Source organism: Eleutherodactylus coqui, chromosome 7 (genome assembly GCF_035609145.1).
Source record: "Eleutherodactylus coqui strain aEleCoq1 chromosome 7, aEleCoq1.hap1, whole genome shotgun sequence".
Classification (NCBI taxonomy): domain Eukaryota; kingdom Metazoa; phylum Chordata; class Amphibia; order Anura; family Eleutherodactylidae; genus Eleutherodactylus; species Eleutherodactylus coqui.
The window spans coordinates 122178673-122250761 of record NC_089843.1 but is presented as its reverse complement, the minus strand read 5'-3'; positions in this window follow the sequence as shown (position 1 = coordinate 122250761).

Genomic DNA, 72089 nt, shown 5'->3' with positions numbered 1-72089 from the left:
GGAGTGCATTACAATACGCACTCCTATGCAGACGGCCGCGGTTTGGCCGCGCGAAATCTCACGCGGCAAACAAACCGCGGCATGTCCTATTTTTGTGCGGGGCTCGCACTCATCCGGCCGCCGGCTCCGGTCTGCGCATGCGCCGCAGCCGGCACATGAAAGAGCCGGGGCCGCCAGGCGCGGGTGAGTACGCGCTCGTCCCTGCAGGCTCTCGGGTCGGGTCCCGCGGCGAGAATTCTCGCTGCCGGATCCGACCCGCTCGTCTGCAGGCGGCCTAACAGTGTATTTTGTTAGAAAAATACTATTTGAAAAAAAAAGTCGATTTGTTTTAAGTAATTGAAATGTTAAAATATTACAATGAAAACCAACACAGAAGTACATGAGCCAATTGTCTAAATGTCATAAGCAGGAAAGACTGTTATATTATTAGATTAACCTACCTGTTCCTTCTATATATATAGTATAACATTGTCTTTATTCCTGGTAAATGTCACTTATTGTAGGCAATAGTAACATGGTAATAAAATTAGCAAAGAGTTCAATTAATGTACAAAATACACTTGGTCAACGGAATGAACAAGCGAAATGTAATTACAATTGGCAAGGTAAACCTGGTTATGTGAGAAAAAATGTAGACTATGGTTAGATGAAAAATACATGTTTTAAACTTTCAGCTATGAATTCTGCGTTAAAATTATAAACCAGGAAATGTTTTAAAACTCATGCTGGTTTGAAAAGACATAAGGATTGTAACTCTAAGCGTTGTGTTTTGGTAAGGGTAGTAATTCTAGCCAAGAAATGTCCCTTTTTAAATGTAAATCTAAAAAAATTTCCAAAATGCTAAATTTAATTTCATTTTTGTTGCTGATTTTCTTGTTTGCATTCATTCAATACATTTTCATCTTGACTAGTACAAATGGATGGCACATTTCAAAACTGTAAGTACTAGTAAAAAGTAGAAACATGAGCGAGAAGAAGCTGTATAAGAACAGTAGATATGGAACACCCTAAAGTTTTAGGGTTCTTTAGAAAAGTGGGAAGTGATAGATAGCATGAAGAGGGAGGGTGCAGCTGTGTTGGGGGAGAAAATGGCTAAAAGTTTGGAGGAGTGTTTAAACTAGGGACCACGGGTGGGGGCATCAAGAGCAACAGGAGGAAGATAGTGTAGACAGTGACCTAGGAACAAATAATGGGAATGTGGGTCGAGCGAGAGGTGGGGTTAGTAGAGTTAGAACAGCTAATCGTACCATAAGCTAAGCAGCATAATGAATTTAAAGAATAACAACAACCATGAATTGCATAGCACCGAATGCAAGAAGTCTGATCAGTAAAGTGGGTGAGCTCCAAGTGAGCATGTCTGATGAAAATTACCATATAGTAGGAATAACGAAAACATTGCTTGATGATAAGTGCGATTGGGCAGAGAATTTACAAGGTTGCAATCTCTTCAGAAGAGACTGTGGGAACCAGAAGGGGGTAGGGGTTTGCCTGTATGTTAATTCCTACTTAACACTGAGGCTAGGGAAGATATAGGTATAGGAGATGAACACGTGGAATCTCTGTGGGTAGAAATACAGGGAGGGGAAAAATAAAAAAAATTCTGATAGGAGTTTTCTACAGGCCACCAAAAATAACAGAGGAAACTGAAAACTTAATATTAAGATAAATAGAAAAGGTGTCAAACCGCAATGAAGTAATTATTATGGGAGACTTTAATTATTCGGATATAATATGGGAAGATGAAACCGGGAAATTTCATAGGGGCGATAAGTTTCTGAGAACAATTAAAGATAACTACCTTAATAGAGATGAGCGAACGTACTCGTCCGAGCTTGATACTCGTTCGAGTATTAGCGTGTTCGAGATGCTCGTTACTCGTGACGAGTACCACGCGATGTTCGAGTTACTTTCACTTTCATCTCTGAGACGTTAGCGCGCTTTTCTGGCCAATAGAAAGACAGGGAAGGCATTACAACTCCCCCCCTGTGACGTTCAAGCCCTATACCACCCCCTGCAGTGAGTGGCTGGCGAGATCAGGTGTCACCCGAGTGTAAAAATCGGCCCCTCCCGCGGCTCGCCACAGATTTGTTCTGACATAGAGGAGGGAAAGTGCTGTTGGTGCCGGAGCTGCTATAGGGAGAGTGTTAGGAGTATTTTTGGCTTCAAGAACCCCAACGGTCCTTCTTAGGGCCACATCTAACCGTGTGCAGTACTGTGGAGGCTGCTTTTTGCAGTGTTGCACATTTTTTTTTTGTATATCGGCCGTGCAGAGCATTGCGCCCTGCAGTAATTATACATACTCCAGGGCCAGTAGTGGTGGTGAGGCAGGGACAGAAGACATATATTGTGAGGCAGGGACAGAAGACATATATTGTGAGGCAGGGACAGAAGACATATATTTATTGAATATAGGCAGTGGGCCTTTCCAAAAACATTTGGGGAAAAAAATCTATTTGGGCTGCCTGTGACTGTCTTCAGTGTTCTGGGTCTGTGCTGGGTGTAGTTGTCCTCCTAATTCATACGCAGCCAGCTAAGTGTTACAGTAGGCTTGCGCAAAATTATTTCCTGGCTTTGTGTTGGCTGTTACATCACATTCCAGTCCACAGTGCAACAGTCTGCAGTTATTTTACATACTCCAGGGCCAGTAGTGGTGACGCAGGGACAGAAGACATATACAGTGTATATAGGCAGTGGGCCTTTCCAAAAACATTTGGGGAAAAAAATCTATTTGGGCTGCCTGTGACTGTCCTCAGTGTTCTGGGTCTGTGCTGGGTGTAGTTGTCCTCCTAATTCATACGCAGCCAGCTAAGTGTTACAGCAGGCTTGCGCAAAATTAATTCCTGGCGTTCTGTAAGCGAAGTCAGCCTCCAACCACAGGCCAATAAGCGGCACATTTAATTACAGCGTTCTGTTTCTGCACTACTGGTAATACACCATGCTGAGGGGTAGGGGTAGGCCTAGAGGACGTGGACGCGGGCGAGGACGCGGAGGCCCAAGTCAGGGTGTGGGCACAGGCCGAGCTCCTGATCCAGGTGTATCGCAGCCGACTGCTGCGGGATTAGGAGAGAGGCACGTTTCTGGCATCCCCACATTCATCTCACAATTAATGGGTCCACGCGGTAGACCTTTATTAGAAAATGAGCAGTGTGAGCAGGTCCTGTCGTGGATGGCAGAAAGTGCATCCAGCAATCTATCATCCACCCAGAGTTCTGCGCCGTCCACTGCTGCAACTCTGAATCCTCTGGCTGCTGCTCCTCCTTCCTCCCATCCTCTTCACCCCATTGCAGTGACACATTCTGAGGGGCGGGCAGACTCCCAGGAACTGTTCTCGGGCCCCTGCTCAGATTGGGCAGCAATGGTTCCTCTCCCACCAGAGGAGTTTATCGTGACTGATGCCCAACCTTTGGAAAGTTCCCGGGGTCCGGGGGATGAGGCTGGGGACTTCCGGCAACTGTCTCAAGACCTTTCAGTGGGTGAGGAGGACGATGACGATGAGACACAGTTGTCTATCAGCGAGGTAGTAGTAAGGGCAGTAAGTCCGAGGGAGGAGCGCACAGAGGATTCGGAGGAAGAGCAGCAGGACGATGAGGTGACTGACCTCACCTGGTTTGCTACACCTACTGAGGACAGGTCTTCAGAGGGGGAGGCAAGGGCAGCAGCAGGGCAGGTTGCAAGAGGCAGTGCGGTGGCCAGGGGTAGAGGCAGGGCCAGACCGAATAATCCACCAACTGTTTCCCAAAGCGCCCCCTCGCGCCATGCCACCCTGCAGAGGCCGAGGTGCTCAAAGGTCTGGCAGTTTTTCACTGAGAGTGCAGACGACTGACGAACAGTGATGTGCAACCTTTGTGGCGCCAAGATCAGCCGGGGAGCCACCACCACCAGCCTCACCACCACCAGCATGCGCAGACATATGATGGCCAAGCACCCCACAAGGTGGGACGAAGGCCGTTCACCGCCTCCGGTTTGCACCGCTGCCCCTCCCCCTGTGCCCCAACCTGCCACTGAGATCCAACTCCCCTATCAGGGCACAGGCACTACCGTCTCCTGGCCTGCACCCACACCCTCACCTCCGCTGTCCTCGGCCCCACCCACCAATGTCTGTCAGCGCACCGTCCAGCCGTCGCTAGCGCAAGTGTTGGAGCGCAAGCGCAAGTACGCCGCCACGCACCCGCACGCTCAAGCGTTAAACGTGCACATAGCCAAATTTATCAGCCTGGAGATGCTGCCATATAGGGTTGTGGAAACGGAGTCTTTCAAAAGTATGATGGCGGGGGGTGTGGCCGGCTAATGGAGGAGTGAGAAGCACATCAGCTCGGCTCCCACTTCCAGCACCAATTAACCCCTTATGTGGATGTCCCAGACCCGGCTACCAGCAAGCATGGCGAGGGGGAAGAGACGAGGGACACCTCAAGCCTCCTCAGACAACCCCAGGAGAAGCATTGAGACGTTTATGAAGAAAACAGCGGGACCGGAGGTCCGAGCCGCTGCGCCCAAGATGGCGCCCGCAACTTCTACAGAGCAGCATCCCAGCTCTGACTCCGACCAGCACCAGCTGATCGAGGGGAGAGCCCGCGGGAAAACCAGCGCCCGAGGCAGCAGCAACCCGTACATGACAGCCGGAGCCTCTGAAAGCCGACAGGAGGCAGACAGCGTGGAGGCACCAGCGGGAGGTGAGAGGACGGAGCTCACTGAAGCCGGCACAGCGGGGAGGAGCAGTGAAGCGGCGAGCAGGGACGGAGTCCCTGTATCCAAGGCGACAGGAGGGGTGAGCGATAACAGCGGGCTAACCTCAGGGGAGAGAGGAGACAGCAGCAGCTTGGAGCCCGAGCTCCCCGGAGCTCAGACAGCCCCCCCCCAGTGGTACTGCATAGAGCTCCAGGGGACAAAGCGACAGGGTGTTGGATGCCTGAGACAGAAAGCCCCTACCAGACCAGCTCGCCAGAGGGGTCCCCTGTGCCACAGAGGGACAAGAAAACACTCCCCACGAGCAACAAGCCGCAAGCGGGGGATGAAACTATACAGGGACACCCACAAGGAATGGAGAAAGGGAGAGAACTCCCACAGCAAGAACCCCTCCTGCCAAGAGGGTCCCCAGCACCCAGCTCCCCGCCACGGAGCAGCTCCCCACTTCTACATAGCTCCACAGCTCAATCCCCAGGGCAGAGTGACCCCAATAAGGGCCTTGCAAGCAGTCCTCACCCCAAAGGCGCAGGCGCTGTGACACCCCAACTAAACCAGGGCTCTCCAAAGCCACAAAGAAGCAACGCACCGAGACAGACCGACCGCCAGCCCGCTACCAAACCCAAGACCACCCGCTGGCCAAACGCTCAGGACGACACCGGCCGTAGAGAGAGGCATTCACCCGTCCACAGACAACTGGCCCAGAACTCAGCCCCTAACCCCCATCATTTGGCGGAGGAGGAGGACAACTGGGACTGGAAGAAGCACCTGAAGGCCCTACCGACCCAGCACCATATAGATGCTTTGTTCCAACAACTAGAAGCAGCCCGCAAGGAAGACGTGGCCTCCCTTCAGCATGAGATTCGGCAAATAGGCCAGAGGGTCGAGGCAGTGGAGGAGGCTCAAGAGAAAGTCACTGAAACCCTCGATTCCCACAACCAGGAACTGCATTTACATTCACAACAGATCCTGGAGTTGCAAACCCACATAGACGACCTGGAAAATCGTCACCGCAGGAATAATCTGCGAATCAGAGGCCTCACCGAGGAAATCGAACCATCTCAACTGGAAACCTGGGCCCAGTCCTTTTTTAATAATATACTAAAAAGACCAGAGTCCTCCTCCATGGAAATGGACAGAATCCATAGATCGCTCGGCCCTAAATCCTCTGACCCCGGCAGACCCAGGGATGTGATCTGCCGAATCCATTTTTACATGGATAAAGACTTGATACTACAAAAAATGCGCCACATCAAAGACTTGAACTACAAGGGCTCCCCGATTCAGATTCTCCCAGACCTCTCGCGTCGAACCCTACAGCTGCGCAGGGCGCTAAGGCCCCTGCTGACTCTTTTACAAGAAAAAGAGATCCCGTACCATTGGGGTTTCCCCTTCCAGCTCCACGCAACAAGGAACGGCAAGACAACAACCTTCAGAGGCCATGGGGATCTACCAAACTTCCTAGGCACCTTAGAACTCCCAGCGGTCCGACTTCCGGACTGGCCATCACCAAGTGCCCTCCCAACGTTGCCCCCCAGGAACACCTGGCAGACTGCGACAAAAAGCTCCAGACGAGGCAGAAACGACCCCCACAAGGAAGGGAGGAACAACACCAGAGGCGACACGGGAGACTGAATCAGCCGGACTGATAAATATAGCGCTATATGCTCTGCTTTACCCTGGCACTTCATCTCACCCATCCGCTTCTGCCATACTTGCCCCCCCCCTTTGATCTTGAGGCTTCCCGCCCGGCGAAACCTGAGGCGCCGGACCGGGAAAACAACGCAGAGAAAACCTGACCTGGCCGGGTCTAGTTCTGTCTACATATATCATTGATAGGTCCGGGTAAACACCTGGACAACACAACAAGAGAGGCTGGTCAGCGGGAGGAGCCCGCCCCTCTCTGGCCCCCACTCTCCCACTTAGGGTTTACAGCCTATTGAAGCTGTAATTAACTGCCTAGGTTAGGCAGACTGTTAGTTCTAAGGGGTACATAGCGACCCCCTTTTGTTAATGTTTAAATTTGTGTTCTATGTTGTCCCCTATGTTTCCCCCCATCTCTCTCTTTCCTCATGTGTCGCCCTTCTGTTCGACCCTACCCCCCCCCCACGCCCCCCCACACCCCCTCAGGGGGAGACAGAAAAAAGGTGATGGTAGCCATGCTACAAGAGACTCATTTCAAAGCGGGGTGTGTGCCAACCTGCTCCTCCTCTTACTACCCCTCCTGGCTACACGGTCCTGACCCCCTGAGAAAGGCGGGAGGAGTTTCCATCGCCTTACATAGGTCCCTTCAGAGCCAACAAATCGACTCATTGATCGACCCTGGAGGCAGGTATATTTTTCTTAAGTTAGAAATTTTAGGCATTGTAATAACTTTCGCCAATATCTACCTTCCAAACCAGAACCAAGTTCCAGCCGGAATTAGAATACTGAAGGCCCTAACCAACTTCGCGGACGGGTCAAGAGTGATCCTGGGCGGAGATCTCAACATGGTAATGGACCCCATCTCAGACTCCTCCTCGGGTGAGTCCTCTGTCTCCCTGATCGGCAACCAGGGTCCTCAAGAAACATTTAGACACACTGCAATTAGTAGATCTTTGGCGAATCTTGCATCCAGAGAAGCAGGACTTTACTTTCCATTCAGCAGCTCACAACTCCTACAGCAGGATAGACTACCTCCTGATATCACACAGTCTCCTAGACAGCATTCCGTCCTGCTCCCACGGAGATATTCTGTGGTCAGATCATGCACCTGTATATAGAAGCCTAGCGGGGTGGGGCCCCACTCCAAGATGCCAATCTTGGAGATTAAATGACAATCTTCTGAGAGACCCCATCTGCGTCGCGGCATTAAGAAAGGAGATAGAAGCTTTTAAAGAGACGCACCAGCTAGACCAAACCCCTGCGCCAATTAAATGGGAGGCACTTAAGTGTATATTAAGAGGAGTGCTAATCTCCCAAAGCGCCAGACTCAAAAAAGAGAGATCCACCACCCTCTCAGGCCTACTGGCATCCCTGAGGGCCAAAGAAGCTGATAACAAACGTCAACAAAGCGAAGTCTTGAGAACAGAGATCTCCTCTATCAGGCAGCAAATTCTTGAGATCCTGGACCAAAGATCCCTGGCCCTCAGAGACAAGCTCAGAAGAGGGTCCTTTGAATATGGGGATAAATGCGGGAACCATTTGGCCAGAATCCTCCACCCCAGAGCGCCACTCTCATATATACCCAAAATCCAATCCTCCAATGGCCACATAATACACAACACCAAAGGTATCTTAGAGGAATTTAAATCCTACTATGAGAAACTATACAATATAAATGCGGACACACAATCCTCAACATCACCTCCTATGAGAGAAATAGATTCCTACTTATCCAACCACGCCCCCAAGAGACTGACGCCAGCGGAGGCAGACGAACTAGAACTAGATTTTTCTTCCCAAGAGCTACTTGGCATAATCCAAAATCTAAAAGTAAACAAGAGCCCAGGGCCAGACAGGTACACGGCTAGATTTTACAAATTATTTGCTGAAGAGCTCTCTCCAATAGCCGTAGAAGCTTTCAATGCAGTAAATAGAGGGCACCCGTTCCCCCAACAGGCACTACAAGCCCACATCGCTATCATTCTTAAACAGGGCAAGGACTCCTCGGCCTGCGGAAGCTACAGACCAATATCCTTAATTAATGTTGATATAAAGATGTTCGCCAAGCTGATAGCAAATAGACTGCAAAATCATATCCCAAAGCTGATTCATTTGGAGCAAGTCGGTTTTGTCCCGGGCAGAGAGTCACGAGACAACACCATCAAGACGATGTCCCTGATAGCCAGAGCCAAAGAATCAAAAAACCCCTTATGCCTCTTGTCAATCGACGCCGAAAAGGCGTTCGACAGGGTGAGCTGGATCTTTCTCTCCGCCACCCTGGGGGCAATCGGACTAGGACCACGGATGCGCCAGTGGATCATGGCGCTCTACAAAGACCCCACAGCCAGGATCAGGGTAAATGGGACCCTGTCAGACCCACTCAAAGTTAGCAACGGGACAAGGCAGGGGTGCCCCCTCTCCCCCTTCCTATATATTTTGACCATGGAGACCCTAGCTAACGCCATCCAAAGTAACGATTCGATAAGAGGCATCAGGGTCGGCTCCGCCGAACACAAAATGGCACTATTTGCTGACGATTTGTTGCTGTACCTGTCCAACCCCCGAGTCAGTATGCCAGTACTGTTTAAGGAATTTGAAAAGTTTGGAAGGCTTAATAATTATAAGATCAACGCGCAGAAGTCAGAGGCCCTTAACGTCACACTTCCGCAGGCCGAGGTCTCCCACTTGAAATCGGTGCTCCCGTTCCGCTGGGTCAGCTCTCACCTAAAATACTTGGGGGCCAACATTCCAACCGACCTATCACTCTCCTTCAAACTAAATTTCATCCCTTTTGCCGAAAACCTGGAGAGGGATCTGGGCAAATGGAGTCCCCTATACCTCTCTTGGAACTGCCGGGTAAACGCAATCAAAATGGATGTTCTGCCCAAATTCCTTTATCTATGCCAAACTATCCCGATAGGGCTTCCAAGAACCTTCCTGAAAAAAATCAGATCCTTGATCACAGACTTTGTTTGGAGGGGACGTAAACCGCGCATGCGATACTCGCTGCTGACGAGGAGTAAGGAAAGGGGAGGCCTAGGCCTACCGGACTTCTCCCTCTACCACAAGGCTAGTATTGCAAACTGTGTGTACGATATCCTCAAAAATAGAAGATCTAGACTCTGGGTTGACATCGAACACGAGGGAGACATAGACGGTCTATACGGAGCTCCTTGGATCCCCCCCAAAGGGATAAAACACATCCCCACTATCTCTCCCTTCGGACTACTCCTATTCAAAACATGGGCGAGTTTCGCCCCGAGACATGGACTGGTCTCTGTCCCAGGCCCTCTAACCCCGCTTCTGGCAAACCCTTCATTTGACGCAACTTTAAGACAGAAGGGCCTGCTGGCCATCCCAGTAGACCCGCTCCCCAGAGTGAGGGACGTAGTGTCCCAAACGGGTCTGAAACCCATGACCGAGATCCTAAACCAGCACCCACCTCAGCCAGGATTCTGGCTTCAGTATTTGCAATTGAGAGGATTTGTGAGCTCGCTGACACCGAAAGAAAACCTGACGGCGCCCCTAAAGGCGTTTGAACAACTCTGTATGTCGGACCTAAGCCAGAGGCACATGATTTCCACACTCTACAAGTTGCTACTGGATCGGGAGGCAGAGGAGGAGACTCCGAACTACAGAGGGGCCTGGGAACGGGAACTAGGGGAGGACTTTACCGATGAGGATTGGAATAAAATCTGGGCCCTAACCCATAAGCTTTCCTCAGCAGGTAAGGTCCAAGATCTCAACTACAAAATAGTCTCTAGGTGGTACAGGACCCCCGACTACCTTCAAGGGATCCTCCCCCAGGTATCTCCCTTGTGCTGGAGATGCAGTGGGAGCAGAGGCACAATGACCCACATATGGTGGGAATGCCATCCAGTGGCCGACCTCTGGGAAAAGGTAACTAAACTTTATAACCATATCAACCACTCAGAGGTAACCATGTCTCCAAGAATGGCCCTGCTCTCACTGCTCCCAGGCAACATAAGAACTTCTAAATCAAGCATCCTAAAACACTTTATAATAGCAGTGAGAAGACTTATCCCAAGGTTCCGGCGATCCCCAACTACCCCAACCAGGGGCATGTGGGTCGAGGAACTCCATACCCTCATGAGATTTGACGAATTGGGGGCTGACGACCCGAAATCCAGGGAAACATACTATAGGACGTGGCAACCATCGGTCGCGTTTAGAGACTCAGACAACCTCAAAGTTTGGATAGATCACGGATTAGTCGGCCAACCCCCTACTCGGGCTAGCGACTAGAGGTAGCAGCCCGGGAACGCCTCCTGACCCTGATCCCACCCCCTTTACCCTTCCCACACATCCTTATCTTCTGCCCCCTAATGGTTGGTGTCTTCCCTCCCCCCCCAAACATCTACGTGAGTGTCCGGGTTTAGTTGAGTTAAGCCTACCTGATTGGAAAAGAGGATCCCCCTCTACAATCCCAAACGAGTTCGAGACCAACACCCAGTCTTGAATTCCACATAAAGCTAGAGGGGAGGAGAGGATGATGTTTGTTGAAGTAATTACCGCTTTACTTCCGTCAGCCGACGGATTTTCTCATGGTGGACTCGCTCTACTCCCAGAACATCCCTCTTTTTTTTCTCCCCTCGTGTCCTCACAGATTCCTCTAAAGTCTATCTCCATCCCGTGCAAGGCTTAAGTTATACAACTACATGCCAGTCTTATATACAATAAAAACTTACTTGAACCAAAATACGGGGGGGGCCCCCTCAGGAGGCGCTCGGGACCAGGGCACGGTGCTACCCGGAGCTGGGCCCTACCGCCCCAAACCATGCCCAAACTGGCGCCAAAGCCCTACCGCCCATAGCGCCCCTGTCTAACCCTCCTCCCTCTCCCCCCCCTTTTTTTTTCTTGAACGGGGCCCCCCTGTTCTTTTTTTTTGTTTGTTTTGTTTGTTTTTTTTAGTTAGGTTTATGTTGTAGTATAAGATTATTAACTTTGGACAGTATAATCTGCCCAAGTAGGAAAAGAGTTGCATAGTCGACGGTTTAGAAGTGTAAAGAATTTATTTACTTTTGTCAAGACAACTGAGTGCCATTTCAAACTGCTAGCAAACGACTGACAAATGTTTATACTGTTGAAACTATGTGAATAAAATACTTTTGAACGAAAAAAAGTATGATGGCGGCGGCGGCCCCGTGCTACTCAGTTCCCAGTCGCCACTACTTTTCCCGATGTGCTGTCCCAGCCCTGCACGACCACGTCTCCCGCAACATTGTACGCGCCCTCACCAACGCGGTTACTGGCAAGGTCCACTTAACAACGGACACATGGACAAGCACAGGCGGGCAGGGCCACTATATCTCCCTGACGGCACATTGGGTGAATTTAGTGGAGGCTGGGACAGAGTCAGAGCCTGGGACCGCTCACGTCCTACCCACCCCCAGAATTGCAGGCCCCAGCTCGGTGCTGGTATCTGCGGCGGTGTATGCTTCCTCCACTAAACCACCCTCCTCCTCCTACGCAACCTCTGTCTCGCAATCAAGATGTGTCAGCAGCAGCACGTCGCCAGCAGTCGGTGTCGTGCGGCATGGCAGCACAGCGGTGGGCAAGCGTCAGCAGGCCGTGCTGAAACTACTCAGCTTAGGAGATAAGAGGCACATGGCCCATGAACTACTGCAGGGTCTGACAGAGCAGACCGACCGCTGGCTTGCACCGCTGAGCCTCCAACTGGGCATGGTCGTGTGTCACAACGGCCGTAACCTGGTGGCGGCTCTGCAGCTCGGCAGCCTCACGCACGTGCCATGCCTGGCCCACGTCTTTAATTTGGTGGTTCAGCGCTTTCTGAAAAGCTACCCACGCTTGTCAGACCTGCTCGGAAAGGTGCGCCGGCTCAGCGCACATTTCCGCAAGTCCCACACGGACGCTGCCACCCTGCGCACCCTGCAACATCGGTTTCATCTGCCAGTGCACCGACTGCTGTGCGACGTGCCCACACGGTGGAACTCTACGCTCCACATGTTGGCCAGGCTCTATTAGCAGCGTAGAGCTATAGTGGAATACCAACTCCAACATGGGCGGCGCAGTGGGAGTCAGCCTCCTCAATTCTTTACAGAAGAGTGGGCCTGGTTGGCAGACATCTGCCAGGTCCTTGGAAACTTTGAGGAGTCTACCCAGATGGTGAGCGGTGATGCTGCAATCATTAGCGTCACCATTCCTCTGCTATGCCTCTTGAGAATTCCCTGCAAAGCATAAAGGCAGACGCTTTGCGCTCGGAAACAGAGGCGGGGGAAGACAGTATGTCGCTGGATAGTCAGAGCACCCTCCTGTCTATATCTCAGCGCATTGAGGAGGAGGAGGAGGAGCATGAGGAGGATGAGGAGGAGGGGGAAGAGACAGCTTGGCCCACTGCTGAGGGTACCCATGCTGCTTGCCTGTCTTCCTTTCAGCGTGCATGGCCTGAGGAGGAGGAGGAGGATCCTGAAAGTGATCTTCCTAGTGAGGACAGCCATGTGTTGTGTACAGGTACCCTGACACACATGGCTGACTTCATGTTAGGATGCCTTTCTCGTGACCCTCGCGTTACACGCATTCTGGCCACTACGGATTACTGGGTGTACACACTGCTCGACCCATGGTATAAGGAGAACCTTTCCACTCTCATACCCGAAGAGGAAAGGGGTTCGAGAGTGATGCTATACCACAGGACCCTGGCGGACAAACTGATGGTAAAATTCCCATCCGACAGCGCTAGTGGCCGAAGGTGCAGTTCCGAGGGCCAGGTAGCAGGGGAGGCGCAGAGATCAGGCAGCATGTACAGCACAGGCAGGGGAACACTCTCTAAGGCCTTTGACAGCTTTCTGGCTCCCCAGCAAGACTGTGTCACCGCTCCCCAGTCAAGGCTCAGACGGCGGGAGCACTGTAAAAGGATGGTGAGGGAGTACGTAGCTGATTGCACGACCGTCCTCCGTGACGCCTCTGCCCCCTACAACTACTGGGTGTCGAAGCTGGACACGTGGCCTGAACTCGCGCTGTATGCCCTGGAGGTGCTTGCTTGTCCTGCGGCTAGCGTCTTGTCAGAGAGGGTGTTTAGTGTGGCTGGGGGAATCATCACAGATAAGCGTACCCGCCTGTCAACCGACAGTGCTGACAGGCTTACACTCATCAAGATGAACAAAGCCTGGATTTCCCCAGACTTCTCTTCTCCACCAGCGGACAGCAGCGATACCTAAACAATACGTAGGCTGCACCCGCGGATGGAAGCATTGTTCTCTATCACCATCAAAAACGTGGACCTTTTAGCTTCATCAATCTGTGTATAATATTCATCCTCCTCCTCCTGCTCCTCCTCCTGAAACCTCACGTAATCACGCCGAACGGGCAATTTTTCTTAGGCCCACAAGGCTCAGTCATATAATTTTTGTAAACAATTTTTATACGTTTCAATGCTCATTAAAGCGTTGAAACTTTCACCTGAACCAATTTTTATTTTAACTGGGCTGCCTCCAGGCCTAGTTACAAATTAAGCTACATTAACCAAAGCGATTAATGGGTTTCACCTGCCCTCTTGGTTGGGCATGGGCAATTTTTCTGACGTACATTAGTACTGTTTGTACACCAATTTTTTGGGGCCCTCGCCTACAGTGTAATCCAATTAATTTTTTGCCCACCTGCATTAAAGCTGTTGTTACATCAGCTGTGTTGGGCACTGCAATGGGATATATTTATGTACCGCCGGTGGGTTCCAGGGAGCCACCCATGCTGTGGGTCCACAGGGAGTTGTAACTGCATGTGTCTACTTCTAAAGAACCCCAGTCTGACTGGGGCATGCAGTGTGGGCCGAAGCCCACCTGCATTTAATCGGACATTACCTCAGCTGTGATGGGCACTGCAATGGGATACATTTATGTACAGCCGGTGGGTTCCAGGGAGCCACCCATGCTGTGGGTGCACACGGAATTCCCATTGCGGAGTTGTACCTGCCTGTGACTATTTATAAAAAACCGCGGTCTGACTGGGGCATGCAGACACCTTGACAGAATGAATAGTGTGTGGCACATAGGTTCCCCATTGCTATGCTCACGTGTGCAGCTCCAGATGGAGGTGGCACAGGATTGGATTTCTCATTGCTTCTGTTCAGCATTGTGGGCTATCGCCCCGCCCCTTTTAAAGAGGGTCGCTGCCTAGCCGTGCCAACCCTCTGCAGTGTGTGCCTGCGGTTCCTCCTCATGGCAGACGCACTTATAAATAGACATGAGTGTGGCGTGGCATGAGGGCAGCTGAAGGCTGCGCAGGGACAGTTTGGTGTGCGCTGTGGACACTGGGTCGTGCGGGGGGGGGGTTGGGCAGCATGTAACCCAGGAGAAGTGGCAGCGGAGTGTCATGCAGGCAGTGATTGTGCTTTGTTGGAGGTAGTGTGGTGCTTAGCTAAGGTATGCATTGCTAATGAGGGCTTTTCAGAAGTAAAAGTTGTTGGGAGGGGGGGGGGCCCACTCTTGCCGGTATTGTGGCTTAATAGTGGGACCTGGGAACTTGAGATGCAGCCCAACATGTAGCCCCTCACCTGCCCTATCCGTTGCTGTGTCGTTCCCATCACTTTCTTGAATTTTCACAAATGAAAACCTTAGCGAGCATCGGCGAAATACAAAAATGCTCGGGTCGCCCATTGACTTCAATGGGGTTCGTTACTCGAAACGAACCCTCGAGCATCGCGATAATTTCGTCCCGAGTAACGAGCACCCGAGCATTTTGGTGCTCGCTCATCTCTATACCTTAACCAACTTGTGGCCGAGCCAACTAGAGGGAGGAACTTATTATTAACTAACAAACTAGAAAGAATCAGTGGGGTGCAGTTTGAGGGACACTTGGAAAATAGTGACCACAATATAATTAATTTCCATCTGTGATACAATAGGAAGCCCTATCAGGGAGTTACAAAAAAACTAAAAACTTTAGTAAAACAAAATTTGATCAGCTCTGAATTACTTTTGGCAACATTAATTACAAATTATGTAAGGAAAAGATCAAACTGCCAAAAAGGAGACAGAAAGACTGATTGCCAAAGAGCAAAAATAACCCTAAACTATTTTTCAATTATATAAATAGTAAAAGGATTTGTACTGAAAGCTCTGTCCCTTAAAGAAATAATGCAGGAGAAACCATAGAAGATGATGGGAGGTGACAAATGAGAGAAATTTAAAAATAAAATAACTACAAGTAGAAGGAAACCAATGTGGCTTGACAAGACTCTAAGTAGGGCAATAAGCAAAAACAAAAGAAAGCATTAACTATTAAAACAAGAAGGCAGTGAAAAAGCGCTAAAAATATACAGGAAAAAAACTAATTATGTAAGGAAAAGATCAAACTGCCAAAAAGGAGACAGAAAGACTGATTGCCAAAGAGCAAAAATAACCCTAAACTATTTTTCAATTATATAAATAGTAAAAGGATTTGTACTGAAAGCTCTGTCCCTTTAAGAAATAATGCAGGAGAAACCATAGAAGATGATGGGAGGTGACAAATGAGAGAAATTTAAAAATAAAATAACTACAAGTAGAAGGAAACCAATGTGGCTTGACAAGACTCTAAGTAGGGCAATAAGCAAAAACAAAAGAAAGCATTTAAACTATTAAAACAAGAAGGCAGTGAAAAAGCGCTAAAAATATACAGGAAAAAAACTAATTATGTAAGGAAAAGATCAAACTGCCAAAAAGGAGACAGAAAGACTGATTGCCAAAGAGCAAAAATAACCCTAAACTATTTTTCAATTATATAAATAGTAAAAGGATTTGTACTGAAAGCTCTGTCCCTTTAAGAAATAATTGAAGAGAAACCATAGAAGATGATGGAAGAAAGGCAAATCTATTAAATAGATTTCTCTCATGTGTATTCATGAATTAAAAAGACATGTCACACAAAATGCAGGGGTATAAAATGCACCTCCCGCTAAATATCACATGCTTAATACAGGAGGAAATGCAAAGGTGGTTAAAAAGGATTAAAGTCAACAAATCGCGGGGTCCAGATGAAATACACCCAAGGGTTCTAAGGGAACTAAGTGACGTGATAGATAGACTGCTATTTTTTATATTTAGGGACACTATTGAGATCGGGGTTGTACCACTGGATTGGCGTATTGCAAATATGGTTCCAGTATACAAAAAGGAATCAAGAATAGATCCTGATACTACTGGCTGGTAAGTCTCACATCGATATTTGGAAATATATTCAAGGGGTTTCTAAGAGATGCCATCCTGGAATACTTCAAGGAAAACCAACGGTATATCTCCTCATCAGCATGGGTTCATGAGGGGTCGATCATGTGAGACCAATTTTATCAGCTTCTACAATGAAGTAAGTTTTAGGCTGGGCCTGAGAGAGTCTATTGATCTAGTATATCTGGATATTTCTAAAACCTTTGACACTGTGCCGCATAATAGGTTGATATATAAAATGAGACAGCTCGGTCTTGGCGAGAACATATGTAGCTGGGTAAAGAACTGTCTCGGAGATAGAAAGCAAAGGGTGGTAATAAATGGTGTGTATTCTGATTGGGCCATCATCCCTAGTGGGGTGCCACAGGGTTCGGTATTAGGCCCCCTTCTGTTCAATATATTTATCAACGACCTGAGAGGGACTGCATAGTAAAATATCAATATTTGCAGACGATACAAAATTATACAAGATAATTAATACAAAGGAGGACAATATATGGCTGTAAATGGACTTAGATAAGCTAGGGGCTTGGGGAGAAGAATGGCAAATAACGTTCAATATTGATAAATGTAAGCTTATGCACATGGGCAGGAGAAACGGATGCCACCAATATACACTAAATGGGGTACTGCTTGGGAAAACTAATATGGAAAAAGACCTGAGGGTACTAGTTGACTGTAGACTTAACTGGAGCAATCAATGCCAGTCAGCTGCTGCAAAAGCAAATAAAATCTTGGGGGGCATGAAAAGAGGTATAGGGGCAAGGGACAAGAACATTATTCTGCCCCTACATAAGGCAATTGTCAGGCCCACATGGAATGCTGTGTACAGTCCTGGACACCAGTGCTCAGGAAACATGTTGCAGTGCTTGAGGGGGTTCAAAGAAGGGCAACTAAATTAAGAAACAGAATCAAAATTGGGATTATTCACCCAGGAAAAAAGACGGTTATTTGGGTAACCAAATGACTGTATAAATACATTAGGGGACAATACAAGGATCTTTCCCATGGGCCACGGGCCTAGTGAAGGATTCCATGCCTGCCATTGCAGTACCTCTATTAAGCCTTTCCAGAGCAGGACTTGCATATGCAAATAGGGAAATGGTACAATTCCTCTACAGCACCACCTATTAGAAGGCAACATTTCTGCAAGTTAATGACTGACCTTTAAGTAGGCCTTGTAACAATGACTGGGAATACAAGCCAAAGCCAGATTCTTCCCCAGAAGGAAAAGATGACCATGTACAGATAGCTGTTTGGGGGATTTAACTCCTTAGTGTGCAGTAGATTTCTGGCTTGGCTAGGTGAGAGGCCTATGAAATGGGTTGGAAAGGGTATAGTTTCTCCTAAGGGAGAGCACCTAGAAGGGGTGAGGAGACGTAGAAGGCTATGCATATTCAAATTTTACAGAGGAACATGCATGACCCTATTACAAAGGAGAAACTATACCCTTTACGACCCATGTCATAGGCCTTTCACCCGGCCAAGTCAGCAACCTACTATGCACTGATGAAGGGCAAACCCCCCCCAAACAGTTTTTGGTATATGGTTATGTTTTCCTTCTGGAGAATGCTTTGGCTTGTATTCTTAGTCACTGTTACATGGCTTGTTAAAATGTCAGACCTTGACTTGTAGCAGTGCTACCTACTTATAGGTAGATGCAGAATAGGAAAAGGGTGGAGCAAAGCCTGTGTTGTACGAGTTGCCCAAAGAAGAGGCAATTACCATATGAGTTAACATTGTACGAGATATTAAGGAGGTACTGCTGACCACATACTGCTCCACCTAAGTAGGTGTGGGTGACCAGTGAGATTAAGAAAAAACTGCTAGATTGGTGCAATGCACCAGGAGCAATCAAATCCTTAGAATAATTAGGTTCAAACTTCTCCTTTAGGGCGCCCACCCACTGGCGATTTTTTTCCCTGCGGAATTCGCAGCATTTTTTTCTCTCCAGGGGTCTATGGGACTTGTAATGTTAAAATCGCGATCGCGCAAAATCGCGATTTCGCGGTAAATTGCGATTTTGCGCGATCGCGATTTTAACTTTACAAGTCCCATAGACCCCTGCAGAGAAAAAAATGCTGCGAATTTCGCAGGGAAAAAAATCGCCAGTGGGTGGGCGCCCTTATATGGTAATATAAGCAACCAGCATTGTAAAATGTACTTGGGGCAAAACTCCTTCATCAGTTTAGCTGTATTATATACTAAAAATAGGCAATGACAGATTAAGAATGAGGGCTTCGTCACACGGGTGCATCGGCACCGTACACGGCGCCGATGTGCCCGTGTGACTAAGCCCTTACTGCAGGAAGAAGACGGCCGTACTTCAAGACAGACGACTCCCCGCAGCGTTGAAGAAGGAACACATGACCGTCAATGAAGCCGGTCACATGTTCTTTCTGACGGCGCTGCAGAGAGACGTCCATCCTGAAGTGCGGCCCTCTTCTACCTGCAGTAACACGAGCGCCGATGCGCCCGTGTGACTAAGCCCTCAGGTTCAAGTAAAAGAGATAAAGGATCAGAAAAGGTTATATATATATATATATATATATATATATATATATATATATATATATATATAAAAAATATATAAATATATTATATATAAACACATATGTGAGGTACCAAAACAGAACAATAATGGCAATAGTAAAAATAATATATTACAAAAAAATGGCATGTAGAACATAAAGTATTGCAGTACAAGCGGTAAACACGTCTCCAAAGCAATTATGAGAGTCAAATTGCAATATGACATCCGATAAAGCTGATTAGACTAGCAGTGATGTATAGATAAAAAAGAACCATTTATTGAAATAAAATGAGAGGGCTTAACTGGAACACCACAGAAATACAATTACATGTTAAAAAGGTCAATAAAACAAAAAAATTACCCCACATTTTCACTATAAAACTGATCTGATTAAATCGGCAGAGTGCACATCAGCGTAAGGGATGAATATAGGTGTCTAATATATTGGTGGTCATGAAATTGGACCATGTAATATTTCATGGGAAATCCCCAATCAGGAGGGGAAGAAGAGGGGGGTACACAATCGTAAATATTCATAGGTGGTATGAGTTGCAGGATGTTTGGCTTGTGTGATTTATACAAATATCCCTGGAGCAGATATATAATTTATTGAATATGCAAAAATCACACATATACATTCATACATCTAAATTCATATACAAATATGGTAGAAATGTCAGCGTGTGGGGGTCACCAACAACACAGCGGTACTCTCAGTCCATGTAAAAGTCAGAAGAACTTAATTTTTCTTGGATATTTAGAGATAATAGAAAACACAGTGGAAAATAATCGCCACTGGCAGCATATACAGTTTTTTGCAATAAACAAAACAAACACTTGACAGTTAAGGTGCTAACTAAACAACAGTACTCTCACTTACTACTCACATGCAGCAATGGGCAGCAAACAGCAGAAGCCCACCAGGTAGATGTGCTTGCTCCAGATTCTGACCCTGACTGTCTGAAATTGCAGCCTTTTATCTCCCAGTGATTACCTCAGTGGACCCAGCTAAGCTCACTGGGACCCAGAAGTAGGACCTGTACTGCAGTTTTATCTCACCTAGGCCAGGCATTTGGGTAAAATCTAATATATATTTATAATACAAACTATGTTACACACATATATTTAATTTAAATAATGGAAAAAATATATAAATAAACTTAGAAAAATGTTGATGGTCTAAGGGAAGACAGAAAGATCTAAAAAAAAGGATACTACATATAGAACTGGCAGTGTGACAAGGCAGGGATAACTACAAATAAAAAGTTAAAGGGGTTGTCCCGCGAAAGCAAGTGGGGGTATACACTTCTGTATGGCCATATTAATGCACTTTGTAATGTACATTGTGCATTAATTATGAGCCATACAGAAGTTATTCACTTAACTGTTCCGTTGCTAGCGTCCTCGTCTCCATCGTGCCGTCTAATTTTCAGCGTCTAATCGCCCGATTAGACGCGCTTGCGCAGTCCGGTCTTCTTCCTTTCTGAATGGGGCCGCTCGTGCCGGAGAGCGGCTCCTCGTAGCTCCGCCCCGTCACGTGTGCCGATTCCAGCCAATCAGGAGGCTGGAATCGGCAATGGACCGCACGGTGCACCGTGGGTGAAGATCCTGGCGGCCATCTTACTTAGGTAAGTAAGAAGTCGCCGGAGCGCGGGGATTCGGGTAAGTACTGGCCGTTTTTTTTTTTTTTCCCTGCATCGGGTTTGTCTCGCGCCGAACGGGGGGGCTATTGAAAAAAAAACAAAAACGTTTCGGCGCGGGACAACCCCTTTAAGTATGTTGTAGAAGCATATATAATGAAAGTGGCAAGGTGAGGAGAAAGCAGTGGATTGTATGATTATAAAGCCAAATGAAGGAGGAAGAGGAGAGTGAAATATTGAGTTCTCATGTTGCTAGTTCCTTCCTGTTCCGTTTTGGTCAAATTTTGATCAAATTCAAAAACACACATAATAACAACCTTAAAAGTTTAATATTTCTATGAAGATAGTATAGAAAATATAAATGAAATAATCCCCTAAACAGACTTTGAAATATAGGATTTGTTTTACAGATGTAGTACTGTGTATCAGAAGCCAGTTACACTGTTTGCTGCACATTTGTAGGATATCGCCAGTGCTACTTAGAAACTGCTCAAGGAACGTGAGACCCATTTAGGAAATGTTAAACATCTTTCTTTATCTTTGAGCATCTAGTTAGGAATAAATGCTTTATTGCAAGTCAAATAGAGGTATAATTGTAATATAATCATATTGGAAATGACTATAATACAATTATTTGTAATAACCATAATACTTCCTAATAAAATCTCTCTTTATTACATTCTAATCACCGGGAACTTCATTTCTTGCCTTGTTTTTTCTTTGTTCTAGTGGATGACCCCTTTCCTATATTTCACAGGGAGATGCACTACCGAACAAAGCATTTTTGTGCAGGACTTTGTTTGGATAAATACCTTCATTTTTTTTTATAAACTCGTCAGAAATACAGAAAAAAATTAAACAAATATTCTTTTAGTTCATATGTCACCACATAAGGATGGAGTTGGCCAGACAAATATTGTATAATATTTGTATTGTATAAAGTCTTTATTGACCAGACGTTTTTCAAATTTTCATTTTCGATTTTTGATCCTTGTGTTTGAAGAGCCTTAACCTTTTTATTTTTCTGTCAATGCAGCTACATAAGGGCATGCTTCTTGTGACATGAGTGGTCTTTTGTAATGGCTCTATTGAATTCATCAAACAACATACTGAAAAACTTTAATTTTTAAGTGGTGTGAAATTGAAATAAAATACAATTGCGACATTATTTGGATCACAGTGTTCATTATACAGTAAAAATGACATGAACTATATATTAACTTTATTCTGCGGATCAATAAAAATAGTACAATACCAAAGTTACACAGTTTTCTACATTTAAAAAAATATATATTTTAATTTGATTTCTGTTGCCCTTTTTTGAGACCCATTATATTCTTGTTTCATATGATGGTCTGTTTAAGGGCTTATTTACACAAGCGTATATCGGTCGGGTTTTCATGCCTGGCTGATATATAGGCTCCCATCTTAGCAGTTCCCAGTTTCCCTTCTACTCACCGGTCTCTGTCTCTCTCCTCACCCTTTGTCCATAGCTAGCAATGAGAGTGGGTGGAGGAGAGAGGCAGAGAGCTGGTGAGGGGGAGGGAAGGGGGGAACTGCTTAGAAGGGAGTATAGGCGTGAAAACCCGACCAATATACTCTCATGTAAATAGGCCCTAAGAGTTTGGTTTTTGTGGAGCAACCTGTAGTATTTGTTGGTGTCATTTTAGTGTGCGTGCAAATTTTTATTACTTTTTATTTCTTTTTTTAGGACATAGGACATGGGGTGCACAAAAAGAAAACAGAATTTCAGCATTGTTATTTTATTTTTTATAACATTCATCATGTGGGATAAAACTGCAATATTTGAATAGTTTGAACTTTTACTGACATGGCAATACCAATTATGTTAATTTTATTTTTTAATGTGAAAAATGGCTAAAGGGTTTTTTAACTTTTAATTTTTTTAAACACACTTTTAAAAATGTCTTAATCTTACTTTTACATTATTTTTTTTAGTTCCATTAGGGGACTTGAACTTGTGATCACTTGATTGCTTGTACAATATACTGCAATACTTTTACTACAGGCACAGTTTAATAAATTGTAAATTATAGCAGTCCTCGGAGCCCTCATTAGTCTCTAGATGCTATAGTAAATCATAAGCACCTTATAATTGCATCATGAGGGGTAGCGATGAGGTACCAGAGGGCCACCCTACAAGGAGCAGTTTAGTTGCTGCAGTCAGCATTGACTTGGCATTTGAGTAAATGGCTGTGATTGGAGCTAACTCTGACCTTGGCCAGCTGTATGAACAACTGATACCTGCCATGTAAGAAGCGTATTCAGTTCCTAAGCCCCCTCCATACCCCACCTTTATATAAGGCTGCTCTTAACAGGTTAATAACTAGAGATGAGCGAGCACCAAAATGCTCGGGTGCTCGTTACTCGGGACGAACTTTTCGCGATGCTCGAGGGTTCGTTTCGAGTAACGAACCCCATTGAAGTCAATGGGCGACCCGAGCATTTTTGTATATCGCCGATGCTCGCTAAGGTTTTCATTTGTGAAAATCTGGGCAATTCAAGAAAGTGATGGGAACGACACAGAAACGGATAGGGCAGGCGAGGGGCTACATGTTGGGCTGCATCTCAAGTTCCCAGGTCCCACTATTAAGCCACAATAGCGGCAAGAGTGGGCCCCCCCCCCTCCCAACAACTTTTACTTCTGAAAAGCCCTCATTAGCAATGCATACCTTAGCTAAGCACCACACTACCTCCAACAAAGCACAATCACTGCCTGCATGACACTCCGCTGCCACTTCTCCTTGGTTACATGCTGCCCAACCCCCCCCCCCACGACCCAGTGTCCACAGCGCACACCAAACTGTCCCTGCCCAGCCTTCAGCTGCCCTCATGCCACGCCACCCTCATGTCTATTTATAAGTGCGTCTGCCATGAGGAGGAACCGCAGGCACACACTGCAGAGGGTTGGCACAGCTAGGCAGTGACCCTCTTTAAAAGGGGCGGGGCAATAGCCCACAATGCTGTACAGAAGCAATGAGAAATCCAATCCTGTGCCACCTCCATCAGGAGCTGCACACGTGGGCATAGCAATGGGGAACCTATGTGCCACACACTATTCATTCTGTCAAGGTGTCTGCATGCCCCAGTCAGACTGCGTTTTTTTATAAATAGTCACAGGCAGGTACAACTCCGCAATGGGAATTCCCTGTGCACCCACAGCATGGGTGGCTCCCTGGAACCCACCGGCGGTACATTAATGTATCCCATTGCAGTGCCCATCACAGCTGAGGTAACGTCCGATTAAATGCAGGTGGGCTTCGGCCCACACTGCATGCCCCAGTCAGACTGGGGTTCTTTAGAAGTAGACACATGCAGTTCCAACTCCCTGTGGACCGACAGCATGGGTGGGTGCCAGGAAGCCACCGGCGGTACATAAATATATCCCATTGCAGTGCCCAACACAGCTGAGGTAATGTCGTGCTTAATGCAGGTGGGCTTCGGCCCACACTGCATGCCCCAGTCAGACTGGGGTTCTTTAGAAGTGGACACATGCAGTTACAACTCCCTGTGGACCGATAGCATGGGTGGGTGCCAGGAAGCCACTGGCGGTACATAAATATATCCCATTGCATTGCCCATCACAGCTGAGGTAATGTCGTGCTTAATGCAGGTGGGCTTCGGCCCACACTGCATGCCCCAGTCAGACTGGGGTTCTTTAGAAGTGGACACATGCAGTTACAACTCCCTGTGGACCCACAGCATGGGTGGGTGCCAGGAAGCCACCGGCAGTACATAAATATATCCCATTGCAGTGCCCAACACAGCTGAGGTAATGTCGTGCTTAATGCAGGTGGGCTTCGGCCCACACTGCATGCCCCAGTCAGACTGGGGTTCTTTAGAAGTGGACACATGCAGTTACAACTCCCTGTGGACTGACAGCATGGGTGGGTGCCAGGAAGCCACCGGCGGTACATAAATATATCCTATTGCATTGCCCATCACAGCTGAGGTAATGTCGTGCTTAATGCAGGTGGGCTTCGGCCCACACTGCATGCCCCAGTCAGACTGGGGTTCTTTAGAAGTGGACACATGCAGTTACAACTCCCTGTGGACCCACAGCATGGGTGGGTGCCAGGAAGCCACCGGCGGTACATAAATATATCCCATTGCAGTGCCCAACACAGCTGAAGTAACGTCAGCTGTAATGCAGGTGGGCTAAAAATTCATTTGATTACACTGTAGGCGAGGGCCCCCAAAAATTGGTGTACCAACAGTACTAATGTACCTGAGAAAAATTGCCCATGCCCAACCAAGAGGGCAGGTGAAATCCATTAATCGCTTTGGTTAATGTGGCTTAATTGGTAACTAGGCCTGGAGGCAGCCCAGTTAAAATAAAAATTGGTTGAGGTGAAAGTTTCTACGCTTTAATGAGCATTGAAACGTATAAAAATTGTTTAGAAAAATTATATGACTGAGCCTTGTGGGCCTAAGAAAAATTGCCCATTTGGCGTGATTATGTGAGGTTTCAGGAGGAGGAGCAGGAGGAGGAGGAGGAATATTATACACAGATTGATGAAGCAAAAAGGTCCCCGTTTTGATGGTGATAGAGAACGATGCTTCCATCCGCGGGTGCAGCCTACGTATTGCTTAGGCATCGCTGCTGTCCGCTGGTGCAGAAGAGAAGTCTGGGGAAATCCAGGCTTTGTTCATCCTGATGAGTGTAAGCCTGTCGGCACTGTCGGTTGACAGGTGGGTACGCTTATCCGTGATGATTCCCCCAGCCACACTAAACACACTCTCTGACAAGACGCTAGCCGCAGGACAAGCAAGCACCTCCAGGGCATACAGCGCGAGTTCAGGCCACGTGTCCAGATTCGACACCCAGTAGTTGTAGGGGGCAGAGGCGTCACCGAGGACGGTCGTGCGATCGGCTACGTACTCCCTCACCATCCTTTTACAGTGCTCCCGCCAACTCAGCCTTGACTGGGGACCGGTGACACAGTCTTGCTGGGGAGCCAGAAAGCTGGCAAAGGCCTTGGAGAATGGTCCCCTGCCTGCGCTGTACATGCTGCCTGATCTCTGCGCCTCCCCTGCTACCTGGCCCGCGGAAATACGCCTTCGGCCACTAGCGCTGTCGGATGGGAAGTTTACCATCAGTTTGTCCACCAGCGCCCTGTGGTATAGCATCATTCTCGAACCCCTTTCCTCTTCGAGAATGAGAGTGGAATGGTTCTCTTTATACCGTGGGTCGAGCAGTGTGTACACCCAGTAATCCGTAGTGGCCAGAATGCATGTAACGCGAGGGTCACGAGAAAGGCATCCTAACATGAAGTCATGCATGTGTGCCAGGGTACCTGTACGCAACACATGGCTGTCCTCACTCGGAAGATCACTTTCAGGATCCTCCTCCTCCTCCTCCTCTGGCCATACACGCTGAAAGGATGACAGGCAAGCAGCATGTGTACCCTCAGCCGTGGGCCAAGCTGTCTCTTCCCCATCCTCCTCATCCCCCTCCCCCTCCTCCTCAACGCGCTGAGATATAGACATGAGGGTGCTCTGACTATCCAGCGACATACTGTCTTCCTCCGCCTCCGTTTCCAAGCGCAAAGCGTCTGCCTTTATGCTTTGCAGGGAACTTCTCAAGACGCATAGCAGAGGAATGGTGACGCTAATGATTGCAGCATCCCCGCTCAGCATCTGGGTAGACTCCTCAAAGTTTCCAAGGACCTGGCAGATGGCTGCCAACCAGGCCCACTCTTCTGTAAATAATTGAGGAGGCTGACTCCCACTACGCCGCCCATGTTGGAGTTGGTATTCCGCAATAGCTCTACGCTGCTCATAGAGCCTGGCCAACATGTGGAGCGTAGAGTTCCACTGTGTGGGCACGTCGCACAGCAATCGGTGCACTGGCAGATGAAACCGATGTTGCAGTGTCCGCAGGGTGGCAGCGTCCGTCTTGGAGTTGTGGAAATGTGCGCTGACCCGGCGCACCTTTCCGAGCAGGTATGACAAGTGTGGGTAGCTTTTCAGAAAGCGTTGAACCACCAAATTAAAGACATGGGCCAGGCATGGCACGTGCGTGAGGCTGCCGAGCTGCAGAGCCGCCACCAGGTTACGGCCGTTGTCACACACGACCATGCCCGGTTGGAGGCTCAGCGGCGCAAGCCAGCGGTCGATCTGCTCTGTCAGACCCTGCAGCAGTTCGTGGGCCGTCTGACTCTTCTCTCCTAAGCTGAGTAGTTTCAGCACGGCCTGCTGACGCTTGCCCACCGCTGTGCTGCCATGCCGCGCGACACCGACTGCTGGCGACATGCTGCTGCTGACACATCTTGATTGCGAAACAGAGGTTGCGTAGGAGGAGGAGGAGGGTGGTTTAGTGGAGGAAGCATACACCTCCGCAGATACCACCACCGAGCTGTGGCCCGCAATTCTGGGGGTGGGTAGGACGTGAGCGGTCCCAGGCTCTGACTCTGTCCCAGCCTGCACTAAATTCACCCAATGTGCCGTCAGGGAGATATAGTGGCCCTGCCCGCCTGTGCTTGTCCACTTGTCTGTTGTTAAGTGGACCTTGGCAGTAACCGCGTTGGTGAGGGCACGTACAATGTTGCGGGAGACGTTGTCGTGCAGGGCTGGGACGGCACATCGGGAAAAGTAGTGGCGACTGGGAACCGAGTAGCGCGGGGCCGCCGCCGCCATCATGCTTTTGAAAGCCTCCGTTTCCACAAGCCTATACGGCAGCATCTCCAGGCTGATCAATTTGGCTATGTGCACGTTTAACGCTTGAGCGTGCGGGTGCGTGGCGGCGTACTTGCGCTCGCGCTCAAACAGTGGCGCTAGCGACGTCTGGACGCTGCGCTGAGAGACATTGCTGGATGGGGCCGAGGACAGCGGAGGTGAGGGTGTGGGTGCAGGCCAGGAGACGGTAGTGCCTGTGTCCTCAGAGGGGGGTTGGATCTCAGTGGCAGGTTGGGGCACAGGGGGAGAAGCAGTGGTGCAAACCGGAGGCGGTGAACGGCCTTCGTCCCACCTTGTGGGGTGCTTGGCCATCATATGCCTGCGCATGCTGGTGGTGGTGCCTCCCCAGCTGATCTTGGCGCGACAAAGGTTGCACACCACTGTTCGTCGGTCGTCAGGCGTCTCTGTGAAAAACTGCCACACCGTAGAGCACCTTGACCTCTGCAGGGTGGCATGGCGCGAGGGGGCGCTTTGGGAAACAGTTGGTGGATTATTTGGTCTGGCCCTGCCTCTACCCCGGGCCACCGCACTGGCTCGGCCTGTGCCCACACCCTGACTTGGGCCTCCGCGTCCTCGCCCGCGTCCACGTCCTCTAGGCCTACCCCTACCCCTCAGCATGGTGTATTACCACTAGTGCAGAAACAGAACGCTGTAATTAAATGTGCCGCTTATTGGCCTGTGGTTGGAGGCTGACTTCGCTTACGGAACGCCAGGAAATAATTTTGCGCAAGCCTGCTCTAACACTTAGCTGGCTGCGTATGAATTTGGAGAACTACTACACCCAGCAGAGACCCAGAACACTGAGGACAGTGACAGGCAGCCCAAATAGATTTTTTTCCCCAAATGTTTTTGCAAAGGCCCACTGCCTATATTCAATCAATATGTCTTCTGTCCCTGCCTAAGCGCTTCTGGCCCTGGAGTATGTCAAAGAACTGCAGAGTGTTGCACTGTGGACTGCAATACAGCGGTGATTTAACAGCCCAGACAGAGCCAGGAAATAATTTTGCGCAAGCCTGCTGTAACACTTAGCTGGCTGCGTATGAATTTGGAGAACTACTACACCCAGCAGAGACCCAGGACACTGAGGACAGTCACAGGCAGCCTAAATAGATTTTTTTCCCCAAATGTTTTTGGAAAGGCCCACTGCCTATGTACACTAAATATGTCTTCTGTCCCTGCCTCACCACTACTGGCCCTGGACAATGTAAAATTACTGCAGGACGCAATGCTCTGCACGGCCGATATACAAAAAAAAAAATGTGCAACACTGCAAAAAGCAGCCTCCACAGTACTGCACACGGTTAGATGTGGCCCTAAGAAGGACCGTTGGGGTTCTTGAAGCCTAAAATACTCCTAACAGTCTCCCTATAGCAGCTCCACCAAGATAGCACTTTCCCTCCTCTATGTCAGAACGCATCTGTTGCGAGCCGCGGGAGGGGCTGATTTTTATACTCGGGTAACACCTGATCTCGCCAGCCACTCACTGCAGGGGGGTGGTATAGGGCTTGAACGTCGCAGGGGGAAGTTGTAATGCCTTCCCTGTCTTTCTATTGGCCAGAAAAGCACGCTAACGTCTCAGAGATGAAAGTGAAAGTAACCCGAACATTGCGTGGTACTCGTTACGAGTAACGAGCATCTCGAACACGCTAATACTCGAACGAGTATCAAGCTCGGACGAGTACGTTCGCTCATCTCTATTAATAACCCAAATTGTAAAGCATCTGCATCTGTTCCTACAAACAGCCTGGGGTTGTGGTTGTCAGCTACTGTATACGTGGTCTATTATATTTAAAGTACTTATAAATCTTTGATGATAAAAGGTAAATAAACTTTGCTTAGCAAAACAAGGAACAATATGACATGTTCAGCCATATTTTCAAGCAAGTACTAATGCTTAAAGAGGCCAATAAATAGTTACAACAGGGTCAAAATGTTCTTCCCGGCATGTAATGTTTTGGAGTAATTCCCCGACCACTTGTAGGTCGTGAACCACTTTGAAGTATGACAGTCGGTGTTTAGCTACAGGCAGTTTTTTCAAGTAAAGTTAAAGCTCTTTTACATGGAATGAATATTATTAGAGATGAGCGAACGTGCTCGGCCCCGCCCCTTTTTCGCCCGAATACTGCGATTTTCGAGTACTTCACTACTCGGGTGAAAAGTACTCCTGTGAGCCGGGGGGCGGGAAGAGGCGTGGCGGCGTGGGGGGTAGCAGCGGGGAACAGGGGGGAGCCCTCACTCTCTCCCTCTCCCCCCCACTCCCCGCTGCAACCCCCCGCGCCGCCACGGCGACCCCCGAATTTTTTCGCCCGAGTACGGAAGTACTCGAAAATCGCGGTATTCGGGCGAAAAAGGGGCGTGGCCGAGCACGTTCGCTCAGTTCTAAATATTATTCAACAAATTGTTCAAATGAGCGAAAATGAACGATAATCGTTCTGTGTAAATGCAGCCAACCATGAACGATAAACCGTTCGCTTCTTGTTCATCGTTCATGTTATGGAGGCATAACAATCATCATTGACTCGCTCACTGATGATTTGGTTCAAATACCAATCCTTCAGTCGTTCTCTTTCACTTATACACTGAATATGACTGACTAAACGATGTCTCGCTTGAACAAGCCAACGATGTATCTGAGTATCTGTAATCATTGGCTCGTTCAAAAGATAAATTATTTGGTGTAAATGGAGCATTAAGTAAGGCTTTTTAAGTTTAGTAAAGTTATAATATGCTGATGTGGCGCTTACCTTTCTATTAACTACCAGGATTGTAGTTTTGACTTTGGTACCAATTTTTAGTAGTGTCATGACATCATGTGAGTAAGACCTAAGAAAGAAAGAAAATTCCAGAAGGTCATTGCCACGTCATGATAGTTTGTGCTCCTAGGTGTGGTAGTACTATGTACTTTCAGGAGCACATCGCTGCAGGTGTAGGCTGATTTGGCTGGCTGTTGTGTGGATTGCTCCAACTTGCCAATCACTAGGGGGTCTGTGCACATAAATACCAGCCCCTTTTGCTGGAGGGTGCTGTTCAATATACCTCATCACCTTCTTTCTGAACACTGGTGATGGTAGGCATGCATTTCTATCTGAATCCCTTTCCTTCCTTAGGTGTGAGAATACCTCCATCTGTAGGTGCACAGATGCCTGGTCAGAACCATCTGTAGGTGTGTGGATGTTCGTGTCTGAAGTATGTCCTGTTTGGTTTATGGCTGAATCCCTTTCTTTCCCTAGGTGTGAGAACGTATGAATTTCCCTCCTCAATTAAGTCCAGCTTGGTTCATGTCTGAATTCCCCTCCGTCTGTAGGTGTGTGGACGCCAATGTCTGAACTATGTCTTGCTTGATCTGTTCCATGTCCTGAAGGAAGGGGGGATTGCTTGTGTTTGTTGTTCATGTTGCATCCATGTGTCATCTGTTTTTCACATGTGCAATAAAATGCAAGAAGGCCCAAGTGATATTAGTATTGTCACAATCCCCATAAGCAGGTTGCACTTACCCCCCCCCTCCCCCCCCCCCCCCCCCGCAGTGAACACAGATGCTAATGCATATTCTCTATATTAACTTCAATAGGTAATTTTGGTCCATGAAGGAGGACTAAAATAGGACATACTGCAATTTTTTACATGTAACACTAGTCCATGTAAAACACATCTAAATACACCAATTTAATTCAAGAGATCTGTGTGCTGCTCATATTCAGTCAGTAAATAATACAGACTGAATATGGACAAAAAATACGCCCGTAATGTGATTAGTAATAAATGAATTAAAGTAGGTTCCTTTAAGGATGTGTATCAAAGACATCAGTGTAAAACATTTGGTGTTTTTTTTAATTGTAGGGGAGGAAATATACCTTCCTGATTGTTTCCAAATTTTAGATCATACAGAAGAGTTGGCACTTATTCTTCAAACAGCGAAGAATGGCATTGTAGCTCATAGCAATCTGTCTGATGCCTGCGATACTTCTGTTTTTTTAACATAGAAACACAATTACAGTTTTATTTGCTGCTATGGGCAATACCTCTGTTCCAGTATGAATTGATTTATGTATAATTCTTTCATCTCGTCTGGATTTCATATTCTGCTCTTGCCCGGAGTTATTATAGTCTTCAGTTTTGCCTAATGCTCTTAAAAAAAAAGGAAGCATTGAAAATTGGAGATATAAAGACAACAATTCTGAGTTTACTGTTTGCAGTAAAGCATTCTTTCAATTTACCAGTGATAAATAAAATGATACGTTGTTTTACACCCAATTATGGAGCGTGTAAAGTGTTCGAATAGAATGAAGAATATTGTTTTTTCAAATAATATGTATAATATGTATCTAATAATTAATGTTTAATCTACAATAGCTATGATGAGTGTAAATATCCTGCCCATTAAGGGTTTGAAGACCAGTAATTTCATATGACAGGTTCAAATACAGGATTACAGCCATCAACACTGCTGAGTTGGGGTCTCCAAAGGTTTAGTGTCTAAACATAGCCTTACACTTGAGTTAGCTGTCTGCAAACGCTTATTTGGCCATCAGCTATTTCTCCCAACTCCACATAAATATGCATGCTCGGTTTGGCCAAGTGTGCATGTTTATTTCACTGGGGAGAGGGGAATAAGTTGCTGCCAGAGACTTTTGGAAGTGTTTGATTTCCTGCAAAAACAAAATCTTGTGGTACGACCAACTTTTACCTCAAGCGTATGACCAGCTTCAGTAGTAACTGTCATTTCACATTTTTTTCATGAATTCTATATTACATGCAAAACCAAAAAACTTTCTAATATATTGTAGGAAAATGCTTCTTTCAGCATTTATCAAGCTCCTCTGCTGCTCTCTGTCATCTACTGCACTCACAGTGCGTTGTCAATTTACTGCTCATATCCCTCTTCAGTAAAGGCTACTTAGCAGCTTAGAGACAGATCAGGTCATGTAAAAGTCTATGGAGAAGGCAAAAGATGCTGGAGAGAGACTGAAGCACAGACACAAAGACACTGCTGCTGGCTAGTAAGTGATTTACTGACTCTCACAGCTACTGGATTAACATCTAAATTTTTCAGTATAATGTCCGCCATGCTGCTGAGAGTGTACTACAGAGAAATAGGGGAGCAGAATCTTCTCTTCTGTTCGTATACAGTGTATGTAGAATATTGATTATTACAGATGGTGCCTGCCAAGGGGAATAATGCTCAAAAATGCAGAATACAAGTCCTATAATGGTCAGATATGCTGTTATTCACACACTACAGCTTATTCTTAAAGTTGCCTGAAATAACAGACTTTAAGGCCTTAGTCACACGGGCGTTTTTTCGCGCGATTTGCGGATCGCATGACGGATGCGCATCCGCAAATCGCGTGACCGGGGCCAAAAAAATCGCCTGAAAAATCTGCTCCTAGCCACGTTTCATTAGAAACGGGCCGGAGCTGTCCAGCGCATTGAATTCAATGGAGCCGGCAATACAGCCGGCTCCATTGAAAGCAATGCGCTGCGGGCGAGCGCGGGATGAATTGTCAGGAAGGGCTTAAATATATAAGCCCTTCCCTACAATTCATCCAGAAAAGTGTAAAAATAAAAAATATATATATACTCACCTTGTCCCGGCAGACGGAGTTCAGCGTGGCCGGCCTGCAGTGGGTGTGAAGGGGGTGTGAGTCAGACATGCCCCTGATTGGCTCAGCGCTGAGCCAATCAGGGGCAGCTCTCACTCACACCCACTGCAGGCCTGCCGCGCTGAACTCCGTCTGCCGGGACAAGGTGAGTATATATATATTTTTTATTTTTACACTTTTCTGGATGAATTGTAGGGAAGGGCTTATATATGTTCATGTTGGATCTTCTATCCATTACAAATAAAATGCTGTTTGTGGGGGGACAACCCCTTTAATTACGGTCCTGAGCACTTTAGTGTATGTAAGGCACACTGAAGGTTTACTATAAAAAGAGCGCGCGCATTTAACAAGCACACGCTAATGAAAAAAAAATTATATATATATATATTAGAGACGAGCGAGCACCAAAATGCTCGGGTCCTCATTATTCGAGTCAAGTTTTTCGTAAAATTTGAGAGCTCTATTTGAGTAACGAACCCCATTGACTTCAATGGGACACTCGAGCATTTTTGTGTGGGATCAGCCGGTTGCCAAGCTTTTTTTCTTTTTTTTCCCTGTGTTTTCTCTCTCTCTCTCTCCTCCGCCAAGCCAGCCAGAAACTACCGTTGACGTGTGCAGCGTCGCAGCAGGGAGGGGTCAAATCTGACACGGCAGTGGCAGGGAGGGGCCAAAACTGGGGCGGAATCGAACACGGTGTGATGCTCGCTCGAGTAGCGAGCATTAAGCTCAGCAGAGTATGTTAGCTCAACTCTAATATATAATTATTAGTATTCATATTCACAAGTGCTAGACATGTTATATATGTGTGTAGGTAGGTAGATATATATATAAATATAAATGTACAAAGCAAAATGAAGAATTAAAATGACAAATGTAGATCTCATTAAGAAAATCTTCACTGATACATGACTTTTATCTTTCCTGCTCTGTAGAATTTCTGAAATGTGTCCAATAGATGATAACATATTAAATGTCTCATCATTTTTGACTCGTCAGATATTACTCAAAGGTTACAGAGAACGTGATGGTATTTTTATGCATTTATACACTTTAGCATTTATATAATTCACCCTCACAGAACATTTAATACATTCCTTGCATATTAATTGTAGAGAAAAGAATGTTCTTATGTGCCCTCATCTCAGGCCAGGATAATGCGTTCAGCGTGAAGTTGCATCACATAAAAGTGGATAAATTGTACATCATATCCATTTTCCAAATGTTTTTCGCAATTGTAGGCTCAGTCTATGTTATGGATTCCTCAAGGACTTTCTGAACATTGCTAAGATTGCAAAACAAGAATGTAAACCGGAATGTTTTCATTCCCCTACAGAATGCAGAGAATGTCACAGTTCTCCAGGTATTTATGCCAAGAAACTGTCATAAATACACAGAGAAATATGGGGCATTGTGTTTTAATTTTCTTCAGCGGCTAATCAGATTTAAGATTTTGTCTTTCCATCGAAGCTTAGAAACTGCAAAAACTGATGAAGTTCATTGCTATGAGCAAGAGCCCCACTTTATGTCTGAGGCCCAGTGTCCACTAAATCCTGCAGCGGAATCCATGCTTGCCCGCAGACATGGACAGGAAAATACGTTTTTGCCAATAGCAACCAATCACAGCGCAGCTTTCATTCTTTCAAGCTGCTGAGATAAAATGAAAGCTGCAATATGATTGGTTGCTTTGGCCAACAAGGACAGTCTTACTGGTAGACAGTTTTGCTAAATGAGGCCCAAAAAGTTTTAGTTTGTCATAGTCATCCCTAGGAGAATATGAGACGCAATGGCTGCTGAGAAAGACAGGAGTGTTTTGTGTCCTTGATTTTCATATCTGCAAGTCTGTTATTAGCGTGTAACGTCATTTTCAAACAAACTTTGGTGAAAATCCTCCCAGCGGGCTACAATTTGTAAAATGGACTGCTATTTTAAGGAAAAAGGTTGCATCTAAAAGTGAAAATCATCCAACCACCAATAAGTTTGGAAACAGTGGAGTGTATCCGTGCAAGTGTCACACGACGTTCTCAGATGTCCACCGTCAAGCCAGCAGAGAAGTGGACATCCTGCAGCCGACTGCGTGGAAGATTCTGTGTAAATGTTTGCAATAAATTGCAATTGTTCCACACCTGAAACTAGACAACAAAGCGAGACAACCTTCTTTCTGCCGGAGTATGCAAACTCTAATGGAAAGTGATGGTTTCTTGGAGTCTTTAGTGTTTGGCGATGAAGCCACCTTCCACCCTTTTGAACACGGTTACAAAACAATGTCAGAATCTGGGGGAAGGAAAACCCACCTGACCTTGTGGAGTATATGATTGAATGTGTTTTGTGCTATAACCTGTAGGAAAATGTATGTCCTTTCCTTTTTCCATGCGGAAACAATCACGGGTATTTCAGACCTGAATGTTACAGATGTGGCATCAGCAAGAACAGGAAATCCAAGGTTTCATCTTCCAACAAGCTGCCCCAACCCCTCCACATTTTCATAATTAAATCAGAAGTGAGCTCAATAGGTGATTACGAAACAGAAGGATTATCTGTACAGGTCAAAATGACAGTGAATTTATTCCTTGGCTTCCAGGTTTCCTGGACCTTACGCCTTGTAATTCTTTCTCTCTGGGGGAGTGTTAAAGATAGTCTACATGCTCCCCTTACCACCCACCATGCATGGCTTGCAAGTATGAATTAGTCAATTGTGATACACTATAGCAGGAACCTGACTACAGGCTCAATGAGTGATAAAGCGGACACCTCTGATGGGGAAAACATTTTTGATTATGTGCAACACAACTTTTTGAGTTTCTGTTTCCATTGATATCAAATTTATGTACCTGAGTGTCATAAAATGTTTGTTACGAGGTTTCAAATCGGGAAGATCATTTGTAATAGTCTTGTATGATAAAAATGTAGGATTAAAGGAGCTCCAAAGCCATACACAGTTTAATAATCACTGAGGGCAAGATTTAGTTTCTGTGGTTAAAAAGCTATTTTAGTTGGACAGACTGTTCTGTTCGTATCTGTCAATCTTTGTAGGGATTATCGAAGCAGCTGAAATGACATATGAGTTACATTCAGTATAAACACAGTAAAAACTGGAGTGACTTAACATTATTCCGAGTAAAACGACTATCCTGGGTTATTGGTGACAAACAGACATAATACAGAAATTGTTTGCCAAATTTAGACATAACTGTTGTGGCTTTTGCAACAAGTTTTTGGAAAATGTTTTTATGTCCCTAGAGTATTAGTGACATTAGGAAAGTGACTTCTGTTGTTTATCGGAAATAACAAAGCAAGCCTTTACAATATGTTAACTATGACCGGGTGTTTTTTGCTTTTATCAGACTACTCTCACTTAATGTACTATTTTTATTACCTTTTTTTACAAAAATATATATCTTTTTTTATGGTCAGCTGTGCTCATTTTTTATTCTGTCATGTCTATTCATATTAATATAACTTCTGATAAAATGCCGTTAGCATGGTGCTGTTTTTGCTGAACCTGATTTTGGCGTCTACAGTGAAAGTCAAAGTTATCACTGAACTATTATGGCCCATTTACACGGGCTGAGAGTCTTGTAAATCTCGTTCAGCCAACGGACGAAGCTGGTGACATCATCACTAGCTCGTTCGCGCTTCGGCAGATCGTTTAGACTGTATGATTATCGTTGACAATGAACAGTGTTTGAATGGCACAATAAGTCTACCAGCTGGCACTGATTTTTTAACCGTCTGAAACAGAATGACAAGCGAGAAGTTCATGATTCTCGCTCATTGTCCAGATGTTTTCCCACGTTTAAACTGAAAGATGATCATTCAATTTTGTTTGTTTGAACAATTTTCTGACTGGAAATCATCCCGTCTAAGCGGGGCATAAGGCAGAAATGATTAATAGGTTTATTGTACTGCCTTATATAACACAAATGGGTGTAGGCAGTGGACAGAGAACATAGTAAGGCTGCTCATACATTTTGGACAGCCGTCAAATAAATGTTGTTTTGGCTAACAACAATATTGCCTGACACCTACATGCAGATGCATGCTCAGCTCGACCAAGAGTGCACGTGTTCTGAGCTCTGCAGAGGGGAGAAAGACGCTGTCAGACTCTTGCCGGCAGCAGCTTATCTCTGAAAACAAAAGAATCAGGCAGTTGAAATGCACATGCCTGATCCTTATCTCCCTCAACATCTGCCATTGAGGGGAAGTCTGGAGGCCTTTATACACATTTGATCACTGCCCGTTCCTGCTAAAATCACCTAAAGCTTTGGTCATACATCTCAGATCAAATGGGTATGGCAGGAACTTGACTACAGGCTCAATGTGTGTTGAGTGATAAAGGGGGCTCCTGTTGATCGGCTCTGATGTGGAAAGCATTTTTAATGTTGCGCTACAAAGCTTTTCAAGTTTTTGTTTCCATTGATTTTGAATTTAAGTATCAGAATGTCATTAAACGTTCGTTATGAGGTTTCAAATCGGAAAGATCCTTTGTAATAGCCTTGTATGATAAAAGTGTGGGATTAAAGGAGCTCCAAAGTGATGCACAGTTTAATAATCACCTATCTAATGTTTATGGGAACTGCTTATGCAATGTTTATGGGGATTGGATCATCCTGTAAGGGGATAATTCAACAGCGTCCCCCCTTACAAAGAATGGCTTGCAGGTAGTTGGCAATGCCCCCTGCCAGTCCAACATGCGGCTGAGTGAAGGGGGTATGGGGAGCAGAGGACAGCGCTGTTCTAGTTAGAGCAGTGGCGCTGTGTGAGACTTGTGTCAGAGACATGGCCGAGGAGGGGAGATAAAGTTGGGTGCCATTTTGTCTTAGCCTCTCAGAGGCTATGTGCAAAGGGGTCCCACTACATGATGATGCAGGTGTTTACTTGGCTAGCACATTACCACCCCGAAAGAATGCTCCCTTCATAGGGGATAAAGCTAAACCCTCCAACAGTGCCAAGTCTAGTAAAATCACTAGCAGGTCTATGGGGATGAAATAAAAAGGACAGCACTGTATCACAGGAGTAAAAAGGGGCTGCAGACAGGACATGAGAGTGGTGTGTGCTACTACTCATCACCCAGCAGAGGCCTAGCAAGCATGAGATCCTATGGCAGCGGCCATTTACAAACTGTAAACGGAGCGCTGTCCCTATATTGCGGGGGAAGCTCAGTAAGAAGGCAGGTCTCACACAAATCGATTTGAATTGCAGATTCCCCAATCACTGTCTGCACATATGAGACGTGGGCATTGAAATGCATTGACTTTCGCCTGTTCAATTACACTTGCGGATAGGGATTGTGGATTAGCCAGTAGAAGAAAAATCGCAGCATACTCTATTTTACCATGGATTCCATGTGTATAAGCTCCATTGATCTCTACGGATGCGTGAGCCAGGGGATTTTAAATTTGCCGGTGCTCCCAGCCTTCTGCGCATGCACATGTCGTCAAGGAATTCTTCCATCAGGGCAGCTGAATCTTTAACTTTTTAAAATTTTTAATGCACTTTATTGTGATTGGCACTATCCATGGGCCCGGGCTCACAGCTGGGATCCGCTATGGGTCTCCGCAAGCCGATTCCACATACAGCCGTGTGAGCCTGACGTTATTCAGACCGCTACCTGTAATACGTCATTTACAAGAAGCCCCGGGAATGCTCGCCTTCTTGCAGTTCCAGGAGCAGCTTGTTGAGAGCCTTCTGTGTGAGACCGTCGGACCGCAGTAAGCTTATAAAGCCTCACAGAGCGCAACTTTACACCCTATCCATGCCGCTGAGGTCAAGAAATACCCCCCAAAAAGCATGAGAGGAGGGGGGTTCCCTGGTTTTATTGCCCCATGTACCCATCCCAACCAGCCCCCATAATTACCCCTGTCTATCAGCAATGGGGCCTGGAATTTATTCAGTTGTGCCCTGCAATCCAACAGGTGTTCCCTCCATTATAGGCCGTGTGATGTGTCCTGTAAGTAGATTAGAGCCGCAAGGGGTATGTTTATGAATACGGGACAAACAATGGTATCCAATTTGGGGTGAAAGTCTTTATTAATTTGTTGCTGCACAAAAAAACCTGTTTTTAAATTAACACAATTGCCAAAATAAGGAAAATCATATTTTTTTCTTACTGCTTTGCTTAGATGTGTTCAAAAATTGTAGCATAAAAATACTCAGTACACCCCTAGATGAATTCGTTAGGGGGTCTAGTTTTGAAAATGGGATCGTTTGTTGGGGTTCCCTGACGTTTTGGCTGCTCAAGGGCTCTACAAGTGGGCAATGGGGCCTAAATCACCTACATGCTAAATTTCTGTTCTGAAAGCCACCGACTGCTCCTTTCATTTTGGGCCCCGTTGTGCATCCAGACATAAGATTAGGGCCACGATGGGTATGTTTCTGAACACAGGACAAACAGGGGTATCCATTTTGGGGTGTCAATCCGTATTTTTATGTGCACTATAGAAAAAAATATGTCTTTAAAATGAAATATTTGTAAAAATATGAATTTTTTTGCTTCTGTAAATTACATTAATTCCTGAAAAAAACTGTGGGGTCAAAATACTCATGACAGCCCTCAGTGAATACATTAAGGGGTGTAATTTTTAAAATGGGGTCATTTGTAGGGGTGTGTATCATGCTAGCACCTATGAGTTTTTGCAATCTTGGCTTGGTGCAGGAAAACAAAGTGTTCTTCAAAATGTTGAAAAGTAATGTTAAATTTGTATGTCTCCTAAATGGTTAAAAAAAACCACAATTGTTTTTCAAAGGTGCATTCAGAATAAATTAAACAGATGGAAATATATACAATATCTTATCAAAAATGTGTAGAGTATGTTTGCACATATTTGAGATATTACAGTTGAAAATGTAAAAAAATGATAATTTTTTCAAAATTTTCCCAATATTGACACTTTTGATAAATATACACAAGTTCTATCGGTCTATTTTTTCAACTTAAATGAAGTACAATATGTTGCGAAAAAACAATGTCAGAATCACTTGGATATTCAAAGCCTTTACGGAGTTATGATATGTCAAGTGACACATGTCAGATTTCCAAAATTTGGCTCCGACACTAAGGTGCAAACAGGTTTCGTCACTAAGGGGTTAAGGATGTATACTGGTTATGCAGTGGTTAATGATGGACATGTACTGGGATGGCAAGGCACTTTGCAGAGGTGCTACATGTCTAAGAGAAGTTATAATCTGAAAGTGATGTATAGCTGTTTTGATGTACCTTTTGCACCTACCGTACGTGAAGTGCCCAAGTGGGTGGAACTTTGAATTTACATGTAAATAAGAGAGACGGTCTGTATGATGTTCAGATGGCACTTATGTTGCATTGAGGGCACAATGTTATTGTGTGCCACAGACCTCCGGAAATAAAGTATACTGCACTAAGGATGAGACCTTGCAGGCTCATAATAACCTATTAATGACACCATATTTCAATCCAGCAGGCTGCCCTGCAACTCATATATGAACCACACTGGAATCCTGCGCACCCCGGGGTCCCCCAGCGTTCAAAGCCAGACTGCATGTTACTGATACGTACTGATAAGTATGAGATATTGGTTTATATTTTGGTCAAAACAAGCTCACAAGCCTGACTCAAGGGTCCTCATTTTCTTGTGAGTCCCTACACTAATATCAATTTAAAAATCACTCAAATAAAGGAACATACAGAAAAAAATCACAGAAAAGGCCAGACACATGCACAGTCAGTGAACTCTGCCGAAGTCTGAAGACTCCAATCACATCATTGCAAAGCCCCTATCACCTGATTCCACCGTTGGATCATTCAATATGTGACCTCGTACTTCAACAGTTATTTAGCTGTTTGAAAGCAAGTGGTCCATATACTGTTCTTCCACAGGAGTCTACTGCAGTACAGGAGTAAAGATATAGGTTTCATATTTTTGTGTTTTATAGCTATTAGAGCCAATTTATCCTAAAGTGAACTTATTCTATAAGTACCCGGAGAGGACAGGAATATAAAACTACTGCTATTACTATTTGAATGCAAGACAGACAGAAATAAAATGGCTTTTTGTTCTGGTTGAAAGAGGAGTGTTCCAGGCTGGGGTGCCCCCACTATGACATACAAATGCCCTATTAAGGCCTCATGACCACTGCTTAAATAAAATTAAAAATCTGCAGCGTTTCTCCCACAGCGGATCCGCGCCCCATAGGGATGCATTGGACACCCGGAGTTAACTAACTATATTAACTAAATACCTGCAGATGTCATTTTCCCTTGAGGCGCGGATTGCATGTGTGGGAAAACACCCGCAATATGCTCTGTTTTTAGTGCGGGTCTCCCGCGGGGACGGCTCCTGCAGTCTTCTATTGAAGCCTATGGAAGCCGTCCGGATCCGCGGCACACCCGCACCTGAATTTCTGCTCTCCGGCGCGAAAGCGCGGGAGAGCAGGAGTTCCAAAAAAGATGGAGTGCCTGGCGCATGCACGCGGCACGCTGCCGGTGTGTCGAGCACATCCGCCGGGCCGAAGAAAGAAGATCTGGCTGCGACGGAGGGAAGATCCGCAGCATCCAGACAGGTAAGTTAATCTTCTTTTTAGGCCTCATGTCCGCGGGAAAGGAGGGACCCGCTGCGGGATTCTGCATGAAGAATCCGCGGCGGGCCTGATTTTCCAAGTGGACATGAGGCCTAAAGGAAGCTAATTTTCTAACAATCTTTGCTTTTCCTTGTTGTACCATCCTCAAGATTGTTAGTACTTAAGAGTGATACCTTTCTGCATATCTTTCTAGATTTCCCCATGTTTTCATCCTACTATGCACTTTGGTTCATTTTTTCTTTGTTTCCTTTGTTGTATAGATGACTACATAATTTCGAGCTGTTGGGAGCAGCTGGATTCTGACTTTGATTAATGTTCTCACCTCATGATTCTTAAACTACTGTACAGGGGTTTGCAGCTTATTTTAGATAGACTGCATGCAAACAAACACGTTACTATCATCATGAGGTAGAGTGTATTTTGCTCACAATAACCTAATCTAATTATTTTTATGCTTCACTTGTTTTTTATTTTCCAATCATTTCCAAACATTAATTACACAATATCTTCAATCATTCTAAGATTCTGCAAAGCAAGATGACACTACCATTATTTATGTGACTTACACCGACCAACTATAACATCAAACAAGTAAAGTAAAAAATGTTGCTTACAGAGGCAAGAGGTGGCACCAAGACACTATGTGGAGAAAACAAGCAGGCAGAAGCAGTGGGATGTTCTGGGCATCTGTCATAGCGCTGCTGGTGTCAATTTCTTCCGTGTCTCTTAATCGGGTCCAAGGTGATGTCAATACAGATCATGTGGTGTGCCTGCTGGCATACATATATTTCAATCAGTCCTGATCAGCAAGGGTTAAACATCTCCCTGCTGCTGTTTAGCTGACAGTCTGGCTGGTAATTGGCAGTCCAGCCAGCTAATCAGTAATCTTATTAGAGTTGTTTTTCTGATGGGCTGGCTGGGTTGATTGACAGCCCAGGCAGGCAGTCAGCAACTTTCTTATGATATATAAACCAGCTCCTCCTTGCTGAGGGTGCTGGTTATACTCCTTGTATTCTGGCCCAGTGAGTACTCTCTGCATACCTGTCTTTTGTCCATCTGTTCTCTGCATTCCTTTCTGTTCTGTACTTTCAGCATATCTGTTTGTTGTCAGTTGTCAGATTATTTATTGTCTGTTTGTCAGTGTCCTGTGCTCTACGTCTAGTCCTTCCATAGTCCCCGGTCTGGTTTCCTGGCTCCTCTCTGACTTTGGACCTTGCCGCATACAAGCAGTGGGATTGTCCTTTTCAGGACGGGTGCTCTGCTTTGAGGCGAGCCTTGTTGAGGAGGTTCAGGTTGTTCCATTTAGATCTATGTCCCTGTATTTGGTCCTACATCTAGCAACCATTATTATTTTGTATATATGCCTGCACAGACTGCTACAGTATCCTGCTCGCCCTATTTTCATCAGCAGTCACGGAGAGATGTGACAGCAACATTCCCTTGGGAAACTTTGAGTCTTGGCATGCACATAGATGTTCCCATGACACATACCACCTACCTAAACATTGTACAGACCAGTAGTATTCCCTAATGGCAAAGGCTTTTTTTCAGCAGGATAATTTGACATTCCAAAAACGGTTCAGGAATAGTCTAAGAGATACAACAGAGCTCAGGGTGCTTGATCAAACATCTGTGAGATTTGCTGGAAAAAAGTTTGAGTTATGGATTCCCCATATCACAGCTTACATGACTTGAAGAATCTGCTGATGTCTCGGTATCAGATACCACGGGACACCTTCAGACGTCTTATGAAGCCCATGTTTTGACTAGTCAGAGCTGTTTTGGCAGCACAAGAGTGACCTACATAATATTAGATAGGTAGTTCTAATGTAATAGCTGATCGGTATAATCCCTGTAAACATATTTACTGCAGTGTTGTTCATAATACAAATATCTCAGTCATTAATATGTTGTGAAAATGTTGCAGTTGTAAAATTTTCCCTTATTAAACAGGAAATGTCACAACAGCTCCGCTCCTGTTCTGACTCGAAAAGCAGCTCAATAAAAATGAAACTGCAGTAATATTGTGAAATCACAGTAATGCTGCCAATTCACCATGACTTTCAACCATTATGTAGTCTAAGCTGTTCAGAATCTGTGCCACAAGCTCTGACATTTTAACGCAAATCCTGGGTCCAGTCAAACCAGACTGATCATCAAGGTTTAAGCAGGTTAAGAAAGTGTTATATTCTGTAACACCACCACCTTTGAACACTGTGTAGAAAACGATACCAAGAATATTAATGGTTTAAGGGGTTTTCCAAGTTATTTCTTTATATAGTTTTCGGCTCCCCAAACCCATATAAAAGAAATATACTCACCACAGCACCGGAGAACCGTTTCAGTGGTCCAGCACTGTGGTATCTGACAGCTGCCGCCACGTGGCCAGCAAGCCTGGTGACGTCCCATAAATCTGTCAAGTGGAAGGAAGGTTATGGGACGTCAGGTTTGAAACTCTCTGTCAACTAACTGTGAGTACATTTGGGTTATGCTGCTAGATTATAATGATTGCATACTACTATGGTATGCTACGGCACTTACAGAGTATAACGTATTCTGGTTCCCTGGTGCTATATCGATACTGTCCTGCTATCCTTTTACCTACTGATTTTATTATCATTAAAAGTGTTTGTTATCATTGCTTTAAGTTTGAGAAATTGGGTTTAAATCTCATAAATAAATAGTGTTCTTATGGGGGTATAGTTGATGCAACGATTTGTAAAGCTCTGTAGGAAGTTGTAGGTAACAGTCTGCTACTATGTTTGCTGCAGAAGTGATGCATGTAAACACAGTGACAGATCGGCGGCTACACAGGACAAAGAAGAGGGTCCACAGCGGCAGTTAAAATGTACAGATTGCCGCTACTTCTTAGATTTCCTGCCGCTGTACCTCTTAGATTTCAGCATTTTCAGAATTTCCATTTTGTGCCTAGAAAACCCCTTTAAGAGCCCGACAATAATTCCATGTAAAAGGACTCTATGGTGAGAACTACATGTGTAGCATATAGAGATGAGCGAGCACGCTCGGTAAGGTCAGTTACACGAGCAAGCATCGCTCTTCTCAAGTAACTGCCTTCTCCTCCGAGCATGCTCGGGAGGAAGGTGCGGAGTAGCGAGAGAGATCTTTCTCACTCTCCCCTCCCCCCTGCTCCCCTCTGCTCTCCCCCGCTGCACTCCCGAGCACGCTTGGAGGAGAAGGCAGTTACTCGAGAAGAGCGATGCTTGCTCGAGTAACTGACCTTACCGAGCGTGCTCGCTCATCTCTAGTAGCATAGATAGATATGGAGGGGAATGAGGGTATGTATTAAAACAAGGATCCTGGGATTGGTGGAAGGGAAGGGTGATAGGGGGCAATTAAAATAATTACTGTCCATCTAAGGCTCGGTTTATATTTGAGTTGGAAGCTCCGTTCAAAGTCACCAGCACAGAGCCGGCATAAAATGCTGGATGAAAAAGCTGTACATGCAGTTCTCTTTCGTCCGGTAAAAATGCCAGACTGGTGCAGGAACCGAACGGACCCCTTTATAGTCAATGGTGTCTATTCAGCACAGTTTGGTTTCGTTATAAGACGGAACCATTCATTCAGGGAATTTAGTTTTCCTGCTCCCACAATGCAGTAGGAAAACAGAATCCCTAGCGCAGATATGAATTTAGTCTAACATACAGAACTGCATGTGTCAATGATATCATTCTGAAGAACCTTATTCTAGGCACCAAGAGAGCTTTTTCTGCACAGAGATATTACAGATTTCTACAGTTCCTATAACACATTTGTGGCATATTATTTTGCTTCCCACAAGGCTTTACCCTTTTCTAAATAGCCTTAAGCCTGTTTGCCTTCTGAGCTCTCAACATTCGTATGATTCTAAATCTTGAAAGTCTCAGAGTCAGGGTTGTCATTTCAAATGTCTTTTTATGGTTAAGTATTACCTTTGCTGTAATCTGTTTATTGCCTCTCAAATCCAGCTGTAATTAATTTCCTGGCTTACACATTCGTCATCACAGATATATTGCTTTGTACCTAGAAGATATTTTATCAGCCTGCAGATGAAAGAAAATAGTGAGCACTTTTCTAAACTTCACTGTAACTCCAGCAAATAAGCCTCAAAATGTGCATGAAATGTTCTGAATGTTCTTCTGACATTCTGTATTTGCAGGAGGTCTACATGACATGACATGATTCTGTATGATCCAGAGGTCACTAGATTAGAACATTTTGAAGCTATATCCCTCGGGTGCACTGTTGAGGTCCAACAGGCTGGTGGTGTTGGTGTAATATTCTGGGGAGTGTTTCCCTGGCATGGCCTGTCACTGTTGGTCATCATACCACAATCCATGAATGGTGAATGCTATAGGGACCTAGTAGCTGACCATCTGCACCCATATCTTCTGGACGTCTTTCCCGACCAGTGTCATCTCTCAACAAGAAAATGCTTCATCTCATCGAGCTTGGATCACTAGGGAGTGGTTGGAGGAACATGACACACTGCCTTGATTTAAAAACTCACCAAACTGTAACCCCACTGAATATGTTTGGGAAAAAGGCTGTGAGATCTGCTCACACTTATCTATAAAATGTGTACCAACTGATGGAGCTGCTGCAGTGGACATGGGTCAGTTTGTGTATGGATGGTATATGCCACCTAGTGGATTCTGTTCCCTCATGGTTCAAAGTTGTGATTGCCAAAAAAGTGAACCAGACCATTATTGACTAGGTGTTCCTAATGCTGTTTTCGGTCACAGTCTAGTCTATGTATGTAGTCTGTCTAATGCACCAATAATGCACAATGGAAGCAGCCACACCTACAGATGTTCAATGCAAAGGGAATCAGACAGCACAACCAAAGTGAAATAAATGTATGTAAGTGAGCTTTACTATTTTAATTGGTTGAATCAAACATGCAAAGATACAAATGATGTAACAGCACAATAAGACTGCGAAGAAATATACAAACACTGCACACAATTCGAACTGCATTTCTGCTGTATACTATGTATATATTTGAGTTTTTATCACATATTTTGATCAAATTGTGAGATCTCAACTTTCAGCAGCAAGGTAACATCATCAGATGGGGCCTTAACACTCAAACTCACCTCTCTTTGGGCCTATGACCTTCAAATACATTAGGGCATGTAGGATCAGGCTAATTAACCTGCTAAGGACCAAGCGCTGAAAATTTTTGGTGCTTGGTCCAGGGCTTTAATTTTGGTCGATAGTAAAAATATGGTACAGTATTAAATATGGTACAGTATTAAAGCTGCTGCTCCTGCAATGCAACAGGAACAGGTCGATTCTTCGCCTATTAATCACAGCTGAGGACCCGAAAGAGAAGGCAGAAACAGTTTTTAATTGCTTCTGCCTTCTTTATTGCAGGCTACATAGCGCTCAATGAGCTATATGTAGTGAAAAAAGAAAGCGGAAGGGCCCTGTAACTCTGGCACAGCGATGAAGGCAACATTCATTTACAAACCAAGTTTCAATATCCTGTCCTGAAGATGGTGGCTATAAGTGCTACTGTCTGTCTATTTGCTTTGTTCTGCTGATGTGGGATTTTCAACACAGCCTTGGAAGATTCAGCCTGCACTATGCACCTTTTCTCCTCCAGAAGTCAGATCCAGAAATGGCTGTTAGGAACTGCTTCATTAAACCAGCTAACGTAGATGGAACTATGCTACAATACTATACTCTTTTCATCTGATCTTTCTAGAACCTTACAACGATGTATATAGCTTCTGCTCCTCTCATCAGCTGAGTGCTGATTTTCTAAACTGGATTAGCACACTAGCTCCCACCCCCTCCCTTTGTCGGCAGCCGGGAAGGGCCAGAGAACGGGAGGGAGTTTAACAGAGCTAAACTCTCTCCCCCCGCTCTACGGTATTCGGGCCTGCGGCGTTTATGCGCCACAACGGCCCATCTGAACGGGCGTTTAAACAGGAGATGCATCTGCAAAAAATCGCTTCGCCCGTGTGAAGGAGCCATTCCTGTGTATTGTGGACCTTCCATCAATAATAACAGTTTAAAATAATCCACCTTTATAATATAGTGCTCTCCTATAATCTAGCTGTCTAAAGAGATAGTAGTTTAGACTTCATATTGAATCCCCTTTTAACAATACTTGTTTTCATGGTGGTCCACTCAATGGAAAAATAAGATTGACATTCGGTATAAATTTAAAGGATTTATAAACAACGATCAACTTGAAAAGAGAATCACTTACTGTATGCAACTGCAGTACTACATAAATTTTCATTATTGTATACAGTTACCTACAGACACATCGTTATCAATCAACGGCTTTATAGACATGACTAAACTATTAGTTTTTATTTAACTAAGTGAAATGATATTGAATCAAAGTAATATCAAGTTACTAGAAGGAAATGGAGCTGTGAAAGAAGAACTGCATTATCTGCTAATTATGTTTGTGCTTGTCTAATTTGTGCAAATAAATTAATAATCCACTCATCCTCATACTATCTACTAGGCTTGTTTAATTGAAGAATTTCAGAAATAATACACTTATTTTTAAATATGCCTATAATGCAGAAGAGGCAGTTTAAACACTAATGACATCCAGAAAGCATTGATCTAATGCCATTGATGGATACAATGAGTATGAATATTTTATCCTGGCATTTGACAAGCAATAATGGTCCTAATTCGTCTGATGCAAATTTTTTTTTTGCTAAAGTCCTCTTGAGAGTTCTTGAACATTACGCTACTCATCATCAAGTCATCATTTTATCTATCTTATTAAGGAACAAGTCAGCTCATGTATTTAATTATAATTAATTAGATGGAAGTCTGTAGAAGAGAAATAATGTGTACTTTTAAATGTTCCAGTTATTTTTCTTATTTGTAAATCTTCTGTGTTGGTGGCCATATTGAAAACACAAACTTCTTTCCTGCTTTTTCTGTATACTAATGTCAGATTATTGCCCTCTCCCAAAACTGATGGAGTATAGCATCCTCACTTAGAAATTAGACAATGACAAGGAGTAGCATCTAAAGTATCCTTTGTGTAGCTAGGCTTCTTACAGCACAAAAGATCTGTCACTAACTTGCTCCCCCTTTAGTGAAATTGTGATGACTTTGCTCATTCAATCCCAGTTTATACTGCAAAGCTGACAAGTGAGTTAACAAGAAAACAGAAAGCATCAGACTACTAAGGCTGCTCTAGTGGCCAGTGTGAAAGCTGGAACATTTGGATTTGGGGATTTTTTTTTAGTATGGCTAGACATATAACAAAATAAAAAAATGTCATGGCATTCCTTGGCTGCCCACCCCACTCACCTGCTTCTGGGGCTGTGGTTGGGCACTGCTGTCAGCCATGCACTACTCCATGCACTCACTCCTTTGCTTGTCTTTCTGCAGTCTGCAGGGTTTTCATGTGCACCCACCTTTTTTCTTCAAGGGCCAGTGTACGCATCCTGTTGCAGCATTATCGAGAAGTGGAGCTCGCGGTGACATCGGAACATCAGCCTTGTCATTCAGCACTAGACAACAAGGAGTGCCTTCTTCCTGTCACTGCAGAAGGCCCCTGAGGTTTTGTCTGTGAAATCACTCAATGGACTTAGAGTATAGTATGCCTTTCTTTACAACCCTGCTACTACATCTCCTGTGGTGTATGGATTGATTGCCCGACAGGGTGATGTTTCTCCTACCTGGCCAATCAGCCATAACGGAAAAGTAATTATTCTGGGCCTGCCTCTACATGGGCACTGGTTATTGTCCTGCCTGCTGTGTTTGATGAAGCAGTGGATTCCTGTCAGCTAAATACCTGTAGCTATTTATACTATGTTATACACATCACTCTTTCCTTCTGCATTAAACCTCTCCCCTTTTCCATCATGTAGGTACAGTCAAGGCCCCTTAGGTTCCTGACCTGGGGACATCCTTATAACAGCTCCTAGGCAGGGTCTGCCACATCAAAGTCGGATATTGATAGCGTTCCCATCCCCATATTTATGTTACCATTATTTGCCTTAATTTTTTTTTTGCCACATTCTAGTGATAACAAAGTAACATAGTAACATAGTTTGTTAGGCTGAATGAAGACAATGTCCATCTAGTCCAGCCTGTCTATCCTCCTATGTTAATAGAATACATGTCTGTATTTGCCCTTTATTGACATTTATTACATCTTGGTCTCATTTGTTGGTGACCTCTGTGAGAGATGCCGTACTTGCACCCTGCACAAATGTAACACTTCCTAAACATGTCCTCCACCAATCACTACACACATCTGGTTATATGAACCATGCTTTCCCCATGGAGGATGCCTAAGTCATTGGTTTCATCTATTGTGACAAAGCCCCAGTTTGTTGTATTCCAGTTCTGACCTCTGCCTGTTCCTTGACCTGTCTGGCTTCTATGCCCCTGATCTTGGCTATGTTTTTAGACTTTTATATCTTTCTGCCACCTATCATAACGTCTGTCTAGATACCGTAATTGAACTTACGTTGCCAGCCCTGACCACTGTTAGCCTTATGGAGAATACACTGTTCATGCCATTAGGTATTAGGACTTTGCCCTGTGCAGTACCAGTAGCCACACAACCTAGACAATCTCTGTGAATTATGGCTTGGGAACCTCGCAGTGAGGATCAAGTCCTGCATGGAGGAATAAAGTGTTAAAACCGGGGTTGCCCAAAGTCAGATCCTCATCCACCTGCCTGATAGTTAGCTTAGGCCATGTATCTCACTGCTGCTGTATATGCCACGCCAGAGCGTGCAATAATACCATGGCTAACAATCTTCAGTCATTGGATTTTATTACTGATCTTCCAAGTTCTTCTGGTAATACTTGTTTAGTAATCTAGGTAGTGGTGAATACATTCTCCAAGCTGTTTACTTCATTGCCTTTCCTGGTCTGCCTTCTGCTTCCCATCTGGCACATCTCTTTATGGATGAAATTTTAAGACAGCATGTACTTCCTCTACAGAACGTCTTTAACCGTGAGGTACAATTCACATCTAGATTTTTTAGAGCATTATGTGGCCTAATGAATGTTAAGCTTGACTTTTCCTCTGCATATCACCAACAATCCGATGATCAAGTAGAATGTACCAGTCTTTAGAGTTGTTTCTCCATTATTTTGTGTTCTCCCAGCAAGACAATTGTCACCTCTTCTCCCTTGGACTAAATTCTTACACAATAACCATGTAAATCAGTCTATATGAATCAGTATCTCCAAGTTCCACTGCCAGTATCTTCCATCTTCAATGTGCCAGCAGCAAATCTATGCCACTGTGAATTTCTAAAAATCTGAAACATGACTAAATACTCACTCACAACTGCTGCTAACTCATGAAGACAACCACTAACAAAAAGAGAACTCCTCCCAAGTACTATCTGGGAATAGAGTCTGGGTATCTTCAAAGAATATCTGGCTCAGAATAGCTTCATTTAAATTTGCGGCCTGATTCCTAGGTTCCTTCCAAATTCTGAAACAAATTAATCCTATCACATACAAATTCTATTTTCCACCCTCCTGGAGAATTCCAAACTTTTTTCATGTTTCTCTCCTCAAGCTGTTGATCCTTCTGTGCCCTTCACAATTTCTGCAGTTTTTGAAGAAAAGATCGAAGTCAAGGAGATTCTTAATCCCTTAACACTCCAGGGTGTACATTTATGTCATGGAGGTTCTGGCTTTGTATGGAGTGGGATCAGGGGTCGGTCTTGCTTCATACAATGTGGGTGCAGGCTGTTTCTACACCCACTGTTAACCCTTTAAATGCCCCAGTCAGTTCTGATAGCGGCATTTAAATGCCATGATCGATAAGATCTCAGGGTGCCATTTGGTTGCCATGGCAGCCAAGGACCTTCTGAAAACCCCCTAGGGCTGCCATTGCAAATTGCCTGTCTGATAAATTGCCTGTCACATTATTGTATAATCAAAACCCCTATGGGGACTAAACAAAATGTAAGACTCAGTTTTAAAAAGTTTAATTAATTATTTAAAAGAAAGCTAATAAGAGTTAAAAAAAAAAACTTTTGCCGTATTTAAATAAAAAACAAAACATTTAGTATCGCTGCTTTCATAAAAGTCTGATCTATCAATGTAAGACAATATTTGTCCACCACAGTGAATGTCATCAGAAAAAAAACACACAAGAATTGCGCTTTTTTTGGTCACCCAGTTTCCAAGAAAACATATAATAGAAAGCAATTAGAGATGAGCGAGCATACTCGCTAAGGGCAATTGCTTGAGCGAGCATTGCCCTTAGCGAGTACCTGCCCGCTCGAGAGACAAGGTTCGGGTGCTGGTGCGGGAGAGCGGTGAGTAGCGGCAGTCAGCAGGGGAGAGCGGGGGGTAGAGAGGGAGAGAGAGATCTCCCCTCCATTCCTCCCCACTCTCCCCCGCAGCTCCCTGTGCGCCGCCGACACCCGAACCTTTTCTCTCCAGCGGGCAGGTACTCGCTAAGGGCAATGCTCGAGCGAGCAATTGCCCTTAGCGAGTATGCACGCTCATCAATAAAAGCGATCAAAAAGTCATATGTACTCCAAAATGGTACCAATAAAAACTACAGGGCGTCATGCAAGAAATGAGCCCTTGCACAACTATATGGATTGGAAAATAGAAAAGTAGTAGAAAGAATAAAGGAAAATGAAAAAGAAGCACCCTTAAGGTGTTGGTTAATGTTAAGAAAATAAGAGGCAAGCTCTTGGATTGGAAAGCTTAGGGTCCTGAAGATAGGTCTGAGAACTTCAAGAAAATATTAATGCCACTGATGTGATCAAGAATTTTTTTCTGCAAAAAGGAGGGGGCCTGTGGGGAGTACTATCAAGGTGTGCTGTAAGCTGGGCCAAAAAACTAAACATCGTCTAATTTTTTTCCTTTTAACAAACCTTTATTTGAGGCAGCGTTTCAGGTTCCTATGTCTACGACAAGGTTGTGCTCACAAACCAGGAATTTTCAGACTTTTTACTAATGATGAAGAAGAAAAACAACTGTTGCTTCAAGTCGTGGAAGCAAAGCGAAGGAAGCAAAGGAAGCAAATCCACACAGATTACAGTGGAATTATTCTCTATACATTGTGTATGTGCAGTGTTTTTATACAATGCTGCTAAGAGTCAATAGAAGGAAAGTAAAAAAAAAACAAAAAAAAACAGGAAGCCATCGAATGACCATGTCCGAGAGATATGCTGCCACAAGCAGGCAAAAAACGCAACAATATGCAGCGATACGCTGTTCCATATCCTGGTAAAATGCTGCGAATACAATACGTTCGTGTGAGCGTGGCCTAAGAAGTAGATAAGTTCAAGGATAAGGTTCATTAATAAAGCATATTGACCTCCCTGGCTGTACAGCTTTGACTATGATCTTGGGCAGGTGGCAGTAGATGGCTATAAGAGTCTTTATATCCTAATAGCTCAGCTGCAATTAAAAATGTGTATAATAAAATCTGATTAAAATCTTTTTTACCTAATGATTAGAGATGAGCGAGCACCAAAATGCTCGGGTGCTCGTTACTCGAGATGAACTTTTCGCGATGCTCGAGGGTTCGTTTCGAGTAACGAACCCCATTGAAGTCAATGGGCGACCCGAGCATTTTTGTATATCGCCGATGCTCGCTAAGGTTTTCATTGGTGAAAATCGGGGCAATTCAAGAAAGTGATGGGAACGACACAGCAATGGATAGGGCAGGCGAGGGGCTACATGTTGGGCTGCATCTCAAGTTCTCAGGTCCCACTATTAAGCCACAATAGCGGCAAGAGTGGGCCCCCCCCCCCCAACAACCTTTACTTCTGAAAAGCCCTCATTAGCAATGGATACCTTAGCTAAGCACCACACTACCTCCAACAAAGCACAATCACTGCCTGCATGACACTACGCTGCCACTTCTCCTGGGTTACATGCTGACTAACCCCCCTGCACGACCCAGTGTCCACAGCGCACACCAAATTGTCCCTGCGCAGCCTTCAGCTGCCCTCATGCCACGCCACCCTCATGTCTATTTATAAGTGCGTCTGCCAGAGGAACCGCAGGCACACACTGCAGAGGGTTGGCACGGCTAGGCAGCGACCCTCTTTAAAAGGGGCAGGGCGATAGTCCACAATGCTGTACAGAAGCAATGAGAAATCCAATCCTGTGCCACCTCCATCTGGAGCTGCACACGTGGGCATAGCAATGGGGAACCTATGTGCCACACACTATTCATTCTGTCAAGGTGTCTGCATGCCCCAGTCAGACTACGTTTTTTTATAAATAGTCACAGGCAGGTACAACTCCGCAATGGGAATTCCGTGTGCACCCACAGCATGGGTAGCTCCCTGGAACCCACCCGCTGTACATAAATGTATCCCATTGCAGTGCCCTGGACAGCAGAGCTAACGTCAGATGAAATGCAGGTGGGCTTCGGCGGTACATAACAATATCCCATTGCATTGCCCAACACAGCTGATGTAACGTCAGCTGTAATGCAGGTGGGCTAAAAATTAATTTGATTACACTGTATGCGAGGGCCCACAAAAATTGCTGTATCAACAGTACTAATGTACATCAGAAAAATTGGCCATGGCCAACCAAGAGGGCAGGTGAAACCCATTAATCGCTTTGGTTAATGTGGCTTAATTGGTAACTAGGCCAGGAGGCAGCCCAGTTAAAATAAAAATTGGTTGAGGTGAAAGTTTCAAAGCTTTAATGAGCATTGAAACGTCTAAAAATTGTTTAGAAAAATTATATGACTGAGCCTTGTGGGCCTAAGAAAAATTGCCCGTTCGGCATCATTATGTGAGGTTTCCGGAGGAGGAGCAGGAGGAGGAGGAGGAATATTATACACAGATTAATGAAGCGAAAAGGTCCCCGTTTTTGATGGGGATACAGAACGATGCTTCCATCCGCGGGTGCAGCCTATGTATTGCTTAGGTATCGCTGCTGTCCGCTGGTGGAGAAGAGAAGTCTGGGGAAATCCAGGCTTTGTTCATCTTGATGAGTGTTAGCCTGTCGGCACTGTCGGTTGACAGGCGGGTACGCTTATCTGTGATGATTCCCCCAGCCGCACTAAACACCCTCTCTGACAAGACGCTAGCCGCAGGATAAGCAAGCACCTCCAGGGCATACAGCGCGAGTTCAGGCCACGTGTCCAGCTTCGACACCCAGTAGTTGTAGGGGGCAGAGGCGTCACGGAGGATGGTCGTGCGCTCGGCTACGTACTCCCTCACCATCCTTTTACAGTGCTCCCGCCGACTCAGCCGCGACTGGGGACCGGTGACACAGTCTTGCTGGGGAGCCATAAAGCTGTCAAGGGCCTTAAAGAGTGTTGCCCTGCCTGTGCTGTACATGCTGCCTGATCTCCACGCCTCCCCTGCTACCTGGCCCTCGGAACTGCGCCTTCGGCCACTAGCGCTGTCGTATGGGAATTTTACCATCAGTTTGTCCGCCAGGGTCCTGTGGTATAGCAACACTCTCGAACCCCTTTCCTCTTCGGGTATGAGAGTGGAAAGGTTCTCCTTATACCGTGGGTCGAGCAGTGTGTACACCCAGTAATCCGTAGTGGCCAGAATGCGTGTAACACGAGGGTCACGAGAAAGGCATCCTAACATGAAGTCAGCCATGTGTGCCAGGATACCTGTACGCAACACATGGCTGTCCTCACTAGGAAGATCACTTTCAGGATCCTCCTCCTCCTCCTCCTCAGGCCATACACGCTGAAAGGATGACAGGCCAGCAGCATGTGTACCCTCAGCAGTGGGCCAAGCTGTGTCTTCCCCCTCCTCCTCATCGTCCTCCTCCTCCTCCTCACCGCGCTGAGATATAAACAGGAGGGTGCTCTGACTATCCAGCGACATACTGTCTTCCCCCGGCTCTGTTTCCGAGTGCAAAGCGTCTGCCTTTATGCTTTGCAGGGAACTTCTCAAGAGGCATAGCAGAGGAATGGTGACGCTAATGATTGCAGCATCGCCGCTCACCACCTGGGTAGACTCCTCAAAGTTTCCAAGGACCTGGCAGATGTCTGCCAACCAGGCCTACTCTTCTGAAAATAATTGAGGAGGCTGACTCCCACTGCGCCGCCCATGTTGGAGTTGGTATTCCACTATAGCTCTATGCTGCTCATAGAGCCTGGCCAACATGTGGAGCGTAGAGTTCCACCGTGTGGGCACGTCGCACAGCAGTCGGTGCACTGGCAGATTAAACCGATGTTGCAGGGTGCGCAGGGTGGCAGCGTCCGTGTGGGATTTGCGGAAATGTGCGCAGAGCCGGCGCACCTTTCCGAGCAGGTCTGACAAGCGTGGGTAGCTTTTCAGAAAGCGCTGAACCACCAAATTAAAGACGTGGGCCAGGCATGGCACGTGCGTGAGGCTGCCGAGCTGCAGAGACGCCACCAGGTTACGGCCGTTGTCACACACGACCATGCCCGGTTGGAGGCTCAGCGGCGCAAGCCAGCGGTCGGTCTGCTCTGTCAGACCCTGCAGCAGTTCGTGGGCCGTGTGCCTCTTATCTCCTAAGCTGAGTAGTTTCAGCACGGCCTGCTGATGCTTGCCCACCGCTGTGCTGCCACGCCGCGCGACACCGACTGCTGGCGACGTGCTGCTGCTGCTGACACATCTTGATTGCGAGACAGAGGTTGCGTTGGAGGAGGAGGAGGAGGGTGGTTTAGTGGAGGAAGCATACACCGCCGCAGATACCACCACCGAGCTGTGGCCCGCAATTCTGGGGGTGGGTAGGACGTGAGCGGTCCCAGGCTCTGACTCTGTCCCAGCCTCCACTAAATTCACCCAATGTGCCGTCAGGGAGATATAGTGGCCCTGCCCGCCTGTGCTTGTCCACGTGTCCGTTGTTAAGTGGACCTTGGCAGTAGCCGCGTTGGTGAGGGCGCGTACAATGTTGCGGGAGACGTGGTTGTGCAGGGCTGGGACGGCACATCGGGAAAAGTAGTGGCGACTGGGAACTGAGTAGCGCGGGGCCGCCGCCGCCATCATACTTTTGAAGGACTCCATTTCCACAAGCCTATACGGCAGCATCTCCAGGCTGATAAATTTGGCTACGTGCACGTTTAACGCTTGAGCGTGCGGGTGCGTGGCGGCGTACCGACGCTTGCGCTCAAACACTTGCGCTAGCGACGGCTGGACGCTGCGCTGACAGACATTGCTGGATGGGGCCGAGGACAGCGGAGGTAAGGGTGTGGGTGCAGGCCAGGAGACGGTAGTGCCTGTGTCCTCAGAGCGGGGTTGGATCTCAGTGACAGGTTGGGGCACAGGGGGAGAGGCAGCGGTGCAAACCGGAGGCGGTGAACGGCCTTCGTCCCACCTTGTGGGGTGCTTGGCTATCATATGTCTGCGCATGCTGGTGGTGGTGAGGCTGGTGGTGGTGGCTCCCCGGCTGATCTTGGCGCGACAAAGGTTGCACACCAGTGTTCGTCGGTCGTCTGCACTCTCAGTGAAAAACTGCCAGACCTTTGAGCACCTCGGCCTCTGCAGGGTGGCATGGCGCGAGGGTGCGCTTTGGGAAACAGTTGGTGGATTATTCGGTCTGGCCCTGCCTCTACCCCTGGCTACCGCACTGCCTCTTGCAACCTGCCCTGCTGCTGCCCTTGCCTCCCCCTCTGAAGACCTGTCCTCAGTAAGCGTAGCAAACCAGGTGGGGTCAGTCACCTCATTGTCCTGCTGCTCTTCCTCAGAATCCTCGGTGCGCTCCTCCCTCGGACTTAATGCCCTTACTACTACCTCACTGATAGACAACTGTGTCTCATCGTCATCGGCCTCCTCACCCACTGAAAGGTCTTGAGACAGTTGCCGGAAGTCCCCAGCCTCATCCCCCGGACCCCGGGAACTTTCCAAAGGTTGGGCATCAGTCACGATAAACTCATCTGGTGGGAGAGGAACCATTGCTGCCCAAGCTGAGCAGGGGCCCGAGAACAGTTCCTGGGAGTCTGCCCGCTCCTCAGAATGTCTCATTTTCATGGAGGGAGGAGGCTGGGAGAAAGGAGGAGCAGCAGCCAGAGGATTCTGAGTTGCAGCAGTGGACGGCGCAGAACTCTGGGTGGACGATAGGTTGCTGGAAGCACTTTCTGCCATCCACGACAGGACCTGCTCACACTGCTCATTTTCTAATAAAGGTCTACCGCGTGGACCCATTAAATGTGCTATGAATGTGGGGACGCCAGAAACATGCCTCTCTCCTAATCCCGCAGCAGTCGGCTGCGATACACCTGGATCAGGAGCTCGGCCTGTGCCCACACCCGGACTAGGGCCTCCGCGTCCTCGGCCGCGCCCACGTCCTCTAGGCCTACCCCTACCCCTCAGCATGCTGTATTACCAGGAATGCAGAAACACAACGCTGTAATTAAATGTGCCGCTTATTGGCCTGTGATTGAAGGCTGAGTTCGCTTACGGAACGCCAGAAAATAATTTGGCGCAAGCCTGCTGTAACACTTAGCTGGCTGCGTATTTATTTGGAGAACTACTACCCCCAGCAGACACGGACCCAGAACACTGAGCACAGTGACAGGCAGGCCAAATAGATTTTTTTTCAATATTTTTTTCAAAAGGACCACTGCGTATATTCAATCAATAATATATGTCTTCTGTCCCTGCCTACACAATTCTGTCCCTGGACTGTGTCACGGAACTGCAGTGTTGCACTGTTATTATCTGCAACAGACCGGTGATTTCAGAGCCAGGAAATAATTTGGCGCAAGCCTGCTGTAACACTTAGCTGGCTGCGTATTTATTTGGAGAACTACTACCCCCAGCAGACACGGACCCAGAACACTGAGCACAGTGACAGGCAGGCCAAATAGATTTTTTTTCAATATTTTTTTCAAAAGGACCACTGCGTATATTCAATCTATAATATATGTCTTCTGGCCCTGCCTACACAATTCTGTCCCTGGAGTATTACTGCAGGGCGCAATGCTCTGCACGGCCGATATACCAAAAAAAAAAAAAAAAGTGCAACACTGCTAAAAGCAGCCTCCACAGTACTGCACACGGTTAGATGTGGCCCTAAGAAGGACCGTTGGGGTTCTTGAAGCCTACACTAACTCCTAACACTCTCCCTACAGCAGCTCCAACACGATACCACTGTCCCTCAGCTATCTCACAACGCATCTGAGGCGAGCCGCGGGAGGGGCAGATTGTAATACTTGGGTGACTCCTGATCTCGCCAGCCACTCACTGCAGGGGGGTGGTATAGGGCTTGAACGTCGCAGGGGGAAGTTGTAATGCCTTCCCTGTCTTTCAATTGGCCAGAAAAGCGCGCTAACGTCTCAGAGATGAAAGTGAAAGTAACCCGAACATCGCGTGGTACTCGTCACGAGTAACGAGCATCCCGAACACGCTAATACTTGAACGAGTATCAAGCTCGGACGAGTACGTTCGCTCATCTCTACTAATGATACATTCTCTTTAATCTGTACAGTATGTATCAGGGTTCTATAAAACGAAAGATCTAGAAACATCTCTTATGAATAATGAGGCATTTTGATGTATGATATTTATTACCAATGAGAAGTAGATTTATCGGATAATTCTTTCTATAAATTACAGCATGTCGATAATTACATTCTTCTCCATCAACATCTAGTAGACTAATGAGCTTCCAATAAAATCAATCTTTATGTGCCTGCTTGAAGGAAATTAAATTATAAGGAACAATTCTTGATATTTTCAACAATAATGACAGTAATTGAGCTGTTAAAGAGAATCTGCAGTAATGAATTCACACCTCAGTAGGTACAGCATGACTAACAGATTAGGATTCTTCTGTTTAGGGACAAGCTGATTTGAGGCCTTAATGATCAAAGCAATTCATTGTCGCTTTTCAAAGTCATTTCTCTTTTTCATCTATATAGTCATATAATAATTTGTTTGTTAGATAGGTTGATTTTTTTAAAGGCCCAATTGGGTATACATATAATGTATTGTATAACTTCTATAATTTTTTTTGGGGGGTAGGGGGATAGAGGAGTAGAGGATGGCAAGATGACAAGTCCACTATTTTTCTGGGGGGTTTGTTTGTACGCTGTTTATCATGTGGTATAAATGACAGTGATACCAAATTTATGTTTTTTTTTTAACTTTTTAGTACTTTTAAACAAGACAAATATTTCTTTTTTTTTTTAACTAAAAATTTGTTTTTGCATTGCTGCATTCCAAGACCCATCACATTTTTATATTTCCACCGACGGAGCTGTGAGGACATGTTTTATGCAGGACCAGTTCTAGTTTTTATTGGTACATTTTGAAGTTTATATGGCTTTTTCCATTTGTTGTAAGGCTCTTAGCTCCGCCCCTGACGGTGATGGCGAGGTCCTTTTTCCTCATTGTGCACTGAATGAGGGATTATGGGCAAACTACATCCCCTATAAACCCCTGAGGCCTCAGTTGCTATGGATACAGCAGTACTCAGTTTGGATGTTTGTAGCTGGTTGTGAGACAGCTGGACACCTGTGTGGAGACTCCAATAAATGACACCTTACAAATTTTCCCATACATAGCTCATGTGATGACAGGATCTGTGATGATGTCACCGTCATGTGATCAGTCACATGGCCTGATCTGAATGAGGGATTATGGATGGACTACCTCCCGCACAAACCCTGGTGGCCTCTGTTGCTATGGATACAGCAGTACTTAGTCTGGCAGATTGTAGTTGGGTGTGAGACAGCTGCACACCTGTGTGGCGACTCCAATAAATGACACCTCACAGATATCCACATACATAGCTGGCGGTGCAAATTGATCAACAACATTGAAGCATAGTCCTTCCCCACTATTGTGATATCATGTCATCTCAATTTTGCTAATGCCGCCAACACCAGGCCAGCCCTCAACTAATTGTGAACCATTGTCCAGTATTATAACAAACCATCGCTGTAGTGCAAACATGTCACCACAGAGGGTTCCATGCTGCCGTGAAGCTAATGCAGCTTACATGACACAGCAACAAACCACGATTTTACCCCAGCCACCAACTCAAGTTCGTAAAAAACATGCAGCTCATGCAAAAGCTACGTAGCAAAGCTGTGTGTGTGTGATGTGCATGTAGCAGAGCTGTGTGGCTCATTGTGCAACCTGAAACACTGGTACTATAATTTCCTAATAATTACTAGTCCTATTTCCCTATTGAATACTGATATAAAAATTTATGCTAAGATCCTCAGCATTTGACTCTTTTCTATTCTTCCAACGTTGCAGATGAAGTAGGTTTGTCCCACAGAGACAGGCTCCCTGGTTATATTTCTTGCCCTAGATGCAGAAAAGGATTCACTGGGCTTACGTAGAGCATACCTTAGGTAAATGTGGTTTCTCTGGTCCCATTAAATCTGTGATCTTGTTTTTATATTCAGCACCATGTAGGTTATATTTGTATTTTTCATCTAGGTGCATTTTCCTTTTATTTACAATTTTTAATGGTACTTGGCAGGGCTGCCCTCTCTTGCCCATTATTATTGCCCTTCTTATGGAACCTCTAAATGAACAGATTAGAACAAATAACATCAAAGGAATTAAATTAAGACATCAGTAACACAAAATAGGACTTTGTGCAGTGATGCCATTTTATCTTAAATAGACCTCATCTCCTCTTTAAAACAGGCACAATGTAAAGTTTCTGATTTAGGAAAAATTGCATATTATAGGGTAAACAATGATGATGACTATCCGTTCAGCCGAGAGCGACTTTCGGTCACTTTATGGATCATCGTTCTCCTTGCTTTCCTATCCTTGTCTGGCTGTGATCCATGAAGTATTTTGGCAGAAATAGTGGTATAGTTTGCCATTGCTTTTTCCACCCCTCCCCATTTATCCGGGCTTGGGACCGGTGTGTAGCTAGCTACATGGCTGTGTTATGGTTAACAATACAAAGTCTCAATTGTCTGAGTATTGGGATTGATGATAAAACTAGGCTTTGGTTCCAGAAAAACAGTGGAGTCTCTAAATATAGAAGGTGTAGCTTACCCCAAGTAACGTTATACCTACCTGGGTAAATGTTTTGACCATATAGACAAGAAAATTAAATAAAAAAACTATCTTGGGCATGTGGCGCGACCTCCAGGTATAATATAATTACAAAAGTATATTACGCCTGGACATCACGCCACATACCAAAGATAGTTTTTTATTTTATTTTCCTCATGTATAGATTGACCATTCCATACCTTATCCAGGTATGCATTTAAAAAGACCTGGCTCATATACATTCAGCAAAACTTATTTGCCCATGCTTAACTACATTCCACAACTCATAAATAACTTCCGTGAATCCTTAATTTTCTGGGCGAGAAGGATAGCAACAGTTAAAATGATGGTTTTGCCATGCATTCTTTTCGTTGTTAGCACTGTAGCGATTTCTAGCCCAATATCCATCTTCACTAAACTACATACTATTCTTAACAATTTCATTTGAGGCGGCACTCATGCTAAAACAAAATTTTCCACTTTAGCTAAGCTTTATGAAATAGGTGGTGTGAAAGCCTCTGATAAACATTATTTTCAAGCAGTGATTTTGGACCAAATCGAACATTGGTAGACATTTTCTTCGAATAAAAGGTGGGTATTGATTTAGTCCATTCTCTTAGGTGCCCCTCTGATTTCTCTTTTAGGGCTCAGTCAGACGAGCATGGTTTAACATGCTGCTAGATGTTAATATAGAAGTGTGTAAACCATGCTCTTATAGCAATCAATAGGTTGCTATGGAAGCGCTCACACAGACCCTTTTTAGAAGCGCAGAATCGGTGCTTCTAAAGAAGAATGGACATCGAGTGCCGACTCGCCTGTTAGCTCCATGGTGCATGCTGTCCAGGGTGCTTACCATAGGCTCCTGAAGCATGCAGCCTGCACCACGGATGTGTGACTGGGCTGCTCACGCGATCTTTTCCTGCATTTCAAGAGCGTGGTTTACATGTTGCTTAGCAGTGTGTAAACCACGCTCATCTTGCTGAGCCCTTAGGGGGTTAAATCTCTCCCTTTATCTTCTCACTTTTTACCAAGCTTGCTAAATTTGGACCATATCTAGCAGCATTATGTTTCCTCATCAGTTTCTCTGGTTCCAATCTCAGTCCTTCATTTATGTGTTTTATCCTTCATACCTACATACCGACTTGAAATTTGGAGCCTTGGAATCTTTGGGCTTAAGGAAAATTGGTGATTTCTATCAAAATAATTCTATAATAGATTTTCTTTCACTCTGTAAGTCATTTCCAATACCTAGTAGTATGCCTTTTGCTTTTCTAAGATTGCAACATGTTCTTCAATCCCTAGATGTTCATAAACCTACTTTCTCCAAGTCCATTTTTATTTATTCAGCTTTGCCTACTTAGGTATCCAAGGGCATTTCCATCTTCTATAATGCTTTTTTCCCCTAAATTCTCAAAGTTAATCTCTTTGTATGCAGCTATGAAAACAAGACTTTGATCATTAATTCAAACTGGAGGAAAGAAGGATAGCTCTGTGTTGGACAAAAGACTTTCACATGGAATCAGGTATTGGGAGTCCTCGCAAAAATATTTATGCATTTGTATCTAACTCCTGCTAGACTAGCCAAAATGTACAATTCTATACCTGAAACGTTTTGATGATATCCAATCTGATATAAAGTCTATGTTAACTTGTTAGAGACCCCAATACGCCGTTTTACTCACCTCACTAATAGACTTTAAACCTGCACATACATCTTTTTAAGGTGGTGACTTTGCTGACTACTGACAGCCAGGCTCCTGCTCCATCAACCTCAGATTCTGACAGTTTAACCACTGACATGCCACAATTAATAGCAATTGAAATAAGTAAGCAGGTGACGAGAAAATAGAGTTTAAAAAAGTAATGCCAGAATTGTTGGTTTTCTTTTGTTTTCCTTAGAATACAATGAAGAGCAATCGAAAAGTCACATGTAAAACTGGTACCAATTAAAAACAACAACTCTTCCCGCAAAAAACAAGCCCTCAAGCTTGGTTACTGGAAAATTTGGTGATGCTGATGCAATTGGCTTTATTTAAAAACATGCTTTTATTCTGAAAAAGTAGGGGGAAAAAATCTATATAAACTTATCACAGTAATCGTACTAATCCAGATAAAAAAGTTAGCATGTTATCTTTACCGAATGGTAAATGCTGTAAAAACAAAAGCAATGATGGAATTTCTGCACATTTTTTCTATCTTTCCCCCCCAAAATGTAATAAAAGTTATACAGCGCATTATATATATGCCAGAGTAGTGCCATTAAAAATACAACTCATTCCACTAAAAACAAACCTTCCTATGGCTATTTCACTGAGTTATGTCTCTTGCAATGTGATGATGAAAATCACTTGGTCCTTAAGACACAAAGTAGGGGTCGAAAGAGCTAAAATTGGAGCTATTACATTTAGAAGACTGCACAGTAAAAGCTGAGTTGTACAGTAAATGAAGCAGCTGACAAAAACTTGTAATGCTCGGATCACTTTGAACAAATCTCTCAAAGAACAACGGGATATTCAGGTCTTAAACTTGATAGATATCCATAGGGATGGTGAAATAATTTTCGTCTAAAAGGAGTCGGTATGTGCTGATGAGGATTTATTGATTTTTATCTGCTGCACTGCCTAAAACTTCAGATATTGATTGAAAGAGCACACAGACTTAGCAAACCTAGAAAAACTTTCTACATCTACTTTAAGAGTTGTAATAGACAGGGTATATTTCATTTATGTTAGAGAAGATTTTATGAGGGCTTCTTACTCAAAAAAAGACCTTCCGGAAAAGTTTTAAAAACCCTCAGTTCTTGATGTTTTTTCTCCTCTGCTATGGTGTGAAGCAAAAAGATGTATTGACTTGTTTAAGGATGTTACAAACATTTTAAAGAAATACAATACCACTGGGGCTTTCCCCTGAAGCCGATCTTCACTAAAGATGATGTCAGTCCAACTCTGGAATTCTCTGGTATCAATAAAATGTATCATATCTACAAGATTATTTTGCTTTTCTTACTAACATTTTTTTGACTAAATATGGCACTATATCTGTTTTTCACAATCCAAATTCTGCGCAAGACTTGTTTTATAGGTGGATGACTAAAGACTCTTAAAAGCACTATAAGCAATTATTTTTCCTAAATAAATTACCTAGGGAGTTTAAGGACAATCTATATACTGTTCAGGACAATACCATAACTGTCTTTGTAAAGATAGTTTTTGCGCCCACAAAACTATTTATTCCCCACCCCCTCCCTCTATGCATAAATCAGACTTTTTCAGACTAGCCCAAAGTACAAACAATGACTATGAATAGTATAAGTAGATATGCCAACGTATATGGGGATACCTCCCTAATAGAGATGAGCGAGCATACTCGATAAGGCAAACTACTCGAGCGAGTAGTGCCTTATTTGAGTACCTGCCCGGTCGTCTCTAAAGATTCGGGTTCCGGCAGGGGGTGGGGAGCCGCGGGGGAGAGTGGGGAGGAACAGAGGGGAGATCTCTCTCTCCCCTCTGCTCACCTGTCACCCACGCCGGCAGCCGAATCTTTAGAAACGAGTGAGCAGGTACTCGAATAAGGCACTACTCGCTCGAGTAGTTTGCCTTATCAAGTATGCTCGCTCATCTCTACTCCCTAACAGACTCAGATGTGTTCTGCCTTGTCCATGGTATCATTTGCTCTGTTCGGTCCCTCTTCTGTTTCTCTGTCTGTCTTTTTTGTTTTTTTGTTTGCTCTTTACCTCTTTATATTAAACAAAAAAATTAAAATATTGATTAATTTCTTTCTTTGTGGTTAGATACTTTCTCTTTAAAAGTGAAGAGATTGAATTAATCTCAAAATAGATTATTGGCTAGGAAAGAAATCATAGGTTCAAAATGCGAAATTGCTTTCTTTCAGGAAACACATTTCCTGCCAAAAGATACCTTTAGGTTTAGGTTTAACAGAGACTATCCATTTATCTTTGACTCCACCACTGACAGGTAAAAAGCAGAAGTGTTTATTGCTATTTAAAAATACTTAGTTTCCAGCTGAATATATTGGAAAGGGACCTTAAAAGGGGACATATAATGTTATGCTGTTTAATACTTAATCATCCTTACACTATTGTTAAATTATATGCCCCAAATCAGGGCAACATAAGTCTATTCTGATACTGGTGTGCAAGTTTAATGTAGGCAATATTATTCTTTAGGGGATTTAAATGCTATTATGAATCCTGAAAGTGAGGTCTTAAACCTAAGAAAAAGGTTAACTGTGCAGTTATTAATTAAGTTCTACTTTATATGGATTTGCATACTATCTGCGGTATGTTACATGTGGCTGAATGAGATTGTTCTTTATTATTCTAAACCTCATTCTACAGTACCTATTCCCATATTGATTTTTTTTTCTGCTTGGTGCGCAACTACTTCTAGCTTAGAACAAAACTGGTATTTTATTAACTACTTGCTCTAAGCATGACTCTATCATTCTGTCACTGACCATAAACATATACTTCGGCACTTATACACACTCAATATCTCCATAAAAATGCACAACTGTTCATACTAACCAAGAGGTGTCTATAGAGCCAGGAACCCATTCATCAAGGTTCGCCTGGATAAGTCAGATGGAATCACATAGTTGGATTTAATTATGCGCTAAGAATCCTGCAGTTTTTATGTGGTTAGTATAATCAGCAGTTATGCATTTTATGCAGCTATTGAGTGTGTATGAGTGCTAAGCATGTGATTGAAACTGTAATTGTCACAGTCATAGCCTTATGTGCACCTTCACACTTAATTAATTTGTTAGATGTGCAAACTTTGTTTTTTTGTTGTTGCAATTCCCTCACTGGCCTCTCATCTATCCAATTTAAAACATTCTTGGTAAATTAATCTGCCATTATAATATTACCATATAGAGGAGCTGAAAAGTTCTATTCGTGATTATTTCCATTTCAATAGCACAAATGAGATGCCTCCAAAGACGTTCGACTATGTGTATAAGACCTCTATCAGCAGTACATTCCAGGCTGAAAAAGCAAAAGCAGAGTCAGATACACTGTCTAACTAAAATGTTAAATTTTCTGGAACAACAGCATAATGAATCTCCTTAAGATACTACATATACTCATTTACATCTTGTCAGATTTTAAATACAGGCTCTAGGAATGTAAGTTGGTTTAAATCTCAATTCTATAGTATGTAGAGACAAGGCCAGCAAACCACAGGATTAAAAAGCAGAAAACTCAGAAGAGTATAGAAAACCCCCCAGCTCAGACAGTGATATTATTTATGCTCATCAAATAATGATGGACATTTTTGTTTACCTCTATCATGATTTATATACTGTACTAGCTTAAAAACCCGGCTTCGCCTGAGTTAATTTGATACAGTTGTTTACGTGTTGTTTGCATAGAAAATGTTATGAAGCCATGGTTACTTTAGAGGAACTGAGGAATAAAATATGTATACACATAGAGGAGCGTTAGATTCTCCTCAGGCTGCATGTGCCGATATCTCTCTGCAGAATGTGCCACCCTCCTACTCTCCTCACTTAGGACCTAAAGAACCATTACATAGGAGTGCACTTACGTTTGCAATTAGCATTGAATAATCAAGTTGTCACCAATTTACTTTTCCTACTAAGGACTTAAAGAATGCTCGTGGCAAATTTCATGCTTGTACAACACCGAAAAGTTACATTACATAGAGGAGAACTTATTTTTGCAAATAGCATTGAATAATCGGGCTGTGACCCCTTTACTTTTCCTATTTAGGACCTTACTTATCCTATTTAGGACCCTAAAGAATGCTCATGCCAAATTTTACGCTTGTACGACACCGGAAAGTTACATTACATAGGGGTGCACTTACTTTTAAAATTAGCATTGAACAACCGAATTGTGACTCCTTTACTTTTGCTATTTGGGACCTAAAGCATGCTCGTGCCAAATTTCATGTTTGTTTGACACCGAGAAGTTAGAGAATTAGATTAGGTACATTACATAGAGGTGCCAATACTTTTGCAATTAGCATTACTCGAGTTGTGACCCCTTTACTTTTCTTATTTAGGGCCTAAAGAATGGTCGTGCTAAATTTCATGCTTGTACAACACTGGGAAGTTAAAGAATTAGATTAGGTACATTATATGGGGATGCCAATACTTTTGCAATTAGCACTGAATAATCAACTTGTGACCCCTTTACTTTTCCTATTTAGGACCTAAGGAATGGCTGTGCCAAATGTTATGTTTGTACGACATCGGGATGCTAGAGAATTAGTGGCGAGTCAGTCAGTCAATCAGTGAGGGCTTTTGCCTTTATATATATATGGATTTACCCCAAAGCAGACACTATTGATAATCTCTTACAGGACCTAAGCATACAAGCTCTAGATGATGATCAAAAACTCAGCTTAAAGTGTACAGATGTAGTGAAGTTTAATTTAAATGTGATAACTTCCTGCAAAAACTTATCTTAAGGTTAGACGCACACTTGCGATTTTTTTCTCTCTTGCGCTGCGAGAGCACAAGAAAACTCTCGCCTCGCAGCGCAAGAAAGACACCGGTATAGAACCAGCATATCGCAAGTGGTTTCAATTGGCCAGCGACAGCAGCGCTAGCCCCATTGAAAGCATAGGGAGAATGCCGCGGACTTCTGCCACAGCTGTGACAGCTGTGGCAGGAGTTTCCTTTATGCCCACGGGGGCCGCGGGGATGAAGGAATCCTCTGCCACAGCTGTCACAGCTGTGGCAGAAGTCCGTGGCATTCTATTCCATTGCTTTCAATGGGATCGGCGCTGCTGCCGATCCCATTGAAATCAATGCTTTCTGCCAAGCCCCGCTGAATGATTATCAGGGAAGGGCTTGAAATGTAAGCCCTTCCCCAATAATCATCAATAAGTGAGTAAAAAAATTAAAAAATTATTACTCACCTCTCCTGCACTCAGCCGCGTCCTCCTGCTGACTCCCCGGCACTGCTATAAAGCTCTTTCAGCAGTCGGGGATTTAAAAATCCCTGCCTCCTGAAAGGGCTGTGCAGATTGGCTGAGGGCTCAGCCAATAGCAGCTACTGCTTAGCTCAGCCAATCACACATAGCCCTTAGCTACTCATTCATTGAAAGCAATGGAATAGAATGCAGGGGACTTCTGCCACAGCTATGACAGCTGCAACAGCTGTGGCAGAGGATTCCTTCATCCCCGCGGTCCCCGCGGGGATGAAGGAAACTCCTGCCACAGCTGTCACAGCGGTCACAGCTGTGGCAGAAATCCCCAGCATTCTCCATCTCTTTTCAATGGGGCTAGCGCTGCTGCAGCTGGCCCCATTGAAAAGACTGGTGATACGCTGGCGTGATGCCGATATATCGGTGTCATGCCAATTTTTTTCTCGCACTGTGATGCGAGACTTTAACTTTACTCTCGCATTGCAGTGGAGAAAAAACCGCCAGTGGGTGTCCACCCTAACACAACAGAAGTAGAGATGAGCGAACGTACTCGTCCGAGCTTGATACTCGTTTGAGTATTAGCGTGTTCGAGATGCTCGTTACTCGAGACGAGTACCACGCGATGTTCGAGTTACTTTCACTTTCATCTCTGAGACGTTAGCGCGCTTTTCTGGCCAATTGAAAAACAGGGAAGGCATTACAACTTCCCCCTGCGACGTTCAAGCCCTATACCACCCCCCTGCAGTGAGTGGCTGGCGAGATCAGGTGTCACCCGAGAATATAAATCGGCCCCTCCCGGGGCTCGCCACACATGCATTCTGACATAGTTCAGGGAAAGTGCTGTTGGTGCCGGAGCTGCTATAGGGAGAGCGTTAGGAGTTATTTTAGGCTTCAAGAACCCCAACGGTCCTTCTTAGGGCCACATCTAACCATGTGCAGTAGTGTGGAGGCTGCTTTTTGCAGTGTTGCACATTTTTTTTTTTTTTGTATATCGGCCGTGCAGAGCATTGCGTCCTGCAGTAATTTTACATTGTCCAGGGCCAGTAGTGGTGAGGCAGGGACAGAAGACATATTTAGTGTATATAGGCAGTGGGCCTTTCCAAAAACATTTGGGAAAAAAAATCTATTTGGGCTGCCTGTGACCGTCCTCAGTGTACAGGGTCTCTGCTGGGGGTAGTTGTCCTAATTCATACGCAGCCAGCTAAGTGTTACAGCAGGCTTGCGCAAAATTCTTTCCTGCCTCTGTGTTGCCTGTTACATCACCGCTGTATTCCTGTCCACAGTGAAACAGTCTGCAGTAATTTTACATTGTCCAGGGCCAGTAGTGGTGAGGCAGGGACAGAAGACATATTTAGTGTATATAGGCAGTGGGCCTTTCCAAAAACATTTGGGGAAAAAAATCTATTTGGGCTGCCTGTGACCGTCCTCAGTGTACAGGGTCTCTGCTAGGGGTAGTTGTCCTAATTCATACGCAGCCAGCTAAGTGTTACAGCAGGCTTGCGCAAAATTCTTTCCTGGCTCTGCTGTGCATTCCGTAAGCGAAGTCAGCCTCCAACCACAGGCCAATAAGCGGCACATTTAATTACAGCGTTCTGTTTCTGCACTACTGGTAATACAGCATGCTGAGGGGTAGGGGTAGGCCTAGAGGACGTGGACGCGGGCGAGGACGCGGAGGCCCAAGTCAGGGTGTGGGCACAGGCCGAGCCAGTGCGGTGGCCAGGGGTAGAGGCAGGGCCAGACCAAATAATCCACCAACTGGTTCCCAAAGCGCCCCTTCGCGCCATGCCACCCTCCAGAGGCCAAGGTGCTCTAAGGTGTGGCAGTTTTTCACAGAGACGCCTGACGACCGACGAACAGTGGTGTGCAACCTTTGTCACGCCAAGATCAGCTGGGGAGCCACCACCACCAGCATGCGCAGGCATATGATGGCCAAGCACCCCACAAGGTGGGACGAAGGCCGTTCACCGCCTCCGGTTTGCACCACTCCCCCTGTGCCCCAACCTGCCACTGAGATCCAACCCCCCTCTGAGGACACAGGCACGAGTTCCTACCGGCCTGCACCCACACCCTCACCTCCGCTGTCCTCGGCCCCATCCAGCAATGTCTCTCAGCGCAGCGTCCAGACGTCGCTAGTGCAACTGTTTGAGCGCAAGCGCAAGTACGCCGCCACGCACCTGCACGCTCAAGCGTTAAACGTGCACATAGCCAAATTGATTAGCCTGGAGATGCTGCCGTATAGGCTTGTGGAAACAGAGGCTTTCAAAAGCATGATGGCGTCGGCGGCCCCGCGCTACTCAGTTCCCAGTTGCCACTACTTTTCCCGATGTGCCGTCCCAGCCCTGCACGACCACGTCTCCCGCAACATTGTACGCGCCCTCACCAACGCGGTTACTGCCAAGGTCCACTTAACAACGGACACGTGGGCAAGCACAGGCGGGCAGGGCCACTATATCTCCCTGACGGCACATTGGGTGAATTTAGTGGAGGCTGGGACAGAGTCAGAGCCTGGGACCGCTCACGTCCTACTCACCCCCAGAATTGCGGGCCCCAGCTCGGTGCTGGTATCTGCGGCGGTGTATGCTTCCTCCACTAAACCACCCTCCTCCTCCTCCTCCAACGCAACCTCTGTCTCGCAATCAAGATGTGTCAGCAGCAGCAGCATGTCGCCAGCAGTCGGTGTCGCGCGGCGTGGCAGCACAGCGGTGGGCAAGCGTCAGCAGGCCGTGCTGAAACTACTCAGCTTAGGAGAGAAGAGGCACATGGCCCACGAACTGCTGCAGGGTCTGACAGAGCAGACTGACCGCTGGCTTTCGCCGCTGAGCCTCCAACCGGGCATGGTCGTGTGTGACAACGGCCGTAACCTGGTGGCGGCTCTGCAGCTCGGCAGCCTCACGCACGTGCCATGCCTGGCCCATGTCTTTAATTTGGTGGTTCAGCGCTTTCTGAAAAGCTACACACACTTGTCATACCTGCTCGGAAAGCTGCGCCGGGTCAGCGCACAGTTCCGCAACTCCAAGACGGACGCTGCCACCCTGCGGACCCTGCAACATCGGTTTAATCTGCCAGTGCACCGATTGCTGTGCGACGTGCCCACACGGTGGAACTCTAGCTCCACATGTTGGCCAGGCTCTATGAGCAGCGTAGAGCTATTGTGGAATACCAACTCCAACATGGGTGGCGTAGTGGGAGTCAGCCTCCTCAATTCTTTACAGAAGAGTGGGCCTGGTTGGCAGACATCTGCCAGGTCCTTGGAAACTTTGAGGAGTCTACCCAGATGCTGAGCGGGGATGCTGCAATCATTAGCGTCACCATTCCTCTGCTATGCCTCTTGAGAAGTTCCCTGCAAAGCATAAAGGCAGACGCTTTGCGCTTGGAAACGGAGGCGGGGGAAGACAGTATGTCGCTGGATAGTCAGAGCACCCTCATGTCTATATCTCAGCGCGTTGAGGAGGAGGGGGAGGAGGGGGAAGAGACAGCTTGGCCCACTGCTGAGGGTACCCATGCTGCTTGCCTGTCATCCTTTCAGCATGTATGGCCGGAGGAGGAGGAGGATCCTGAAAGTGATCTTCCTAGTGAGGACAGCCATGTGTTGCGTACAGGTACCCAGGGGGTTGGAGCAGCATGTAACCCAGGAGAAGTGGCAGCAGGCAGTGATTGTGCTTTGTTGGAGGTAGTGTGGTGCTTAGCTAAGGTATGCATTGCTAATGAGGGCTTTTCAGAAGTAAAAGTTGT